This window comes from Melanotaenia boesemani, chromosome 18, assembly GCF_017639745.1.
Source record: "Melanotaenia boesemani isolate fMelBoe1 chromosome 18, fMelBoe1.pri, whole genome shotgun sequence".
Classification (NCBI taxonomy): Eukaryota; Metazoa; Chordata; class Actinopteri; order Atheriniformes; family Melanotaeniidae; genus Melanotaenia; species Melanotaenia boesemani.
Genome location: NC_055699.1, coordinates 14,093,702 through 14,145,372, shown reverse-complemented (window position 1 = coordinate 14,145,372; position 51,671 = coordinate 14,093,702). Strand labels below are relative to the sequence as shown.

Genomic DNA, 51,671 nt, shown 5'->3' with positions numbered 1-51,671 from the left:
AGATATTCGAATTTCTTTGCTTAAAATTCAGTAGTGCCAATATCACTGACCAGCACCGTAAGTGTATTATCATCAGTCACAGCCTAAAAAGAGTTGTCTGACTGCACCAGTGGCTGCTGCACCCCTGAGCTGTCACTGGTGGCTGTATTTTCCCTTTTCAATTTGTCATAAAATGTCTCCATTCCGTCATCCGAACAGCACCGCGGATACATTTGCCCCCCGCAACTTCTGCCTATGACGCTGTCAGCACTGAAGAGAGACATGATCATCATCCGTTTGTCACATGCACAGAAGAGAGACACACCAAGAGGCACCACACACACAAATCTGAGCTGTCCTGTAAAAATATTCTGCTCTGTTGGACTCTGAAGGTGTAAGGTGCTATGGATGGGTAGATGGAAAAGTTAGACCTTAACAGATTTTCTTTTGGGAAGGCTGAGCAGATAATTCAAGAAAATGTCTCCTTGCATGTTAAATGCTAATGAGTGTGCGGTGGAAGACAGATAGAGAAGTGAATGCCTCTGTTGGAGGGCAAGAGCACAGGTCAGATTAATTTAAATTACAATAATAAACATTCAATCAGTGTGGATGCCTTTCTGTTAATAGTATGCTGCCACAGATTTATTAAAAAATGAAAATGAAAACAGCACAAATGGAGGAAGGTTAAAAAAAGAAATCAATGTGGACTTTTTCTCGACCTTTCTGCTTATATGCTGCTTGCTTTCTTGATATACTGAGTGCCTGGAATAATTTATAATTCTGGCATTTCAAAGTTACTACAGGTTCATGTATTACCATGAGCTTGATTATTTTTATGTGTGTTCATGTGTGCATGAGTGTGTGAGTCTGTCAATAACAGGGAGGGAACACACCATAGCAGCACCCTGTTAATTCTCTTTGGCTATTTTTAGTTGCTGACCATGTGAAGGTCCACCCACCCACAGCGGGTAGCACTGGCCTTCAATATAATGGTCTGACGCTGACTTGAGTCATTAATTTCTGTCATGTCTTCATTCATCCTGCAAATGCACCTGTTCGGCTCTGAAGTTGCCAACAAAACATGATGTGTCAAAAATACATGGAACATGGTGAACATGCATTGGTATTTGTATGTGTAAAGGAGAACTTTAGCAGACAGGAGTCTCCTGAGGGTTTAGAGGTTTAAGCCTGTAATGTGTAACCATGCAACTACTAAATCCTCCTTCAAATCTGGCATGCAATGTATCATCTTCCTTACCATCTCCTCCTGTTCATTGTTACTCCGTACAGTCATCAATCAACGAAATGGAACAGTGTCCTAAAAGCAACCATGTTTGTGTGTTTTTTTTTTACCCGTTTGCACATGTTTATCCATGACACTCTGGCCACAGCAGTCTCTGTAGTGCTGTCTTTAGCAGCAGACAAACAGTTTTGATTGATTACTGCTCCACTCTGCTGGTTATGTTTACATAATACAAACAGGGTCATGGATCTCTAATTGAATGGTTGTTGATTTGTTTTTATAATTTTATTAGTATATCCACTGCTGCTGCTGTCAGTTGCTTTCACAATCATGCTGTTCAGTATACATGCTACCTCAGTCATTCAAGGAAACATACACACAGAGGGTACTTGCACAACTAAACTTCACTGCTTACCAAATAGAGAATGTTGCATCCTTTGCAGCTCAGTGTAACCTCCACATTTCAGGAGTTTGCAGCACACTCATCAGCATTCATCAGTGTAAATAATGCTGCCTTGCAGGGTAGACAAGATGCAGAGTACTGCTCCTTAACCTAAAGTGCTCATGGCAGCATGATAATATGAAAATAATGCACTTGGTCTAATTGGAGAAAAAATACCCAGGCTGGCATTTTGACCCCCTACTACTGTCAAGAGTCAACTTATAAGAGTAAGCATTTTTGTAATCAGGGCATGTGTGGCACCTCTAGTGTGTTCAAGTGATCACTGTGTGTTGTACTCTAAAGTGAAAGACAGGGAGGAGAGACCATGGCATGAATAGCAATGAAGTCACAAGTGGTGTAGCTGGCAGATTAGTTTGACTATATATTATTGTCATTCTACGCCCTACTTGCATTACTCTTTTGTATCTAAAGCCATCTTTTCCTTGTTAAGTTTGTCTTAAACATCTTACACAGTCCTTACAAATTCTTTTTAAAGGAATCTAAGAAAACACAGTAGACAGAAAGTGCCTTTATGTTGCAGCTTGTATCTCTACCAGTCCCACTGATGGGGGGCTTTTATGTCCCAACAGCTGGTGATGCTTTTGTAATATTATCAGCTTTATGGAGCTATTCTGGGTTGCCAGTCTGATCTCTTTTTATGGTGAGGTAAAACAACAGTGGCCATACTTACACTTCCATAAGTCAGAGTAGCATTGATACTGCTGTCAGTTGTGTAATTGGGTCCACAGGTAGTGTTATACTGTTATGAGTCTCTCTGCAAAATAATGTGAAAGATTAATCATTTGGACATGAAGCCAAAAACTTTCCTGGGAGGGATAATGTGATGGGGAAATTCTTTTCTCTGAGCACAAATGAACAGAGAAGAAAGAAGACTGAGATCTATTTTTAAAAAATGTGCATAATAACACACAAGCCTCATACCACAGTTTTAGTAAAATGAGGCATTGCTGACATAACATAAATAAAAAGGAGGAGAGAAAGCTGTATGCTTAACCTAGTAGCTTTATATTGTAACACTACCCTGTAACAAAGCCTAGTGTTACAGGCTGTTGTAATATTGATATTGTACTGTAGTTAACAACTAATGTGTTGTAAATCCAATTAGGTTGCCTTTTAAAGGAGTATCTTGTCTTTAGTTTAATGAGTTGCGCAAAGTTGAAAGACTCCTACACCACTGCCTCGTAAAGCAGCAGCTGCCCCATAATTAAACTGCTGCAGGACTTTGTTTCCCCAAATAGAATAATTCACTTTTAGTTTTTATTGCATTTATTCATTCCATATGCTCACTTTGTCCTGCTGTGAACAAGCCCACCAGTGACTCACTGGTGCAGAGGTGAGGACATATGCTCTGTGTGCAGAAGTCAGACTAGTGCAGGTGATGTGGCTCCTATCATGTTACCTGCTTCTGTGTGTCTGTGGTCAACTTAAGAAGATTGGTTAACAATGAGCTGTTTCTGGGTGTAAGTGTAGAAGAAGCACTGACATGCAATCTCCATCAACAACACAGTGCATGCGTGTTTTTATAAGTGAGTAATAAGCTTAGATATTTCATTAATCAGTTTATCAGGTTGGTATGTGTTGCAGTCCAGTGTGTACAACTGATTTATTCAGTCTCTACCATCATCTAAAGGTTATATGTTACTGATGTCCTTGAAGGCTGATGCACATTGAGTTTTAAAGATAATACTAACTGCTGAAGATGTCAGGGTTCTTATTGGGCTTTGGTAAGTGCTATGAAGTAATTTAAACCTGTTATTTGAAGAGGTCATCAGTTCTGTCCTTGGGGTAGATGGTCATTTGGATGTGTTAGTTAGCAAGTATTAGTGGAAGTCTGTATTAACTCTCATGGTTTGTTATTTTTTATTTTATTTATTTTTTGTGCTTGGTTGTTCATTATTTATCTTTTGCCACAGGTCCTCCAATTAAAACATCCCTACAAGCTGTTTGCTCACAATCTTCAATGCAACGCATATCAGCATCATTTAAAGCAGCAGGAGGCAAATGTGACTCATGAGCATTCCTCCCATTTTCGATTGGACATCTCCTCTCAGTTTGTTGCATTCAGAGCAACAAAATTATCAAAACAACATGGAAAGGGTTGCTTTAAATCATTCAAATGTTAATGATGCATGTTCGGAAACAATTTTGAAACGAGACAATGTGTAAGCATGATTTAAAAAATTCTTATTTACTTCTGAGTTTTACTCAGTAAATAACACAACAACAATTTCCTGAAAGAGTTTTGCCACTTCCTGCTTGGGCTAAGGCAGCAAGCACTCTACCCCAGTTCTATCATCAGTCTGTGGCCAGCTTTTACCAGCCCTTAGCTTCATTTTTGTAAGTTGCTGTTTTAATTTATCAAAGGTTTTATTTAAGTAATTTTAAAACCCTTTTTGAGTAATATGAATGCTGTATTTAGTTTTATCTGTCTTCTTTTGTTTGCAAATATTTTAGTTTTTTTTTTAACATGTCACTGGTCATTCAAGTTGGTTTGTGGATTTTGGGGACTTCTCAGAGTCTTCTTTTATGTTTTGTGTAGTATCTTAAGTCATTGACCCTGCTTGAAATGGGTAGAGTAAGGTCTAAGATACATTGTTTTTAAAACCTGACCATCATCCTCAAAGGAAACAGTTCGTCCTGAATGCACTCTTTGAGTATACTTAAACCTGCAACCTGCCCTTGTGGGTATTCGTGCTTCATTATAGTAGAAGTATTCCGGACATTTTGCTATGGAACCACAATAGCATGCAATATCCCAGAGGGTATAATAGCGGAGTTGAGATTATTGTGGGGAGAAGGGAATACGCATGAGACATTTTGCAATAAAGCCTATAAAACAGTAGAGAGGGTTGAGTTTGATTTATGAAACTTGCAGGAAATGTAAAGAGATACATACTCTCAGCAAACCTCTGTTGACCATGTTTAAAAGTATCACTGAAAGGGCAGAGTGTGCAGTCCTTCACAGAAAATATGCAATGTACATACAAGTCTGTGCTGTGTATATTTTTTTCTTACATCAACATTGTAAGAGTCTAAAAGGATGGAAATCCATACACGCATAAAATCTGACAATACAGTTCAATCTACTCAAAAGTATTTCAACAGGAATGTTTGCACACAGAATACAATAGTATGCCCGATTAGAAATCTTCACATGGCAAAGCATTAGTGTTGTTTTATGCAACACATCATCCACATGACATAACAAGAGCCCCAAAGCATAAAGAGTAAAATGTCCCAGCCATTCATGAGTTAAAATCAGGGAAAACAAGCAGCTGTGATTTGGGAGAAATAGAAAAGTGAAAGAACTGTATTATGTATTGGGTCTTAAACTTATGTCTCTTACATAAATGTCAAAGGACTAATGACTCCTCCTGCATTCTTATGAGAACAGTGTATGAGGTCTACATTGTCACATGCGTAGACAGATGTCAAAAAAGGACATTATTGTAATTTCCCCCTGGAATAATTTTTCATTCATCAGGACGAGTCTACAAAAACATTTATATATGCAGACATGAGATCTGTCTATGTATTTAGAAGGTAAATGAGTAAGAATAACATAACTATTGAGGATTTTTTGAGCATTTACTGAATCATGCAATGCATTTCTTTCGGCACAGTTACAGAAGCTGCAGTTATATTTTCTAAAGCTAAAGCTTTAGTATCACAATCCCAGTTGAGGGCAAGAAATGGAATCAAGTAAATGGGAAAGTGACCAGTATAGAAAAAGTAATGGAGACAAGAAGGTTAATCAGAGTACAGCAGTTCTTCTTTGTTCAAATACCATCCCGGGACCATAAAACAATTCCTGAAGAAGATAACCTTCACTTTAGCCATCTTTTTTCTGTAAACAGGGTCTGCCATTAACAGTTTCCTTTATTTTTCTTGCATACAACTTGTACAAGATGGGAACCCTTTTGGTTTCCTCTGAGAACAAAATCAATAATACCTCTCCTCTCCTCTCCATGCATTTCTTTGCCAGATGAAACTATTTTATCTGTACATACCAATCCTAAAAAATTACGTGACTCTGTAAATGTGAAACAAAAACAGAATGCAATGAATTTCAAATTTTATAAAGCTGTTTTATTTACTACAGAACATAAAAAGACATCAGATGTTGTGAAAGTGATACAATTCAGTATTTCATTAGAAAGCATTCGCGTACCTTGAATTCAGTGGCAGCAACATGTCTCACAAAGGATAGGACTTGGAGAACAAAAAGTTTGAAAAGTAAATTATATTAAAAATGAACACCTGGAAAAACAGACACCATCATTGCTGAAAGACACACACAGATATTAAAGCAACCTCTGCTCCCATCCAGACAATATCTCTTTCAGGGAACACCTTACATATTTCAGCAAGACAATGTTAAGCCAAATAATACATCTGGTTTCTGACAGTGTCCATTACGCACAGTGATGTATCCAGATTCTCAAACCTTAAATTTTATTATGTACAGCAGATTATGAAATATTCTAAATCGCTGCAATTTTACAACGAAGAAACCGCATCTGAATTCTTTTGTCTTTTTGCAGATTGCTAAATCTCTGTCTTTACTTCTTAAAAACTGCCTCTCTGAAGTGCTCTTGGTCCACATTTAAATCACTGAACTGTTGCAAACGGGTGTATTTCAGAGGTAACATCTATAGCTGTGTCCTTTTAGATCAGTGTACTTTTCTTCAGTTTAAATGTCATCATATTCAAGCTTATATTTTTATCTTGAAATGGTTAAATGTCACACATTCATCATTTGATATGTTTTGCATGCATAGTTGTAAATAAAATATTGGTTTATAAAATGTGTATACTATTTCATTCTGTATTTATTTATATTTTACGCAGCCTCCAAATGATTTTGGAAATGGGCCAGAATGATGATGAGACTGTATTTTACTTAGTTTCAGCTGTTGTGATTAAGGATAGGGGGACCAGTGCTGGAGAGAAGAGATCCTCTGCTTGACAGATCCTGTTTTTGCCAATTACAGGATGTCATTCAGATCAAAAGAAGACACTGTTGCAGCTTGCAATGATATTTAGCTATTAAATTGAATCTGTCAGCAGTTGGAATTTCAAAGTAATGCAGCAGGAGACAATAGGTGGCTATTGTTTATGCAACAAGCAACATGGGAGTTTTTCTGTGGAGAAATTAGTGATAAAGTAACTACTTGATGCAAAAGTATGTTACATAAATTTTTAGTGTTTGTTCTAATCGCTAAGATTGGTTTTTTATATTGAAACTACTATGTTGAGTAGTTCTTTTCTTTTTTTTTTCTGAGGTGACTTTTTAGTAGCTTTAATTTAACTTCAAAATTCCAAATATGATTTACTGCTGTTTCCAGTGAGAGTTGGACTCCACCAATTCCGATTATAACTTTTATGACCAGAATTTTTCTGCTTTTGCAGATGATGTGGTTCTTCATCGGGCAGTGATCTTCAGCTCTCACTGGAGAGATTGGTAGCCAAGTGTGAAGCAATTGAATCAGCATGTCCAAATCCAAATCTAAATCCAAATCTGAGACCCTGGTCCTCAGCTGCATAAGGGTGGAGTGTTTTCTCCAGGTCAGGAATGAGGTCCGGCCCCAAGTGAAGGAGTTCTTGTATCTTAGGGTCTTGTACGCGAGTGAGGAAGGATGGAGCTGGTGTTCAACAAGCGGAATCAGTGCATCGTCTGCAGTGGTGTGAACTTTGCATCGGTCTGTTGTGGTGAAGAAGGAGCTGAGCCAAAAGGCAAAGCTCTCAGTTTTCTAGTCACTCTACGTTCCTATCCTCACCTATGGTCACGAGCTGTGGGTAGTGACCGAAAGAACAAGATTGTGAAAACAAAACGAAATGAGTTTTTTCTGCAGGGTCACTGGGCTTTCCCTTAGAGATAGGGTGAGAAGCTCAGTGATCTAGGAGGGGCTCAGAGTAGAGTCACTGCTCCTCCGCATCGAGAGGAGCCAGATGAGGTGGCTCAGGCTCTGGTTAGGATGCCTCCTGGACACCTCCCTGGTGAGGTGTTCTGAGCATGTCCCACTGGTAGGAGACCCCTGGGAAGACCCAGGACACACTGGAGGGACTACATCTCTTGACTGGCCTGGGAACGCTTAGGGATCCCCCAGACAATCTGGCGAATGTGGCCTGGAAATAATTCTGATGTTATGTCACAATTTAATATGGTCAGTTTAAAAATCCTACAAAAAATAGTTTGGCTTTTAAAATCATCAACGTGCACTCTGGACATGATCCCATCCGACTTTTTAAAAACAGTTTTTACCTCAGTAGAAAGTGATCTCCTGCTTGTAGTTAACAGCTCACTGGTATCAAGCATTTTTCTCAAGTCACTAAAGATAGCTGCCATTAAGCCCCTCCTAAAGGACTCTAGACGCCTCTATGATGAACAACTATAGCCCTGTCTCTAACCTGTCTTTTATATCCAAGATTATAGAAAAAGTTGTATTTCACCAGTTTAATGACTTTTTAAATGAAAGTGGAAATCTTGATAATTTCAGTCCGGCTTCCGACCTCATCACAGCACTGAAACAGCTCTGGTCAAAGTGCTAAATGACATTAGGTTGAAGTATCAGTCCTGGTTCTGCTGGGCTGCGTTTGATACTGTAGATCACAGAATCCTGTTGCACAGGCTGGAAAACTGGGTTGGACTTTCTGGAGCGGTCCTTAACTGGTTCAGGTCCTATTTAGAAGGCCGGAGTTATTTTGCTACGATCGGCAGCTATGAATCCGAACGAGTGGCCATGACTTGTGGAGTCCCCCAGGGGTCAGTCCTTGGACCTCTTCTGTTCAACTTGTATATGCTCCCTTTGGGTCAAATATTACAGAACTTTAGCATTAAATATCAAAGTTATGCAGATGATACACAACTTTATGTGCCTTTGTCACCAGACGACTGCAGCCCAATAGATTTATTGTGTCAGTGTCTGGAGCAAATAAACAACTGGATGAGGGAGAAATTTCTACAATTAAATGAAGACGAAACTGAAATGATTCTGTTTGGTAGCAAAGAGAAGAGCAGCATTGGTAAACACCTGGAGACCCAGGCTTTTAAAATCACCAACCAAATTTGTAACCTTGGACTGTTGAGAGATTTAGAGCAGCCACATCAAAGCTGTCACTAAGAAGCTTTTTACCAGCTCTGAAACATCAATAGAATTAAAATTTTAGTCTCCCAGAAAGACCAAGAGAAACTCATCCATGCATTCATCTCCAGTAGGCTGGATTACTGTAATGGTCATTTAACAGGACTTTCTAAAAAGAGCATTAAACATCTGCAGCTCACCCAAAACGCTGCTGCTAGAGTTTTAACCATGGACTAAAAGATCTGAACACATCACACCAGTATTGAAATTTTTCCACTGGCTTCCAGTCAGTCACAGAATAGATTTCAACACCCTTCTGATTGTTTACAAATCCCAGAATGGTTTTGGCCCAGAATACATCTGTGATATGTTCAGAGAATATAAACCTAGAGCTCTTAGATCCAAAGACCCTGGTCAACTACTCCAGACCAGAATCCAGACTAAACATGGAGGAACAAGTATTTAGCTGTTATACTGCAAACAAGTGGAACAAACTGCCAGTGGAAACTAAACTCTTACCAAATATAGACATTTTTAAATCCAGGTTAAAAACATTTCTTTTCTCATGCACCAATGCATGAAATCTGCATGGTAACTTTTTTAACTAATCTTGCTTTTAATCATTTTAATGTAATTTATGATTTTATTGTGATTCTTGCTATTTGTTGCTGCCTTTTACTATTTCTTAATATCTGTAATGCTTTGTTTTATTTAAAGCACTTATCCTGTACATGAAATGTGCTATACAAATAAACTGCCTTGCCTTGTTTGCATCTTTAAAAAAAGATTAAACAAACAAACAAACAAACCACAAAAGAAAAAACGCACTCTTCCTTCTGGTTCCAGTTGCTTTATGAACCACAGCAACCTCATGTTGATCTACTGTAATTTTTATTTGAAGGACAGTCTCAGTCCCATTCAAGGACTAAGGTCATAGATATAGGGCTATTTTTGTAAAACAGCACCCCAATTGACTTTTACTGTGCTTTAAAATCCTACACACACAAAGCCCTACTGACAGGGCAAGCTTATAACTGAGACTTCCTTCCAGTCATCCATCATGCAATGTACCTTGGCAATCCTGTCCAGCTCAACGTGCCCTCTACACAGCACACAGGTCCAAGCCTTTGTCCAAAAGTGGAGTCAGAATGAGAAGTATCAAGATGAGCTATTGCTGTCACTATAACTGTGAACTCCTGGAGGACAGATGGATCATCCTTGGATCATCGCACCCATCATTAACCTTCCTGTGAAGGGATCAAGCTTACTTTCACAGAAGAGTTGGTTCATTGTTCTAAGAATACAGTTTCTTATGCTCCTCACACAAACTGCTGGGGGCAGGAAACTTTTCTTGATCTGGAAGACAAAGAGAAACAAAGCCATCTAATCAAATGCCATGGGCCTTTTGCAATGATAGTAATGTTATCCCCCTGAGTGCACTGTTACTCACACCTGAAGGACATGTTAGTGCACAGCTGAACTCTATCTATTTGATTACTGTGACAGAAGCAGATGTAATTAAGTTAATCTGGTTTAATTATGGGGAGTAGGTTTCAATTAATGTTTAATTGCTATCCCAGGTTACTGGAATGTAGCGCAGTGTGAGATAGTTGTATCAATTAAAGATATAACCGGACACTGGTTTGGATACGACTCCTGAAACGAACACTCCCAGCGATATATAACAAGTCCAGCCAAAAGTCACCGAAGAAGAAGCTGGTGATCTGATAATTCATACAGCGAAAATGTAGATCTTTTTCGTGGTTATTTTATGCATCATTCTAACTTTAAACAATCTTTAGATTAATCTTTAAAGCCCCGAAGCTGTTTGATTTGATCAAAGTCATTTAAAAGCCATCATCCCTCATGCTGCTACAAAAGATGGGTCCCATTACTGAGCTTTGTTTGGTTATTTAGCAGTGACTGTTGTCATGCTGACACATTTTTCACTCCAGCATTGTGTTCTAATTGAGAGCTTTCAATAAGTTATGGGATGATAAATTTAGACCAAAAGCAACCATCACCCCTTTTCTCTCAGTGTTAAGTGATGCACTCTTCAGGACAGCCTAATCTTGCATCTACATTTGAGCGATCCTTTTTGAACCTGTCAACCTATTCTGCTGCAAGGTTGCATGCCTGTTTACCGTCCACTAAAATAGTATTGAGTGCTGTCTTTTTTAATGAGTGCATTTATCAGTCTAAGCTTTCGGTCTTTTAAATTACAGCTAGAATGCCTTCTTCTGCAAGGTGTTTAATTGTATGCTCTCTAAGTGCCCTCTTGGTATTTTATTGAACTAATTTGTTCTCAATGGAACCCCTAGAGGGTACAAAGCTATCTGTTTGAAATTGCCAGCTGGGCCCTGTCTGATAAGAGTCATTTTTACAGTGATGTTATGCTTAAGGGTTTGAAAAATACACAATACTGTGAAGTATGTTCCTTTAAAGCTTGAAGAGGTATAAAACTGATTCTAAACCGTGAATGAGAAGATGCTGCAAGCACACTGATATGGTCATAAATTCTGATCTCAATCTTGGTGTCCTAAACTAAAGATAGAGCATTCGGAGAGATCAATAATCTGCAAGGCAGAGGAAGAGACGATTTAAAACTGCTGAGATAAAAGCTGAACACCTAATAGAAGATAGAGTGAAATTTGTACAATAGCAATGAATAAATTATTGTCTTTTCCTTTTGCTTAAAGTGCAAGGTCAGCTTTGTTGCTCTGCTTCTCCAGGGAAACCTCCGCCAACTCACAAGAACTCACACACACACACACACACACACACGTTGTCCCACACACTGGTCAATCTCAGGCATCCCACCAACACAAGCAACTCTGCAAATGACTTCCTACAAAGAAATGCATCTTCTGTATCACACTTTTTGTATTTGCACTTGCAGCACATTTCACATAACTAAAAAGAAGAGATGCATTCACTGCCAAACATTCACAAACCTTAGTTTTTTGAGCTCAGTTAGTTATAAAGAGTTGCACAAATGGCACCTGTACAGTAAGTATATTGACCTGTGCATGTGGGAAGCTGTTTGCTGTGGGAGAGAAGGAGGTGCAAGGGTGAACATGGCTCTCAGCAGATACACTCAAAGTATAGCACTGAGAAGACAGCCAATAGAATTTCAGATGCAGTAACAAAAAGCTGTGCTGGTTTCTCATGATGTTGCTGGCACAACATTTTTACTTTAACATATTACTTCACCACAATCACGTAGATTTGAAGGTGACACATAGGGTATATATATCCATACATACAGTATATATGGGCTCATATAAATATCTCCAAAAATAAATTGGAAGGATAGAATGATTAAACTTTTAAGGATTATTTATTGTCTGCTGAGCCGACATGTTGTGGGTAATTTATTTGTGGACCATCAAAAACATTTATGAGTCTGTTTCAGCAGTATGCTCCGAACAAGAAGCCATAAATCCACCACTGTATCCCCACTACTCTCCTCTCCCTCTCTATGTTGAGCTTCTCGCTCCTGTCTTCTCATTTCTCATTTTTCAGTCGTCTGCATCAGATCAGCCGAGCAAAGTGCCCAAGACTGAAGATTGGCCATCAGTATAAAATTAATCAGTCCTGATTGGATTTTGGGGAAGATTAAGGGGGTTTAAAGGGGAGTGGCTCCATGTGGTGTTGCTTCCTGATGAGTGAAGTGGAACACATTTGCAAACGTATGTCCTTAGATTGCAGCAGCTCTGAGAAAAGAAATGGGAAAAATTGTGTCCACAAGGTAAAAAGATTAGTAAGAGGTGCTACAGTATTCAGGACTCTGTGCTCCACAGGCATATTAGCACATTTTTCATATCAGCCCTTCTCCTCCAATTAAAAATTAAACAGCCCGCCTGTCTAAGCACAGTGTAAAGTGAATACAGAGAGAGTGTTTGCAGTTTGTCTCCCAGCATGCTTTCCAATCAGAAATCTGTTCTGTCTCCACAAGGTGGTGTCATGCTCATTAGCTGGGCCATAGCAGCTCATTTTGACAGCTGGCTTGACTCTTGTGTGGATTACATTACTCCCCTATTGTCACATAAACTTTTCAGGTGCTCTTTTTATATGAGGATATTCTCGAAAACAAGTCTCATAAATGTTCAACTACTTTTCACTCCTTTTTAGTCAGTTAAAATGATCAATGACCCTTGTTGTCGTGCAGAGTAATGCCCCAAGTATGACTGTCCTAACTCATTTGCTTGCTGAGAACACTTCAGTAAAAGGAGACAGTAAAGCATAGTATTCATTATTACAATTTGGAGACTATCTAGATGCTCTGACCTGTCCATTCACCTTCAAATAATAGTTGCAGTGGTGCGGAGATAGTTCATTATCCACAATCCCTGTCGGTCCGCAAGCTCTCACATCTTCAATCACAAAAGTAGCGTGAGCAAACAGGGCATCCTGAAGTGGTGAGCTGACTCTTCTCTATCTCTCTACGCTTTCTTCTATCCACTGAGCCTTAAAAACAAACCTCCTCAGTCTCTTCCTGCAGTTCATTCTCACCCATTAGCATCAGCCTAACTATTGCACACACTTACATCACTTACTTAAAAGAAGAAAATCAAAACTTTGTTTGCTTATTGATTTTGGTGAACTGCTAATTCCCTGCTGAGTGCAAAGGCAAATGATAAGTGATTACACAATGCAATTACTGTAAACCGCTTTCATTCTTGGTGACACATTGGCCTGGTGGTCAGCTCTGCTTGTGGCTGAGTTCAGTGAAGCGTTGAGTGTCAGGGTTAACAAGCTTTGTCTTGGTCAAGCAAGTGGAACTAACCCCTACTCATGATCGGCTTATGGAGCTACTGCATTTGTAATGTCCTAGTAGAGGAAAACTAAATACTTTTCAGCTGGCAAGTACTGGTGTGGCTATTGAAGATAATGGTTCTGATATAAACTTTGATTTTAGGATGCTACAAAAATATATAAGCTTTTTTCTTGCTTAATATACCTATTTCACAGTGGTTCCCAACCTATTTTCTGTGAGGGAAAATATGCAACTACCAAAATGTTATGGATCCTGCCTCCTGTCATGTGCTGAAACCATGCTTTGCTTTATACTTTCATTAGCTTGCTCCTTGTCACAAATTATGCATTCTGGCTGAAGTAAAGGTAACTGTCAACACATAGCCATACATTTTTTTAAAATAGGCACAAATCATCTGCATTGTCACATTTCCCAGGCTTATTTTATTAATGAAATAGTGCTCCACTACCATAGCTCAACCAGTTCATTGATGTCACTAAACCACATAATACATGGCCAATACTTAATTAGATGCACAAGGTGTGGCCTACTAAGTAACTATTTTTAAATTTTTGACTAAGGATATCATATTTTAACAATCCCCTTCTATTCACTTTGCAACCTGGTTTTAAAAGTTAGTGTTTTCAGGCTCTCTAAACGCTGGTTCCATGTGAAAGAAATGTCTGATATAAAAAAAATAAAGTGTATACACCTCAGCTTGTTTCTGTGTGGCCTTAATTTTAACAATGACACAGGCTCTGTAAGGTCAACCTTGTGGAATCCCTGTGGACTTTGGGGACCCCAGGTTGGGAAGTATTTCCCTATCATACCCTCACTGGATGGTTTTTGAGAGCACTTCCAAACTTCATACCATGAAAGTTATGCTTCACAGGAAGCTTTGGAAAAAAAATTCTCAGCTCAGCTATTACATGACTCCTCAGTAAAAGGCAAAGCATCTTTGACTTGGCACCTACCACCTTTGGTCTGGTGTAAAGGTGTGTGTTTTTGGTGTGGATTCAGACTATTGGCATTCTCTAAGTGACATAATTTAAAAAAGAAAGGGTAAACCCAAGCCAAGAACTTGCCTTTTTGTATCACGGAAATTTTTCACCAAGTGATGATTTACACATCAGTGATCTACAACAGTAATATTGCCAGTATGGTTATTACTAGATATCTCAAAATTGTAAATAACAGGTGTCAGATGCATTGTTTAACCACTAAAACATTTAGACTTAAAAGTAAAATAAGGGAAATAAGATTGCCCTTATGATCTGATACTAGATCAAAATCGTGTTGTTTTTATCTAAGTTGTAAAGGCTTTCAATTCTGTTACACAAAAAATGCCTCAAACTTAAAAAAAAATCTAATATTATAGCTAAAAAAGAAAAGTAAGTGCATCTCCTCTATTGGATATTTTGAAGGATGGCTAGTGAAGTGCAGCCAAGGGCATCAGGTTTTAGGCAGTAGTAATAAATATAGTTAACTTGTAGTGGTGCTTGTCTCAGAATTGAAACTCTATTTTCCTTCACTGACATTATGAGTCAATGGATGAGAGTCCTCCAGGTTAGTCGCCGACGTGTGAATGCAGTGTTAGCCATCTGCAAGAGGCGCAGCATTGACAGATGGAAGAACACTATTAAAGCGGATTAGAGGTCGACTCGGCAGAAGTGGTCCTTCAGGTGCATCAGTACATAGAGCAGAAAAACAGCTGCAATATACACCCTTCTCTTAGCCATCCCTAATCTGATGTTATCATGGATCTGTGTGATTTTAGACAGTGAGAATTTTTATTAATCTAGAAAGGAATGATGTTTTAATAATTTCCTTTAATAGTGGGTAATGTCTTTTAATAACACATAAGAAAAAAATGTCATTAGTCATGTTCTATATGAACACAGCAAATGACGAAAATGTAATTAAGAAACATGGCTGACATAAATGTAACTGACATCTTCTGGTTATGTGTAGTTATGGTACACTTGTAAGAAAATAGGGACATCATCACTAAATATAAACAACTTTAAAGAATTTAAAAAAGTAAGTTAAGATAAAAAAAGATTCTCAAGTGTATGAGGGCATGGCCTTACAAACTGAGCAGATGGTCTAGAGGGGATGAAACAGAAATGATGCTGTCTCCGAGCGGCAACAGCAGCAGTCTGTGTAGCTCATGATTGTTTTTCCAATTTGAGCAATGCGAATCCACACAGATAATCACAGGCTCCAGGATCAAGGATTTAGACCTCAGGGGGTGCCAGCGGTCATAAAGCTCATGGTAGTCTCAAGACACTGCATTTGAACTCACCTCAGCTTAACTCAGACCAGCTGGGGATATGGATAGATGGAAAATAAAGAACAGAGAGATAATTTATGTGAACTGTAAGGAACTATATCTTAGTAATGACTCTGACCACTAAAATGTATTATTTGATATACTGTCAAAAGAAAATATTTCTGAAGGTTTTTTTTTTAAATAAAAAGATCAATCTCAAGAAGCAGAGTAGCATAACAGATCCCGTTCCAGCTGCTACTATGCAAGAGGCAGGGTAAAGTTTCTGAGGAGATAATTCTCAATTTGTTTTTCTTTCAATTCTGCTTTTGAGACTTGTGCTTCATTTAGAAAGAAGATTTATTGGGGTTTCAATGAATATCTTAGTTTTCTTTTCAAGAAAGTGTGTTTTTTAAAAACATGGTTTTCAAACAATTGATTTTTGTGACTAAAAGAAAATTTTTTTCTCTACATGAACAAAGTAATTTCCTTTTATTTAAATGGGATCCAACTTGGGTGGAAAAAATAATGGTTACAAAAAGGGACACAAGTAAAAATTTAAAAAATTAAAAAAATAAATAAAAACAACAACAAAAAAATCCCCCAACCTTTTTATTATTTAGAAAAAATACAATTTAATTTAAAAATTGAACACTGATTCCCAGTATTGTTCATATGCATGTGTTTATTTTTGAGTGCACATCCCCTTACTTGCAATGAAGAAAGCAAATGGAAACACAAACATGATGCATTTCTTCCCAAACATTTAAAGTAAAAAACTGACTTTGATAATTTGCCAAATTTCTACTCCCAAAAAAATCCAAATTACAAACATTCATATTTTTTTTTTTTAACAAGAGTTAAAAAGCCAAAGACTCTTACAGAATGTAATTTCTGAATTTGATAAGGGTAAAGACAAATTTCCTCATGTTAGATCAGATATTTAACCTTTAAAGAAACAGTGACAGCTCTACTGAATGCTACTGCAAAATGCAAAGCTTAGTCCGAGTGGTAGGGCTAAAGGAATTAATTGGATTTAAATAGAACCGATGGATTTAATGCCCATCCATCATTTGTCTCTAACACCACACACAAGCCAAGCATTATTTTCTTTTTAAGTCATTAAAGATAAAGTAATTTTGACACATTTTTTCTGTACAAGTCTTTAAACATGTTTGTTTCTGCTGTAGTATTGAAATTTTCATCCCAATCTTTTGGTTTTCTTGAAGGAAAAAACAAGAGATTAGTTTAAATTTGCATCCAAAAGCAAGTTTTCAGAGACTGACTTGCATTGTTGCGTTGCTTATACTTCTGGAGGCGATCATTGGTATGCACCTGTTTGAAACTAATTTGGACAAAATAATATAGTGCAGTTTAACAGTAATATTTTCTTCACCTTGACTATACAAATTATTTTATATATGTCATTTAAAAACAATCCTAAATTTGAAAGTTTACTTTTTTGAGTATAGCTGTAAAGCATAGTATATCTACTACTAAAAAAAGACATATGTGTCCCTTCATATTTCTATATCCCAGTAAAGCCTAAAAAGCCTTTGAGCCTTTAATTATATGCTTAAGAAGAATCTAATCCCCAGTATGACTAAAGAGATTCCCTATGCAAACATATTTATATTGGAATTTGCATCCCATTTCTGCTTTGTGTGACAGGGTCATTTCTGCCAGGTAGGAAAATAAAAAAGAAAGAGCTGACAGTAGCCACAGCAGATTTACCCATGCCGAATAAAAAGTCGGGAAAATGACTTCTTGTTTTCCTTATAATTCAGCATTGCTACATATGAAAAAGTCAAACATGCTGAGTAGGTTTTCAACAGGGGACAGATAAAGTGTCAAAAAGCAGTCTGGCAGCAGTCCAATGGTGGATTCCCACCACTCTTAAGAGGTAACCTCATATATAAGTGATGGAACACCAGTGCTCATGTTACTCAGGCCCTTCACACAGTAATAACACATTCTGTTGTGAACTTCTGACTCACAGCTTTTCGTTAATGTACTCTGCACATCGCTGTTCTCAGCTACTTTCAGACAGCAACACCTTATCTTGTGCTTTTTACTCTTTGCAAACTAGTAAGAGGTTTGCCTTCTGCGAGCAACACACTCCTGTCCGTGTGCCAAAACCACCCTGCCTGAGGACAGCCAACTGACAATATATACAACATGCAAATCAGGACAAATGTTTAGAATTGGAAATAAAATGTGGATTACCGATAGCTAGCTGCATAAAACACTGAGAGTGGATGGGGATGTGGGATAGATGCAAGACATTGGTTTTTTGGGTAATGTTTCAGTGTGCATTTTATCTAGTATAATCTGTGGTGCTTCTGAGTTGATTCATGGAGAGTAGAATTGTTCGCACACTGTGTCACAATGCTGCTAAATACACTTTCCGTCCTCCTGTTTGACATGATATTTCAATTGAATTATCATTGCATTGCCATTACACAAACAGGAACAATAGTGAACTCTGTCCCTGAAGCAAATAAACTCAAAATACAGACTTTATTGTAATCTGGTCTTCATCAATTTAACCGTAATCTCCTTTGTGGCTTAATTTATAACCCAGTTCAAATTTCCAGCACAAACACAACCTTATTGCTTTGCCAAATGTTTATTCAACAAATGCAGCCTGACTCTGGCAATTCATGCGGCCTAGCAGCAGAGGTAATACTTAAAATACCGTGTCATGCTAGCTGTGCATGTGCTGCGCATGTGGCTTTTTCACAATTACTGGATAACCAGCATGGACAATAAATGAGCAAATATTTGTTCTGTTTTATAAAGATGATGGATTTGGACTCTGGATGTAGATAAAATATTCCTGATGACATTTATTATGTTTGTTTGTCCACTGTTGTTTGGCAGTGGAATATGCCATATGACATATAAAAAAATATGGTTACTTATTATTAATTGGATCAATATCTACATTTAATCTGCTATAAATAAGAGTCCAATTAATTTCTTGTGTTTGAAATCAGAGTTGGGTACACAAAAATTGTGATATAAATATTTACATGAAATATTTTATCTTTATATAACATTTGTAAATCTATACAGACACATGGACTTTAAACACCTGCTAAAAAGAAGCTGAATGGCTAAATGTTTTCAAGTATAATTAGAAAAGATAACAGTATTGTGTCAGCAGTTTTTGTCTTGTGATGGTGACATACACTGGATTGGGATAAATACTTTTTGTGCTGCAGGAGCTTTAGCTGCAGCAGCAAGTGGTGGTAGCTATGTATCCTGACTTTGCAGTACATACACCGGCAAAAACAAAAGGTAGATCCTTGGATAAGAGGAATGTCATTGGTTTGATTTAGTTTAGTTTAGTTTTCTCCACTTAATTATGAGGCAGAATACTGAGTAGTTTTGAATTCCAATCTTACTGTGCTTGATACAAAGTGATTACACAGTTTTTCTAAAGGGTACATAAATAACTGGACCAAATGTCAAGGTAATCCATCTGTGCTGGGAATACATTTCACTAGAAAATGCCACAAGGTGGCATTCAAGGAAAAGTTAGGAACACACCAAACTCAGTAACACACATACTATGTCAAGCTACTCTATCAGTGGACACAAGGAAGCTGTAAAAATGCCACAGGTTAACCAAGATAACATTAATTAAACCAGAAGAAAGGTACTGCAAATCTGAGCCACAATTCAGTTTCATTGCAGTCAAAGTGTGTACCAAAAAATACTTTTACTCCACATATGTGGGGAGTAATATCACTTTGGTAATTCACTCTGATTTGCCAGCTCTAGTTGCTTTCAGTATTGCTGCATACTAGTCAAAAGTAAACTTAGGAAAACTGGAATTTAATACTTGTAAAAAAAAAACTGAATTCTAATTTAATTTGGTTGCTGCGTAAAATGCAAATTACTTTTAGTTTTATCTGCAAAGCTTATAAAAATAGTGACAGTGAGATGTTGGTCAATTACAGAAAAAGTTATATTAGCTCATTATTAATTTGATTGTAGCAGCAATCTTTAAAAAAACTAAAGGCTGGAAAGTAAATTTTACTTCAAAAGAAGTATACATAGGAACCTTGGTTAAAGTTCTTATGGTTGTTACCTTGGTTAAGCATAATCTGTTACCAGTAAACATAACCTGATCAGTTTAATTAGCAGAGCTAGGGTTATATTTACTATATTCTATTGTGAATAAGATATTGGTTCTAATGTTTTAATTTACATTTTACACAGCGTTCAAATGTTTTCACTTACTTTATGGGCTTTTCAGGCATACTGACTCATATCTGTTATCTTTTTCATGTTACAGGTTTTTTTGTACTACTTTAATATAATTCAAAGTGTGGCAGCTAGAATTGAGAATCTGTGTGGTCACAAACAAATCTACAATCTGAGACTTATTCCCTTGATAATGCTGGTAGAAATGCTAGTATAATCCTTAGTTAATGATATACCTTATCTGATAATCCTGTCTGATAAAGATTCCCTGAGCAATATTCCTTAATCCTCACCATCAACAATGAGGTCTTTGAGGTCATCTTCATTCTGTCGTGTCATGATTCACTTGCTTTAGAAGAAAAAAACAGCAGAACAGGCCTGAGCACTATAGCAACTTTCTTTTCTTTTAGTTAAATAAATGGGACAGTATAATGCATGTCATTGGTAGAGTTACACTCTGTGTTTTTGAAAACAAAAGCACACATAAGCTTTTAAAAAAACAACAATGGCAGAACGGCAAACTTTAAAAGTCTACATGTGAACGAAAAATTGGAAAACTTCTTATCATCCAATTTATGTGGAGAGAGAAACACATAAAAAAAATCTGTACAATTATACAGACACTTTTATTCAATTTAACTGTGAAGAAGACAACACTATCATGTTTAATGTACAGTATAAATGTATTATCGCCTTTCACCTTTCCTATCATATTACAAAATGGGCTTGTCTACATCTCCATAATAAAAACATGGGAGTCATTTGGTCAGAGGGGGCAGCATCTTGCATGCGGTAGGCGACAGACAAGGAAATGGCTTGTTCGCCACACTATTTAAAGCCCTTTTGTGGCAGTGAGGACAACATCCAGATTGCTCAGCTCAATAGCAGCATCACACATATACAGTAAGTACATGCTCTCTTCAAAGGTGTCTTTAATGTTTGAGCTTTGCGGCTGTATTTCCTTAAACTATGACAACAATTTCATTAGATATTCTGGATGTTGTCAAATACTTTTAAGAGTGAAAAATAGTTTTAGCTGACATATTCTTTTAAGTACCTTCCTGTCTGAATTAGCTGTATTTGATTTATGGTTTGCTTAGCAGCGTTGCTATTTATGAGTCACTTTATATCCAACTGAATATGCTGACTCAGACGAGTATTTATTTATTTATTAGATACCATTTTTAGTTATCATTTTATTTATTTATTTATTTATTCATTTTCCAATATACTTGAAAGGCTACTGTAGCTACTTTAGTTCTTTTGCTACTAAAATCCATCTTTAATTAAGAATGAATCTATTTCTAAACATATTTATGTTAGTGTAAGTCTCTGAATTATTTGCAAATGCAAACAAATTTTCCATGTGGGTGATAATAAATGGGGAATGCTGCCATCTGATATAAACAAAAAGAGACATAATAACTATACAAGCGAAATCCTTGCATGTAAAAAGCAGCAATATTGCCCACTTGTTCCTGTGTTGCCAGAGAGCTGTGTTAAGCAGTGCCCATTAATGCATTTCCTGGACACTTGGCTTCTGCAAACAAACGAGTGACAGGCTCAATTACAGAAAGCAGTGACATCTTCTGCAGTTGCTCGGAAATGATGGGAGTGATCACATTCTCTAGGTTATTTATCAAATTCATGATATTACAGGAAAATCAAGTTATGTTTTCTGAGTAGCTCTGTAATATGAAGTTCCGTCTGGGGAGAAAGGGCTTGTGAAATGAGGAAAGGTTCAGTAGAGACAGTAATTTGAGTCATCAATTACTGTAGTCTTGTACTGTGGTCTGAGCTTAAGCGCAACAGAGTAGTTATACAGTACTAAATTATTGATGGATCCTAATGGAGGTATGTGATAATACTTTACATTTACATGGAATATATCAATAAAATCTATTATAACATTCTGTATTTATATAAATACTTTTGTTTTATAATCTGTTTATTGAGCTGTAAACACAGATAGATAGATAGATAGATAGATAGATAGATAGATAGATAGATAGATAGATAGATAGATAGATAGATAGATAGATAGATAGATAGATAGATAGATAGATAGATAGATAGATAGATAGATAGATAGATAGATAGATAGATATTAAAACAACAACAATTCATTACTAATACACAAAGAAATCCAAAAAGAACTTAAATAATTTCATCACTTTGGTGACCACAATTCACTGAACCTGGACTTAGTGATCAAACTTTAATCTAAGAGACTTAATGGAGCTAGTGGTGGAAAAACCTCATTAGAGCCAGTGTTCAGAGGCTTTCATCCATGTAAGACTGCTTCTATACCTGCATGAAGCTGCCACTGACTGTGAAGAAATGAACAGCAAATCAGGTAAGCAGCAGAAGCAAAAAAACATGTCCACAAAATAACTCACCCTCATGAGTGGGGGCAAATTCAGCTGTTGTTTTAACCTGAGAAACAGTTGCAGTACACCAAAGTACCAGCTGCAAGAGGTCAAGGGGATTTCCAGGGAAAATTTATTGTAGTAATTTGTTCTCCAAAAATGTCATTTGTGGTTTGGTCTTTGTGACTGAGGGCTTCGTGTAACACAATTACAAGGTCTTTCTCAATCTCGCTCACCCAGGATCACCCAAGGACACCTGGGACAGACTCAAACAAGCTGCCCCCCAGCTGTGAAGAACATAATTGCTTTCTTCAACTGAAGGGCCTCAACCTCCAAACCACTCAGCGGATCTGAATGCCCTTCTGGGTAAAGACAAAGTCATTCCCTCCCATGTCACCCCCATGGCAATAGAAACCTATAGCTCAGGGCATTAGCTGCCCTATTCGTCACAATAATCCTCAGCTTGTTATACGTCATAATGGGGTTTAATTTAGATGTTATTTTTGGTTATTTTGGCATTTTATCATTGACTGTTGCTGAAACATGTATCTCTCTGTGTATGAGTGTGTGTTTGAGGTTATGTTTTAACTGCTGTCATTGTCTTTTCAGATTGTCAGCTAAGTGATGAACTTCAGTAGGGATGTGGCCCGGCAGACCAGCTGTTATACATATGTGATGGAGGAAGAAGATGCGTCCATGGCAAACCTAAATGCAGTTGAGGTGAAAGACCTGCACTGTTCCTGTATTGTACATGTGTAACATGACAGATTATTGGTCTGTAAAAATGTTTGACAGTTTACTTAACGAGAAGTGTGGAAGCAATCTAAACTCTGTGGTTTTAGTACATAAGGCACCCAAGAGATATTTCCAAATACACTTTTACTTATTTAATCAGAAATTTACTTAATTTCTGCAATTATAATCATGTAAACACACAGACTTAGACTTAAGATTTGACCTCTCCATAAATGTGCAGGGATATATTTATCCCTGTAAAAATATTTACAGGGATATATGTATATATATATATATATATATATATATATATACATATATATGTATCAAACTAAACTAAACAACTTTTCTGATTTGAGTATTGAACAAATCTTAGCCTTGAAAAAGGAAACAAACACCTAAAAAGCTTTACAACTATGGTTCTGTTTACAATTAGACCTTAAAAAAATTCATGCTTTTTTTTTTGTAGTTTCAGACTTAATTAAATCATTTTACAGGCAGTTTGGATTTAAAGGTGCAGTTCGCTGCTTATTTTTTTATTTTTTTAGTTAGACCAGCAAAAGCAGCAAGAACATTTTCTATGTGCTTGATTTATACATTCGATACTGAGTAAGAATATACAATAATATACAAGAAAAAAAGAATCTAGGCTAATTTTAGGTTATGAAACATTATACATTCATTCATTCATTCATTCATTCATTCATTCATTCATTCATTCATATACCAAAGCATTATACAAATGCCTTGGTATATGAATGAATGAATGAATGAATGAATGATCACATTGAACATGTGTCCAGGGTGTACCCTGCCTCTTTCTGAGTAGTCAGTGAGATCCGCAACGAAATAAGTGGGTATAGAAAAAGGCACCAGGATTCTCTGAGTTCTCGCCATGAGCCATGTGTTAAAACATGGGTGAACTGTGAGCAAGTGTCTGCTGAGTGTGGACAAAAAAAAATCTACCTAAATGTAAAAGGAATTTTATTTTGTATACTCGATGACTGACAGTTTCATGCACTTTAATATGAGGATAGGTGAATATAAGGACATAGTTTCACAGAATCTAATAAAACTTTGCTGAAAGCAGTCTTTCTCAACAAAAATCTTCAAAGATTATAAATCTTCACATCAGTGAACTTTGTCTCATTCGCTGGCCAAAACAAAAGGTTGCTAAAGCGTAACAGCATCAATCAGCATAGGATTTTCTTTGATTCTTGTAGTTTATTTTAACCTGTTAAGGCCCGACCCACAAAAAAATGGTAAGAAAAGCCATTTTTTAAAAAATTAAAAATAAGGTCTTTATTTGGCCCTTTAACAAAATGTAACAAAAAAATTTACATTTTTGGGGGGGGATGTCTACCATTTATTACCATGTGATATATTAAAAATATTATTATAATATGATTTTCTGCTTCTGGGTATCTATTAGGGGACAGAACACAAGTATCAAATTGTGTTCAACAGGATTTTGAGCAAGGTTTTTACCATAAAATGTCTCAGAAACTATATATGTGACAAATATGTCACGTCAGGCTCTTATGAGTTAATATTTGTTCAGATCATTTTGTGACTGGTGAATAAAAATTTATCAGGATATTACTGTTTAAAACTTGTGGTTTTGGTATAGATACCAAAAAATACCATCAAATGTCTGGTTACAATAACAAAAACAAACGTCTTTTGATGACTTTTATGAAATTTTAAGTGTTTCTTATTAGCAGCTCCTTCACAATGTGATGGTGGAAAGACATGAGGGTATTCATTCAGTCCTCCTGCCACTAGCTTCACCTTATATCTTTTTCTAGCCTTGACACACAAGGTAGAAATTTAACTGTGTGACATTATGGATAATTTTCTATCAAAAACCAATATAGAAATCAGGTTGTGACATAAGTTTGCACCTGCCCATGGGGAGATAGGGATAATTGTGCCATTAGAGCTTCTGACTCAAAAACTAATGCCCACAATCACTGTCAAAAAAACATAAAAAAATATTACAATTACAATTACCTCCGACAAAATATTACTTGGCAGAGGTCTGAACTGTCTGAGTGCTTCTAGTTGATATTCTTATTATCGTGTTTAATGAAATCAACACTAAAAAAAAAAAATATTTTAGAAAGTTGCTCTTCTCCATTATTATTTACTTAATTATCCTTTGAGAATAGAACATTCTGATTGTCTTTTTTTCCAGTCCTGACCAAGACAGACATCAGCTCATTAGTCATTTCTACATCAACAACCAATAAAAACAATAATAAAAAAGAAAACTGAGAAATCACAATCATAGTGCTGTCTTAATACAATAATTTTTACTATGTAGTTGGCAGAGAGGGGTGACCTGGCACTCCTGGAAAACCTGGTGAGGAAGAGCCCAGAGGTCCTGAGTGAGAAAGATGAATGTGGTGCCAGTCCCCTCCATCATGCTGCTGCAGGGGGCCATGCAAACCTCATTCAATTTATCACCGCTGTCTTAGGCCCAGAGGGTAAGCATGCCTCTGTCATGGATCATAAGATGCACTGCAAATTTTTGTTTTTTAGGAATTACCACAACTTTCTCTTAAAGTTCCCTTATGGACTATTTGATTGTATGGTACCTGCTGCACATAAGAGATGTCAGCATCTAATGCATTTACATTTGTGTGTATGTGTGTATTTGCATGTGCTCACCTGTCATTTCACAGTGCTGAACAGCTGTGATGAGCAGGGTAATGTGCCTCTACACTGGGCTGTCGAGAGAAACAAAGCAGATAGTTGCAGGGCTTTGTTGGACCTGGGAGCTGACCCCAACATCCTCAACACAGCCCTCCTGTCCCCTCTGCACCTGGCGATCAACCTCAGACACAACAGCCTGGTGGTGGTGAGACAGCTGAGCATGCCCAGTTGGTTTAACAGTGTACCATATGTAAAACACGCTTGCTCTTGTGTCTACTCTCTCACGTCATTGTGGGGAAATCTTGACCCACTCTTCTTTACATGGATTCAGCTCATTGAGATTTATGGCCATTCATTTATACTCATAGACCTTTAAATGACTCTGGAAGCACTGATGCAACACCTTCATTCGTTTATTTTTTAGTCATTCTGTGGTTTGGATCATTGTTCTGTTGGTGCAGTTTCATCCAAGCATTCAGATAGATGTCAGATAGATGGCCTCATATCTGAATACTTTGGTGTACACAGGAGTTTCTGTGGAGATTCTGTGGCTGCAAAAGCAATCCCAAATCATCACCTCTCTCCCACTGTGTTTAGTAGTTGCTATGAGCTTTTTGGGCCTACATGTTTTTGTTTGTTATTAAAAAAAAAGAGAGAGAAAAAAAGTTTCGTCTGATAACCTTTCCAAACAAGCTTTAGCCTCCTTGTTCAGTCTTTTTCAAGTTTAGTCTTTAACATGCCAACTGAAGCCTGTAGAGTCTGAGATGTGGTTCCTGTTTTCCTTTAGCAGTTTCTCTGCAGAAATGGATTGATTTGGTGGGATGTCCATCAACTTTTTTAAAAATCATGATGATGCAATTTTTTTCTTTGTTTCTGGGCCCTACAGCTGCTTTTGTCCTGCAGCGCCACAGATGCCAACCTACAAGGGGACCTTGGAAACACCCCACTGATTTTGGCCTGTTCCCTCAATAACTGTGAGGCTCTCAGCATGTTGGTGCGTACAAGAAGACTAACTGCCCATGTGAACAGAACACACATATTGTTACCCACCTTTTATTGACACTCAGACAACTGCAGCTTTGCATCTTATGAAGCTTTGTCTTATTTTGTCTGTCTCCTTCTCTATTTTTCTTTTGGCCAAAGATAAAGCATGGAGCGAAGCTCTGCCAGCAGAACAAGCTCGGCCATTTTGCCATGCATGCTGCTGCCTTCGCAGGCTCAAAGAAAGCAATGGAAGTTATTCTGAAGGCCGGTATGACAAAAGGAATGATCTCTCATCAAAAACTGAGAGTGCTGACAATAATGAAATCGTTTTACAAGGCCAGCTAGCACATTAAGCTGATAGATAACAAGAGTTCACCTTAGCCCCAAGGGGGGGGGGGGGGGGGGGGGGGGGGGTGGGAGAAAAAGTTTGTGTACTTTATACATAGACCAGATGCCACAAACTGTCTGTATGCTTATCTACGGTGGGAGGTCTGTTTGGTTAATTTGGAAATGTAGGAGGATGTTTAGTATGTCTACAAAATATTTATTATGATGTCTTCATTGCTAAGCAAAAGAGTTTATGGGTGCAGTATTGAGCTTAAGTTGTTTGGATTTTTACACAGACAACCCACCTTCAACGGGAATGATTACTCATTACTTCCAAAAGAACAAAAAACCCTCATGTTAAAGTCAAAGGATGAAAAACTTAAAAGAAACATTTAGAGTCTTATATGAATAAAATATAATATCAATATTACACAACAGTTTATTTAATTCTGTGCTGCTGGCAGGAGAGGAGTTTGGCCATGCTACAGTGTCCCACATCAACTATTTAGACAAGTCCAATAGCAGCCCTCTCCATCTGGCTGTACGTGGCGGGAATATCGAGACCATCCGTCTCTGCATTGCTTCTGGGGCCAAAATAGACCAGCAACAGGTACTCACGTCACAAAAGACAGCAAGTGAGTCTCTTTGCTCACCTGCATAGATCTACACTTTCCATAAACAATTCACAAGGTCAGACATTCATTTGTTTATCACCACTGTTTTTTCCTGTCACGCATGCTGATCAAACATATTAATACCTAGAAACTACAGATGTAATTATCCATCTTCCATCGGGCTTTGTCAGATTTGCATTATTTTTGTTTTTCAATCAAAATGCAATTTGCCTACACCTGTAAAACATTTTGCTGGCAAAAAGATCGCAGCTTTTTTACTTTTAGAACACGTCAGGCTTATCACACCCATCTGGGACTAATGGTTATGTCTAGCCCTGGGCTACTGGCCAGAGCTACAGCAGGAATAGTGAGTACAGTAATAGCTTGGGCTGACTAAATTGATACAAATTACCTCCACTTACACTGTGGAGCAGAGTGGAGCGATCACTGGCGTCCTCCTGCCAGTCCTGGTTATCTCATTAAAGGCTTGTGTTACAGTCCTTTGTGTTGAGCCTGACAGTCTGGGAGATACTCTGCTGATGTTACACTAAAGAAGAGTACAGTGTGCATCTGTGTAAGGGCACAGATGATATGGCTGTATGCATATCAATTCTGCATACATGTGTTATCCACTTGTTTTTATATATATATATATATATATATATATATCATTCAGTCCTCATTATATGTAAGTTTAAATTTTTTGTGGTCTAGAACGATCGATCCACACCGCTTCATCTAGCCTGCACACAGGGGGCTACTGAGGTTGTGAAATTGATGCTCTCCACTGTTGACCAAGTAAAAGACATCATCAACCTAACAGATGGGGCTTGCCAGACTCCTTTACACAGGTAGGTTTCTGTCATTCTACCCAAAATTATGTTTATCTTGATCGGGGTCTCATGTTTGAAATCTAGTAAACATACTACCATTACCTGAGCAGAGGATTTGAGGGAATGTTGGCATGATGGGAAATATGAATGAAAGTTCTGGATGGGTGATTAACTGAGATTCCTGAACACATTGGGTTTATCGTGTGACAGAAAGATTTAATTCATTCATAGCTGAGCCAGTGAACCATTGGCTGCATGTAGTTCATATCAAGAAAGTGATTTAACTTAACTACAAGCAAGTAAATATAAAATTTCTGACTTCACAACTTCCTGTCCATATGCATGAATCTCTTCTTTGTTTCCGCCTTTCACTTGATCACCCTCTGTCCTTCCTATTATTTCCTACTCTTCTTTACACATGCCCAGCCAGGCCAAGTCAGTCTCCCTTTTTTTGTCCTCAAACTGTTCAGCCTGAGTGGCCCCTCGGATGTGCTCATTCATAACCCTGTCCATGCTTATCATTTTCAGGGTATCTCTCCATTAGTGGCACATCTTCAACTCATATAGCATCCTTTTGCTGCTCTGACTACTGTCCTTTAAACCTTCCCTGCCTATCTTAGTACGTCTATGTTGTACTTTTATCTTCTTTGAACAGTTGACCCCAATTATGTCAAATTGTTGCTCTTACCCCCTCTGCTCTTTACTCATTACTGTTCCACTATTCTCCTTCCCGTCTATTAACTTGCATTTTACTTTTCTCATGCAGTCAGTATATTTACATGTCACCCCCCCCAAAAAAAACAAAAACAGAATATTCTGTTACCTGTTAAGTGAGCACTGTAGAATTACATCAGTTGACCGGATGACCAGCAGCACGCAGCTGTAGAGCTGTTACCTGTGTTACCAAACTTATAGTAATGACTTTGTCATCTGGGACTGTATTTGTAAAAAATTTGGTATTAATCTTTCTGTTTTTACAAAATACTGATCTCAGATTGAAAGAGGGTGGGATGTGGACAACATCCGGGTAGAAGTTTTAGTGGATTTAAGTAGAAGTGCAACAGAGCAACCAGGTGGTTATAGCGGCAAAGTTTAAACTAAAGCAGAAGAAATAAAATAAAATTAAATTAAATTAAATTAAATTAAATTAAAAAATATTTTATCCCCACAGGGAAAATGCAATAGAAGGTGTAAAAGACGCCTTTATATGTATTAATAAACACTAATAGGTCACCATCATAGGAGTGTCAGTATATATATATATATATATATATATATATATCATATCACAGATCAAACAGGAAGCCATCTGCCTCATCACATCTAACAGACTGACCAGACAAACAAAATTGTCACCTGTCTGGGCAGAACTGAGGAGGAGATTTTACATCAACATGGAATAGTTTGAGTACAGATTTCTTGAATGGGCTTAAATATTAATCCAGTTTTCATTTTTGCATTGTGGGTGACTTTATAAGTAACTTTGTTATAGTTAATCTTGTTTTAGATTGAACTGTTTAAAACAGACTCATCACTTAAGTCAATATGTAATAATTGCAACTAGTTAATTATTAGCTTTCTTATTCTCTAAAAACAACAATTAACTGCACTGAATATCAATTTTATGTAAAAGTTATTTGTGATGGCACAGACAGGCGGCAGAGTAAAAGACTAAAGTCTTTTGTGTCTGATGGATTTATATTTTGATAACATTGCAATGATATGCTAGAAAATACCCTGAATAATCTGACCAGTATAATGTCTAATCCCTCAACTCTAACCAGACAACTTTGTTTCCCTCTATTTTGGGACACAGGATTTGCAGACATCTGGTTGACCAAGTATTTTTCAGTCAGTCATTCAGTTGTGGAAATCATCCACTAGCCTCTAAAAATGCAGAGCATTGGCAGACTTCAGGGAATTAATGTGCATCAGGAAAAGGAATCACTGCAATCCAGAAGATAAAACATGTAACCAGAAAGGAAAATCTAGCTGTTATATCATGCTGACGAAGCAGAGTTGGAATTTAATCAACTTCGTTCAACATCCGACTGTATGACTAAGACTTTGGCTCTCAGAGTCATGTGCGCTGGTTTACAGCACATGTGTTTACTTTTCCAGGGCTACAATATTTGATCACACCGAGCTGGCGGAGTACCTCATTTCTTTGGTAAATAAGACACACACAAATATACATGAACACACTGCATATCTGTTATGTACAGGAAACACCCTGCTTCAGTATCAAGGATCATTTATGTTATTAATCTCTGGTCTTATTAGCAAGAAATTGCAATGAAAATTGCATTTTTGTGTGTGTGTATTAGACACATTGACATCAAACCCTGCAGACTTTTTATAAATTACTGCAATGTTTTACTGCTGAGTTCTTTCTTAATATGTGAACTCATTACAATAATTACCCAGTATTTGACTTAAAAAAAAAAATGCTCAGCTTAATAAATGTTCAAGGTGCTGCTCATAGCTTACAGACCATCTGTCACCATCTGTTGCATGAAAACTGTTTTAACAGAAATGTGTTGCTAAGAGGGAACTCGAGTCCAAGTTTATTTAATGTAAATTAATTCCATTAGCAAACACTAGACAGAGTGGAAAAAAAACCTGTGTTTATCTCTGACATTACAAGAACGTGATCTCATCTGGCAAACACCAGCAAACAGATGGCAAATTCAGTATATGCTCTTTGATGATTAAAAATGTAATTTATTTGTTTATATAATTCTTGTTTTATTGCATATGTGGGTCTGAACGGCTGTGGCTAACAATATGAATGTGAAGGTACATTATGGTGTGTTGCATGCTGGGACATGACCACCCTCTTCTTAGTACTGCCCTATTACTATCTCAGCAAGCAACAGTTGTTTCCTGGTTAACTTTTGTTTTATTTGGCTAAAAAAAAGTGGTTAAGTGGTTAAACCGGGTGGAAAAGTGAGTGCAGGAGAAAAGGAGAGGGGAGAAAAAAGGAAACGATCTGGCTGCTGAGAGCCAGATGTGCTAATTAGCAAACTGGTATTTTTGCTGAAACCTGATCCCCTGCAAAAGCTCCCTACCCACTGTTAATCCATGCATTAAGGTAAACCAATTTTAATGCTTCCAAATGCATTCAACGAGATGGTAATTTTATTGATTCATTTGGAATGGGTTTTATGAGTCCCTATACTGATAATAAAGACTTACTATAATCTCTTATAATCTCATTAAAACAACTTGTTGACTTTTATGTTTAATATTTGATTATGAAGAGAAGAAATGATCTGAGACATGCTTTGAAAGGCTAATCCTACAGTATGTGAACATAAACATCCTTTTGAATTTATCAGTCAGGGTTCACACATACAGAAGACGAAGAAGTCTTAGAGAAAGCAAAAAAAATATGGCATCTAAAAAATCCAATGAGGAACATCAACAGTCAGGCTAATTCCAAAGTGGCAACCTTGATACAGTAAAAATAAGTGAAAATCCTCCAAAAACACAAACACTTACCCTGTTTTACACATTTAGAAAAGAAATCCCATGCAAAATGCTCTCAAGCAAGTTTGAAACAACTACTGACATACTTAGGTGATCTGCAGAAGAATACAATCAGCCATCACCAGGCATGCAATCATGCAGAGCAACATGAGTGTTTTTCAGCTTAAACATTTTTTGAAGTAGTAGTAGTAAATTATGCAAAATCTGGTGCAAATTCAAATGCTACAATTTGCTCTTTCATGGCCCAGCCCTGAGTAGCTGTTAGCTTAACTCTTCTATTATATAATTTTATCCTGATTCTCCAAACTGAGAGCATCTGACTATTGTCTACTGCAGGTAAGACACAGACGGACCTCAAACAAACCTACTTCAAAAACATTACATATTTAATTCCTGTTCATGTGCTTGTTTCTAATTTATCCATTTTTTTATTCTATGTAATTAATCAATTTTTATACAAAAGCAGATTTTGTCCTCTCAGCTGGTCACATTTAGAGGATGTGCATAATATAAAAGGGGTCTTACTGGAGTCGTACAGTAAGGAGTGGACTTTAAGTGCCACTTAATGTTTACTCACATATTAATGTGGAAGAAGTTCAGGATTAAACCTGTATGTTTCAGGTAAAAAGTCAGCATTCTCATAACTAATGATTTCTGCAGGAGAAACATTACAGAGTACCAACTTGTTTGTGCCCTTGAGTGTGTTATATTGTTTTTTTACTTTTAACACTCTGAATTATAGGATGTTTGGGTACTATGTGCAAGCTTTTTGGAATCTTTTGCTTTTCCCCAAAATGTGCACATTTCAGCAGGATTGAGTTAATCTAAATTGTGATAACACTCTGGATTGTTTTTAACAAGGAACAACATTCAGCATGTTGAAACACTGGCTTAAACAATGTATGAGTATGATCGGAAAAAATAAGAGGGAATTGGGTTTGTTTAGGAGTGTTGAGAAGAGGTTCTTGGAAACAAATCTGGACACAAAGGCAGAAAGGGGCATCACTGATTAGAAAACCTGAACGCTTGTTTCAGGAAAAAAAGCACAATTAACACTGCAGTGTATTAAGGTGGACTTTTCTTTCTTATGACAATTTTAATGTTTATCCTTGCAAAATACCTACACAATATTAGTGATTACATTACATATAGTAACTGAACGTTTTTTAAGATGACCATTGTAATGTTGAGACATGAGTGCATTGTCTCCTCAGGATGCAGACCTTAACAGCACCGACTGTAAAGGAAACACTCCTTTGCTGTTGGCCACCTTCTGTGGAGCATGGAAAACCGTAGCTCTGCTGCTGTCAAAGGGTGAGCTGTAATGCTGTGTATCATGACTAGTAATACTCATATCATTTTAAATGTGTTTGATTATGCCGATGTTTAACTGTATGCATGTATTCATGTCTTTTAAGGGGCTGATGTTACTGCAACAGACAAATGTGGCTGTAACTTCCTTCACCTCGCCATTCTGCAACCCAAAGGCCTGAAAAATCTCTCAGAAGAAGTGCTGCAGGTAATCTCAATAAGTAGTTTGTAGCTTTGTAAATTTACTTTGTGTTGCCTAAACAGAAATGTCATTAAGCTATTGAAAATTAATTAGTGTACCGTCCTTGATCAATTTGCCTTGAGCTCTGCAGCGAGAGGCCACACTCATTCATAGCTGGCTAATGACGATCATTGAACTCTCAGAGCCAAACATTGTTTAAATATTTAAGGCTTTCTCTAAAATATCCAAAATTGGACCAGTTTTAAAATTAGTGAACAGGTGTAACAGTCTATTACTGGGATCTCTGTGTATCTGTGTGCAAAGCTGGAGTGTTGTATAAAATGTAAAGAAACAGCCTGAAATGCAAATGATATGTTTAGTTTAAAACTGTATAAAAAACAACAAATCATGCAGTCCTATTGTTTAATGTACCATCACTGGATTGTGTAGCATTAAAAACTGACATGTCCATCTCAAACTGAGTCATTTAAGAGATAAAATGAGATATGTAGCTTGTTAAATGAAACACTGGATAATGGCACTTGCTCTAATGTGAAATTGCTCGTATGTGTCATATTTCCCTGTTATACCCCTATTGGTCATATTTGAAAGTATGAACAAACAACCTATTTTGGCTATTTTGATTGAATACCTTCCTACATCAGTACACAGCTCATTGTCTTACATTTGTGATGGCACAGCACTTGTAAAGCTTGCATTATTTTTCAAGGCAAGGTTAATGATAAAAATTTATGTACATTTTGGAGCAGCATACCTGCATGCTGCCATCCAGACAATGTTTTTGTTAGTGAATTCCTTGCTTATTTCAGCAAAGCAATGCATAATTTACATTCTGCACATATTACAGTGTGTCAGAGTGGAGTTCTTGCTGCCCAGATCTGTGACCCACTGACAGCATGTAATTTAAAGAAATATGACAATGGAGGCTCCAACCTGTAGAACAACTGTAACTGTACAGCAATTGCTTTTTGGCAGCGAATCAGAATCAGAATCAGAATCAGTTTTATTACCATTGTCAGTGAAGGTTTCACAGACTAGGAATATTTCTTGGCGCAATGGTGCAACATGGAACATGGAACATAGACTAGTAACGGGAAATAAATAACTAAATAAGGGCATGCAATAAAGACAGTATAACTAAACTAGTGTGTGAGTGTGGAGTGGACAACATGCAAATATCACAGTGCAAATGGTAGAGTTGGTTGGTGTTTATGAGTCCGATACTGAGTAGCTGATTGTCCATGAGTCTGATATAAAGTTATTTAGTGTTTATGAGTCTGATAGCAGAGGGGAAGAAGCTGTCCATATGGCGGGAGGTTCTGGTCCGGATGGACCGTACCCTCCTGTCTGAGGGGAGAGGGACAAATAGATCATGTCCAGGATGAGAAGGGTCAGCTGCAATCCCAAAGGTGTTAGACATGCCCCTCAACCATTTTTTCCAAAATTTTCTTACTAACATAGCTTACATTCAAAATGAACATATTTTCCTAATGCAAGAAAATATAATATTGTTTAGTTTTGTAGTCATTTTTTCACTATTTTTAATGAATTATAGCTTAAATTTTTTAATTTAATTTTAGCCATTGTCCCAGCCTTTGTGAGAAAGAGGCTGTAAATGAAAGTTGATGTGCTTTATCTACATGTAGATTGTTATTTACTTTATGCATGAATACAACATATTCATCATATGATGTGCCTCATTCTAGCAAAACAATGTGAAGGCATTGCTGAGCTGTGAGGATAATGAGGGCTGCACCCCCTTGCATTACGCCTGCAGGCTGGGGATTCATGACTCAGTGAAGAACATGCTGGGCCTCTCGGGGCAGGTTGGCCTCGCATGCAAGTCCAAGGACAAGAAATCTGCTCTGCACTTTGCTGCTCAGTAAGTTTGATTAGTCCCTGTGGGCAGGACTTTCCATACCATTGATCCAAAAACACTAGTTTGACCTGACTTATTTTTAAAGTTTCTTTAAAAAACTTCATATAATGTCATTTTGACAGTGGACACTATTAGCTGAAGACTGTGTATCCACTCTGTTCCTTTTATATAATTGGAATATACAATATATCTGGTTACTTTTTATTGCTGAAGTACTCCAGAGATGGAGAGATGGACCCTCCACTCCCATCCCACAGAAATCATAATCCCACAGAAAATCACAAAATCAGACTTTGTACTTCTTGCAAGTTTTTGCTTGTTTATTTTTAATGGTTACATCTGAAAACTTTAAAATGATTTAAAGCAATGCCTTTTTACTGTCCCTTTATAATTAAGCTACAGTCAACTGATGAAAAATGAACACCAGCACATTTAGAAATGTTTCCACACTGTCTAGCTATTTTAATCCTGTGAGAAATTTCTACACTCAACAGCCTTTTGAAGATTTATTGCGGTGACATACCTATTATTCAGTGACCTCACAAGGACTTTTAGAAGAATACAGTTCAATTAATTTGGCACATATAAAGAAATGTTACAAAGAGTGTGAAAGTGTAAGCATTTAACATTATTCTTATCGATTTTTCTATTATGATCAACCATTTCCTTAAAGCAAGGGGGCAGAAGAAGAACATACTTAAAAATAACACTTTAACTCCCATAAAACCTCATTTCCTATTCCTACATGGACCACTCTGCAGAAACAATGTGTTTCTTACCTTATTAAAATGCAAAGAATGATCATTGTTAAAACACAGAGGGACCATGTCCTCATACAGTTTCCAGCAGTACAATTCATTACTGGCATTTCTTTTACTATTTTGTCTAAGGGATAAAGAAATGTCATATTTACATGCTTTCGTCCCTGAAAATAATCAGCAGCTTGCCACGTGAAGATACAGTATGAGGTTTAATTATGTAGAAATCTACCACCTTTTTTTAAGCTTTTCTTCTGATTTTTTTAAATAAGACTGCTGATCTAGTCCCAGAGCATCTTCATAGTGGAGAAGCTTGCCTTTGTAAAGATGTGATATGCAGTATATTTGTGAATGAGTCCATGTATTTGTTAAAGCTCCATTGCAAATGATGCAGTGACATGCAGATTGCAACCAAATGAATTGCAACTTCTTTTTTTTTCCAGGATGAGGAAAAGCTGTTTTCACTGCACCTGTTGCAATGACAATAAAGTTTTATTCATTCATTCAGAAGGCTGAAAAAATTTTCTTCAGCTCAATATCTCTCCTCTTCCTTTCTTTAAGGTATGGACGAATCAATACCTGTCATCGGCTATTGGAGACCATCACAGACTCGCGTCTGCTAAATGAAGGTGATGAGCGGGGCCTGACACCTCTCCATTTAGCTTCAAAAGGGGGACACACTAAGGTGGTTCACCTGCTGCTACGTAAAGGAGCTTTGTTCCACAGGTAAACCTAAACAAGTGCATATATGGAGAATGTTTGTTGTCAAGCATAAACAGCACGCCGTTATGCAAAAGCATGTCATTCTATATCATTATTTTTATATTTCTGTGCACCTCATAGACCCTGCATGCTTTTAAAAATCTATTTAATAATTTATTTGACAGTGACTATAAAGGATGGACTTGTCTTCACCACGCTGCATCTGAAGGGTACACACAAACAATGGACATCCTACTGTCAGCCAACATCAAGTTATTGGATAAAACTGATGAGGATGGGGTAAAACTATTGATATTTCAAAATTCAACTCAAAAGCAAAATCCATTTTTTAATTATGCATTAAATTTTTTTCTAAGAGGCAATTTTAAGACAGACCTTACCTTTTTCATGGATAGACTGAAAAAAATTAACATGCAAAAAAATCTGCAGGATAACAACTATCATCAGCATTAAATTATATATTACTGTAATAAATGCAGAGTCTCTTCTTATATTGTTGACTTGCCAGAACACTGCGCTCCACATCGCTGCAAGAGTGGGACATGTAGCTGCAGTCAAGCTGTTGCTGGCCAGAGGGGCAGAAATCATCTTAAACAAGAATTATACTTCATTCCTGCATGAAGCTGTGCAAAATGCAAAGAAAGAGGTGGTCAATGCTGTGATTGACAGTGGCAGGTATGTTATTGATACAAAGATAGAAACAAGCTGTTATAATGGATGTTAAAATATCACATTTTTCTTAGTGGGTGCTGATCCAGTATGTTTAAAGTTGTTTATTTAGCTTAAGGGGTCAGATAGATTTCTTATTATGTTAAAAAGACATTTTGTTTTTCATTAATTCCCACATTTTTAGTCACAGGTGTTAAAATGATATAGGACCATCACAGCTGATCTCCTAAACAAAACCATTGGGATGTAGCAAGCTATATTTTATTTATTGCATACTTTGGTGGCTTTAAGATATATCTGAGTTTCTCCTCTTCCAGATGTGATGAAGCAATGAAAGAATTCATTCCCGGTACTAACCAGCGGTGCCCCATACTAGACATGATTGAGTTTCTGCCTGAGACCTGCAAGGTTTGCCCCTAGCAAAGGAAAAAAAATAAAATAAAAAAAATATATATATATATATATATATACATATCTTAAATTTCTGCACATAGTGATTGTAACTCACATCTTTCTACAGTTTTGTGTTATGTAACCTGTTTGATTGAGCACTGAGCAAAGATATAAAGCTCTATTACAGTGATTTGCAACTTCCTTCAACAGCACCTCCTGGACCGCTGTGTGAGGGAGTCTGATGATGACCACAACAGCCCTGATTACAACGTAATTTATCTACAAGTTGCAGAATCATAATGTTAAACTCATTTTAATTGTCTGTCAGAAAAATAACCTTTTTCCTTTTTTTTTTGTGTGTGTGTGGTGTAGATTGAATACAATTTCAGATGGTTTCAGGCTCCTATTTCAGCAAAGAAGTTAACTGATGATTCCGTGAAGGTTCAACCGCTAGCTGCTGTCAACGTAAGCAACTTTTGACCCCAAGTATAATTTAAGTGCAATGAAAATGCTAATATTCCGCTCCCCTGTGATTTATAAGCAGTCACATTTTATGTTAGTCACGCATTGCTCGCTAATTAAGCTCTGTAGACTTATCCACTCGTGTTCATAGGAACATCTGACCAGGGTTTGTCAGCTCAATCTTAAAGGATCTTAAAACAGTGCAGACAAACAGTCGGTCAGGCTTTTCATAAAAGGCTTCTGCACACATCATACACATACAGATGGATGTTAATGCCCTCACTGATCAGGATGTACCGAAGAAAGTAACACAACCAACTCTCAGTGAGTTGCAATAGAATCTGAAAGCAGGCACAATTGCTATAAACAGCAGATAAATTAACAACGCATTGCAGTACATATAAGAGTGTATTAGTTTACCCTGACTGAAACAAAAAAACTTGACACTGATTGTGATTAAAAAGAGTTTTAATTTGTAAACAAGTGTTCATTAATCTAATGAGTTGTGCAATCAGTGTTGCATAGTCATCTGCACAGAAACTACTACTTTATTTTTTAATATCACAATAATTCATTACAAAAACAGATCTTTACCCTCATGGTTGAACTGTCATCCTACACTATGCATATGGGGATTCATAATATTCTAACACTTTTAGATTTGCTCTTTTTTTACACTCTGCAGGCAATGGTGCAGTACAACCGAATTGAACTTCTCAACCACCCTGTCTGCAAGAAGTATCTGGCAATGAAGTGGTGTGTATTCAGGATGAGAAGACAGTCACTCTTCCACAAATTTACAGTGATTTATTTCAAATTTCACCCTTTGATGTCTTCTTTGTCCACAGGCTTGCTTATGGAAGCAAGGCCCATTTGCTCAACATGTTTTTGTACCTGTTAGGGCTGTTGCCCTTCACTCACCTGATTGTGAGACTCAGACCTTCGATGAACAGCACCGACACAGGCGAGCATGAAATCATCATGGTGCCTGTATCTTTCAGAGAGGTAGTTATGACAGCACTGTTAGTCATATTTCAAAATGTTGTCATTAAATCTAATTATGTAAACCCATAAAGCTATTAAAGCTCACTATAAGATAATTAAACCTTCAAGTATTTAATAAAGCTTGACATTGTTCTTAATTTCACAGCAAAGTGTATTCTTGTCCTTCTGCATGGTGATGGTTTTGGTCATGAACATCTACTCCGTAGTGAAAGAAATAGTGCAGATGTCACAGCAGGTACTGTGCTGTAGAGCACGTCATCATCTACTCTAAACAATTTTATGTCGAGTTGTTTCAGGCTATATTTTTAACATTTTGCCTGTTCTTTTTCCTCTCAAGCGCCGGAATTACTTCCGGGATTATTCCAACTTCGCAGACTGGACATCAGCTGTTTTCTCTCTTTTATTTGTCATTCCCCTCATGCTGAATGTTCAGGGTTCTTTTCACTGGCAAGCAGGGGCATTCGGAGTTTTAAACTCCTGGATTGCATTTCTTCTTTATCTCCAGAGGTGGGTTTACTCTGACTTCAGTACTTCTCATGCATTCCAGCAGTGTTTTTTCATGTTGTTAAGGTATTAAATCTTCCTGATTTTCCCAGGTTTGAGGGTGTTGGCATCTATGTTGTGATGTTTGGGGAGATCTTAAAGACACTGGTCCGTATTGTGATGCTGTTTATGTACCTGATGTTGGCCTTCAGCCTGGCATTTTATGCCCTGATGCTCAACAAGGTAAGAGAGAAGCAGTACCACAAGTAAACTTAACCTTCTTTGGGGCACAAAGACAGGACATTTCATATCAGCTTAACCTGATGTTTGAAAAAAAAACAACAAAAAACATAATAATGTCCCAAATACTGTGAGTAGTCCCACAGATCCAAATCTCAGGGCTCATTTATACTTAACTGCAGGCACACAAGGACAATGATGAGCACTTGTAGCGGTTCATATGCAGGTTTTTGCTGGTGATAAACTGGCCTGCCTGCAGTCTAGACCCCTCAGTCACTCAAAACTCTTATAGCATTATGAAACAAAACCTACTGCTTAAGTAGGTGCCAGGCATTTTAGAAAACATGATTGTGTTAGAAAGGTTTTCTTCTGTCCTTCTCTATACTAAATCATAATAAATTGATATTCTGTTTATGCCATTAGAGGGAATTTAGCAGTGTGCCGCTCTCAGTGATGCAAACCTTTGTGATGATGGTCGGGGAACTTAACTACCAGGGCAACTTCCTGGATGCTCTTCTGAAAAATGAGCTTCCCTTTCGGCTCATGACATACTTTATTTTTGTGCACTTTGTTCTGCTGATGCCAATCCTGCTGGTGAACCTGATGGTGAGCATCTTCTAAAAACATTAAGCCAAAATTGTTTTGCATTTCCAGTGAACAATGATTACTTCTTGGCAATGTCACTTCTCAAACAAAAACTTTTTATTAAAAAAACAAACAAACAAACAAAAAAAAAACTTTAAGCTCCATGTTTTTTTTTTCTCTTTTCTGTATTGAAGATCGGTTTAGCAGTTGGAGATATTGCTGAAGTTCAAAGAAATGCTGCCCTGAAACGAATAGCAATGCAGGTAAATGCGGATCTGGCCTGTCTGTGTAAACAGCATTTTCTAAAAATGTTTTACACTCTTTTTCTACCTTACTCTGAGTTTACAATGTCTGACATAGCTTGATATTTAACCATCAATTAGACAAGAATCAAGGAGTGTAATGGCAAACCTGTGTGCTGTTCTTGAGGCCTTGTTGACAAATTCATGGAAAATTAAACAAAATCATTGTTATTTATAGGGAAAATATTTTGAGGGCTATAAAACACAAACCAAATCATTATTTTCTTTAAGACTTATAATGTCCTGCACAAATTCATCTTTTTTGCTACCTATGGTTATAGTGACAGTGCCTAAGAATATGGTTCAATATATTTCAATGAGAGATAAAATTAAATTCATGAACAAGAAAAGCTGATGTACAAATAATTAGAGTAAAAATAACAGTGTGATTACACTGATGCTGTGTCAATGCAGACTGTGACATGATGGGAGATAACACAGGACCCCAGAGCCTAGACAATGGTGGTGAATTTGGAGGTGGCAGACTTTTGATGAGGCTCCATCTGCAGCAACATGGGGAGGTGTAGATGAGGAGGAGGTAGCTTTCACAACAGTCAGTTTTCAGGGAGAAAGACAGAACAGCAGTAGAATGAGAACTAGACTGACTCAAAGAGTCATGGACAAGTGGACCACTGGACCAATGTGTAGATGCCAGATTTGAGAATGAAGAAAGTTTGACAGCTTTACAAAATGGAAGTGACAAACAGTAGCAAAGGAAAAGCCCATAGCAAGAAAACTAATCTGTGTCCTCAGAGTTGACATTTTAAAGTTGTTACCATGAAAAAAAAAAAAAAACTCTTAAAGATGGACTACTTAACTTTTGCCATTTTCTCAGTAAAAAGTCAAAAGTCAAAAGTGTAACTTAGCTAAACCAAAGTAAAACCTACTATTAGTTGGCTCTTTTCTTATCAATCTCATCACGCCGGTATCGATCGATACTGATACTTGCCTTGGTATTGATATTATCGATCCGCCCAGCCCTAGCTGCTAGGCAGCAATGACTTCAGAAATGCACATAATAAATGTTACTGTGCCATCAGATGAGTCCGAAATGAGTTTTAAGGTTGAAAAGTGACGGAGTGGATCTTTAAAACTTTAAAGTGGCTCGGGTCTATGAATCCTAGATTCATAAATTCATAACTACTAGACTGGTAAGCTAGCTTTCTAAGCTCCAGCTAACTCGTACTAGCTTTTATATTTACTAATTATAGTGGATGATAAACATTTGTATGTCCCCCACCTCATAAGTAGTCAGAATGTGTCCCTCCGATCTTCTACAAGGAAAATGGGATCTGCGGATTAATTGGAGAAATTCCCAAGGCTGGCTGATTTTGCTTATGATGTGACTTGTAAAACATAACAACCATCTTGGCTAAATGAATATTTGAATTTCTAATCTTAGATTGATCTTCACACTGCTCTGGAAGACAAGCTCCCATACTGGTTTATGAAAAGAGTCGACAAGCCCTCCATCACCATCTATCCCAATCGCAAGTGCTCCAAGGTATGTTTATTACCAAGTGAAAACATGTTTTTCTGACTTTGATGAATATAGTATTCCTTCATCATTAATGCTGTACACTTTTGCAGCACTTCTTAAAACAACTCATCTCAGGTGAAGAGGAACAAAATGAAGTCTGGAGTCATATGAAGTCAAAGTCACAAAGCTGCACTTTGCTTGAGAATGAAATCAGAAAGCAGAAGTCCAGGTAAAGCATCAGAGGGTAACCAGACTTCTTGGTTCTTGAAGATTTCATCTCTCGTCCGGAAGGCTTCTTCAGTTTTAGCTGACTGGTGTAAAGTTTAAGGTTTATAAGCTGCAATATTTACACTTTGAGAGTAATTGAAGCTGTTTATCTAAAAGTAAAAACTTACCCTAAATAGTAGAGGTGGAAATTGCTATCTAGATGTTGGTCAAACACAAACAATTCACAGGTGACCTAAAGAAGCCACAGAATAAGAGGGAGAGTCATGTACCCAGAATGATTCAAAGCATGAAAGGATCATAAGCCTGAAACTTTCCAACAGTATTAACTAATAGTGTGAAAGCTTTTTATGTGAAATGTAAAACAAGAACCAAGAAAAGAAGAGGTGTTCGCTGTCCAGGCATGTTGAATTTTTGGGATGTGGGAGACTGAGGCTATACATCAAAACATGACAGACTACCTTATAAATGGGATGCTTCTTCTTCTTCTTCTTCTTCTTCTTCTTCTTCTTCTTCTTCTTCTTCTTCCCTAAAATCTCAAGTATGCAAGTTCAGTCCTAAGAAAAAGAAAAGATAATGTATTTAATTTTAAGTTTTTACATCAAATACAGTTAACAGCAATAAACAAAGTGTGGAGGTTCAGAGCAAAATGCCACCAAGCAGTGATAAGATCGTTTTTGATACATGAGCCGCCCCTAGTGGTGACTTACTGTACTACTTCAAATAAATATATGCAGTCATTTAGTGAGTACACCTTCTAAAAGTCTGACTATAATCTAAGTTTAATTGTGAACTGAACTGTCACTGAACAGCAAGAATTGATTTTTTTTCTCTGCAGGATGAAAGAGATGTCAAGCATGCTGGAGAAGCAGCACTGCCTACTGAAACTCATCATTCAGAAGATGGAGATCACTTCTGAGGCTGACGAGTACGACGGACCTGTGAGCGTCCGTGGCAACATGTGGCCCAGCTTGAGTCATGCCACAGCAAAAGGCCGCAGCACATCTCGGTGGGTCCCGCTCATTAAGGCCCTCGAGTCTAAACGCAAGTGAAGAGATTAAGGCAAACACAGCAACAATTATACAATTTTGTATTATATATTTTCACAATATTATGCGACTATAGATGCAAATGGTATAAATATGGTATAAAACAGTCATTAATATACTTAATTATGTGAAGATAGATTAGCAGAATTCATTATGTACTCTGCATGCTACCACAGGCAATTTAATGCAGTTAACTGTCTGACAGTTTTTCCCATCACTTTGGCTCATTTTTTGAAAAGATTTTATTTCTGATACTTCTTTAAGATGTAAAAGCTATTTCACGTGACAGCAGATGACATGCCAGGTCTCACTTGTATACACATTTATTCAATCATCCAAAATATTTAATAGATGCTTCAAAATCAGACTGCACTGGTCAGAAATGAGTCAAATATACATAGAAACATAGTACATTTACTGTAATAAGAACATGTAGCATTTTTTTTTTTCATTGCATTATCAAACTATACAAATTCTCCTGCTCCACTTACACATCCTGTCATGTTCACCAGGGCAGATAAATTCCTACAAATTACAGTTGAGGTTTTCCCCCTCATTTTACTAGAATAACATAACATCATACCTCAAATGATGTCAAAATGGTAGTTTTAATCTCATCAGTTATGGACAGCAAGTCATGTTACTTTGTGAAGGGAATTGTGATGTCACAAACAAAATGTCAGGTCTTATGTCATGAATTATCTGCTGTGTCAGGTTACAAATCCATCCATCCATTTTCTATACCCGCTTAATCCAATTCAGGGTTGAGAGGGAGCTGGAGTCTAGCCCAGCTGCTATCAGGCAAGAGGCACAGTACACCTTGCATAGGTCACCAGTCCTTCACAGGGCCAACAGAGAGACAAACAAGACAAACAACCACAATCTATAATGCATGTTCTTGAACTGTGGGAGGAAGCTGGAGTACATGTAAAAAACATGTGTATGCACATACAAACTAAACAGAAAGGCCCCAGCTGAGGTCAAATCCAGGAAAGTTTTTGTTGTGACCACAGTTAGAAAAAAAGTACAAGCAACTGTGCAAACTGTGGACAACTGAGTTAACTTTTAAAATATATGAGTGAAAAGATGTGCAACTTGCCAAGTGATTAATTCAGCTCTGTTGTAAACAAACTAAATGCTCACATACTTAAGCATACGGTTCTAAAATAAATAGTTTGCATTCAAGACTTGAGCCAAAGCAAATGAGAAAACTGTAGTTCTGCTGAACTGAGCACTGAACTATTGGAATAATAGTGGAATAATTAGTAAAATTTGTCACCAGCATCCAGCAAGTGACAATAGGCATGTGCTTATAAAAGTAATTTTTTTGTTTTGTATGCATTGTTACCATGTGGCTGTAATCTTGTAATGTGTCTCTGTGTTTTTAATCTTTCACATAACCTGTGTAATCTCTTCATTTGTTTCACACAACCAAATAAAACCTGATTTTAAGCTAAAAGATGGGTGTTTTTTTATTTATTATTATTATCATTTGTAATTTAGAGCTTTTAGTCCGGTCTGATAGTTTGCTAGCTGACCTGATCTGAGAGGTTGAACACAGTAAACAATCAGAGAAATAATGAAGAGCTGAACCATTAAATGTTTTATACGCTCAAAAGATTTTGAAAAGGATTTTATGTTACACAGTCAGAGCATACGAATAGAGGAAAGTGTTATGATTCTTTATGATGATAGCAAGTGGAAGTGTGGAAACATTATAGAGCAGGACTATTCAGTTCAGCCTTATGAGGGCTGCAGTCCTAAGTTTTCCATGTTTCCCTGCTCCAACACATCTGACACAGATTAATGAGTTATTGTGCAGAACTTCATAGGCTGTTGGACCCATTTAATTTCAGTTATGTGAGTTGGAGCAGGGAAACATTGAAAACCTGCTGGACTGTGGCCGAATTGAATAGCCAAGAATTAATGGTTCAAGAACTGACCATTGTGAAACCCCAAGAACATTTCTCTCTCAGATGGTTTGAAACTACCATCTAAAGTATGAAAACCTTCTGTCTCTAACATCTAATGAGAACCATTTAGGAACCTATCTGAAGTGAGTCATTGTTGGTTTAAGATCACTAGTTACTTTGAGCTTGGTTATGAATCATAAAGATTGTGAGTTGAAAGATATTGTTCCAGTTGTGCATACAAAAAAGGATGATGAGAAAATAACTCTCTCATCTTTTCAGTAACCTGAGCAAATGAACTGTTGGACAGGATTCGATATATGATACGTTAAGAGATAATAACAATAAAAAAAATAAAAAGAATAAAAACTTCCCAGTACTTGATGGATACTGCCTCTGATTTGTGCACTGGTTTAAATTCTTGCGTCATCCAGCAGCTTAATGTGCCACAAGCTGCTGCCAGTGTAAATCATGGGAATCATAAGAGGTTGGGAGCAAAACAGAGTCTGGTCTCTGACATCATGAGCCTGCACCTGTCCTTCTCCTCTTCTGCAGGCCTCCAATAGAGGTCAGGACCCCTGAAAGACTTTGCTGATAGACAAATGTTGGCTCTTTCTTCAAGTCAAGTTTAAAATGTTATTTATTGCTGCTGGCCCTGGATTTAATTATCCCCAGGGCAAATACAACAACCATAAAACGATCAATTACACTGATGTTTTGGACAATACTTTTCTCCTTTTAGTTGAGCAGCTATGTGTACAAAATGACTAATGGGCTAAATGTTTTATCTCAACCTCTTTCCTGACAGTGAATGAAGCAGCAGGTTGAAATATGTGACATATAGCCTAATGCCTTCATGCATTAAGGAAAAAAAGAGAAAACGCCAGAATAGGCTTATCAAATGAGAAGTAAATCCATCCTCAGAATCCCTTAGCTTGCACCTTCAAGGGTGTCTATCAGGCAGCTCACCTCGCTGACGGATGCAGTGACAGAGAATGGGTTGGCACTCCGCCTGAAACTCTTCACTGTCTTACCATTGCCACTTAATATCTCCACGTCATGTCAAACTCAAGGATATGCTCAGAGTAGGGATCCCTCCAAGGTCCAGCTGATCTCTGGTCTTGTGAAAAACTGCATGGAAAAGCATAAGCTTAGGAATGTGTCCTTGGATTAAGGGGCATTCTTGAATGAGGGAAATCTGAGAGGTGGAAAACTGCCAAATGCTTTAAAATCACTGACTTGCACTTGGACATTGAAAAAATGACCTGCAGCTTTATTGGAAACAGGTTACAAACAAGCATAACAAGCCCTGAAAGACTGAAATTTTCAGTTGTTTAATAAGAGAAAGTTTTGTGCCAGCATATTACATAGCATTGTGGGAACTGGTGGAGTACAGTGAAGCCTTGATTTCCATGAGATACAGTAATATCCCCCCTTTTCTTTCTAGTAACCCTGGCATGGCCATCTACCAACATCATCCATGTATCACAGCTGCAGTTAAGTAATTCTTGGCAGCTTCTTGATATTATCATTTTGAAAGAAAATGTCACACTTATTACATACTGTAAGAACTTTTGGTGACTTGGGATCTTGAGCTCTTGAGAGAATGGGTGCCTGGTCCAGTTCACTCCAAAGCGTCACTTCACACTTTGGATTTCAGTGCACAATAAGTCAAAAATGCTCAAAAACGTTTAGAAATAAAAAGAAAAATCTTTGTTGTACTATGTGAAGAAAGATGGGGCCTCCTTGCATTTGCCACACCCTTTTCATGCCAGTACTCCAGATGTCATGGGAACCAATAACAGCTGGGACTGGTGAACGCAGGCTGCGTGTGAAAGGCTGCTCCATCTGCAGAAACCCAATCCCTCTGTGAAACCAGCTAAGGATTAGGCACTTTTGATAAGGTGCTCAAGACATTTCTATCACCGAAACACATCTGTAGGAACAACAAACTGCCACAAATTTTTTATTTAGGTATGCATTTATGAATTTTGAAAAGTATTTTGGAGTTTGTGACATTTGGTCCCAAAACAGCCACTATAATGATCAGTAAGCCATAAGTTCACAGGGCTTTTCCCAATTATTCACTTGGAGAAAAGCAATTTAAGTCTTTGACAATTTACACAAGGAGACAGAGCTGTGGTCCTTCTGAGGTCATGGTGACTTGACGTGAGAAAAGGGGAGGAGAAATGCACAGATGAAACTGTACAAATGCCAAGTCCAGGACACTTAAATTAGAGGAGTTACCAAACAAGGAGGCTTGTCTCAGTTAAACAGATAGCTGACTTGACCAAATGGTGCTGGGTGAATAAGTTACAGGGTTACTGAATGGGAATTTTAAAAGGCTGCTGATTTGTAAACGTGTTATTCCAATCTTTTAAATCAGTCCCGTCACTTTTAGTCACTGGTGTCCAAAGTGTCGCTCCTGTGCACCTCTGAGGCACAGGTGGAACAACCATGTCGACTGGCTCCACTGCAAGTGATGCTGAGGAATATGAGACAGGCCACAGAAGGACCACCATCCATTTGAAGAACTCCGAGAGGAAAATTACCCATTACAATCCAAACCAGGATTCGGATGAGGAGCTGGGAAATGACAGTGTGGACAGGATGATCAAGCAGGATCGAGGTAGAATCTCCAAGGCGCACCAGAAGGAGGCGCGGCAGTCGCAGAGAAATGCGGCCAACGCCCGGGAGAGGGCAAGGATGAGAGTGCTGAGCAAAGCTTTCTCCAGACTAAAAACCAGCTTGCCCTGGGTCCCTGCGGACACCAAGCTGTCCAAATTGGACACGCTGCGTCTTGCCTCCAGCTACATTTCACACCTCAGACAGCTTCTGCAGGATGACCGGTTTGAGGACAGCTTTGCGCACCCAGTCAATCTGGTAAGACATTCCCCAGGAGGAAAACTAAATATTACTTCTAAGGAAAACTATTCTTACTTTTGAAAGCTATAATAAGAAGTGCAAAGCCACTACAACTGTAAGATCTCATGCTTTTACAAAGCATTTGATGGCTAATTTACCAAATGTCAGCGTGTCTTCAACAAACTTTCTCATATTTGATTTGGATGTGGTTCTGAACTAATAAATGTGATGGTTATCTCTCCTCCAGACATGGCCATTTATGATGACAGGAAGATCAGAAGAAGACATCTCATCCACTGGAAGACTTTGTGGAGCAACGGCGTAGGTCATCTCTCTTCATGAAGCAACTCTTTAAAACCTGAAAAACACTTTAAAGTGACTCCTCTTTGAAAAAACTATCTGCTTTAGAATGACACCTCTGACCACTTTCTATCCTAAGGAGTGGACTCAAAACTGTAACGTTGCATGTTTCACATATTCACCGAGTGCTACTTCTTTGTCTTTATATGATTTTAAAAGACTGGATTTGAGTTTTTTGTTGTCTTTTTATTAATCTGTGGAGAAACACAGACTATTATTGAACATGATGCTGTTCTTGCAGCAGAAGTTTGTTTACTATTGATCTTTGTCTTTGCATTGATACCAGAAAAACACATTTCATTTCAAAGTATTGTTTTGTCACTTTGACTTGAAAATAATAATACAGTGCTCCTGACTGAAGATCTATTTATGATGTTTTTGTTTATAATTTGCATTTAATATAAATGTTGATGAGTATTGTCTGTCTTCTTTCTTTGTGTCCAATCAAACTGAAATTCATAGCTAACTGCATGCTATTTAGCAGTAAATTAGTGTATATCAGCTTCAGTTCTGGAAAATTACTGTGACTTAAAATGCAGGGTTAGAAGCTTTTTGGGCTATATAAATATATATATATATATATATATATATATATATGTATATATATATATATATATATAGAGAGAGAGAGAGAGAGAGAGAGAGAGAGAGCGTGAAAAAATGTTTGTAGACAGCTTTTATCAGATGTTTCTACCTTATAATGGGGTATATTCAGGGGAACACTAAGAACAAAGTTTCATAAAGTTTTTTTTTTCCTAGTGAATCTGTGAATGAACTAAACCATTGTTCCTATCAGTTGAATCTTCTGCCAGCATGATTCTTGAGCTGCATGTTTCTAGGTTGAAGGCATTTTTTTTAATTAAGTCAAAACAAACTGACATGGACAATAAGCATCACATAGCATTGGTAAGAAGTTCAGGGAAAAGCTGAAGGTCAAAGCTTGCACACCCCATACACACATTTGCACAACCAAACTTGTAAGTCCCAGTTGCACAAACACGGACTCACAAGCATGCACACTTAGTCGACAGAATGGATACCAGTGATCTCTTGATCCAGAAGCCCTTTTATCCAGTTAAACCCTGTAGTGATGTGAGTACAGATGGATTGAGATCCAAGCCGAGGTGGTCTGCTGGGACCCGCCAACAAAACAGTTTAAATGAAGAAAGAGACGAAGAGAAGAGAAGATGCCTTTTCATCAGGTTAATGCAGAGTTGCAGCTGTTGCTGAATTGGTGAGTTTCCCAGAAGCCCAAACTGCTCTCCTGGGGAAAACTGGCCACTCTGCTGGACCCAGACAGTTAATGAGCTGCCTTCACAGTCAGCCTGTCCCTGGTCCCCTATCACCCACTTCAGATGTGGCACTAAAGGAAAGCAACTTGTAAATGTCCGATGTGCAACTTGACTGCACTGAAAATGAGGTGCCATTAATCAAAGCATGGCATGTCAACAAAATGATGATGTTGGCTCTGGCTGAACTCAAGCTTTTAGTTGGTTTGGTTTCAGAGAATGAAGCTTTTATTTTTCACATTTCAACAATGACAGCAGGAGGACTGTATGTTAGAGGACACAAAATACTTCTGCTGCAGTACAATTGTGTCCCTGCAGAATGCTTCAGGCTCATGAAGTGTGATGTCATGTTACATGGGTGTCATCTAGTGGTGAGGAAGTGAACACAGTCCAAACCAGAACGTGCTACACACTGAGGAAAGCAGTACAATAACATCAGTAAATGTATTATGAAGCACTCAAATTTCAGAGATATTCAAAATTCAGTATTTCTGATCAAAATATCTTTTATTGTCCATTGTTGATTTAAATCTACAATCTGATGTTTGCAGAACTGAACCTTTATCACTGTTAGTGATACAGATATCTACTTCATATACGAGTCATGTTCTGCCTAGTCAGAGGAAGCTGATGCAAACACCAATTCCACAAAGGAAGGAAAGCTATAATTTAACCAGCACAACTTCTGCAGTTTTAAGAAAAATTTGTATTCTGACCACAAGACACAATAACAGTTTGTTGATTGCTGTTCTTATTATTTTAACTACCGTATAAGTTTCCACAAACATGTTTCCTTTAACATCTTTTTGGAACAACAAATGGAAATTAGTTTTGGGCTACAATCTGATGTGTTTACATTAATATCTAATGAAATTTTCCCATCCAGATAAATAAATTTAATAAATTGAAATAGTATAAGATTAAAAAAAAGGACTTTAGAGGATATTTTTTAAATGCCATATTGGGAAGATGAAGATGAAACATTACAAAACAGAAAAAACATGTTTTTGAGACCTTTTTTGCTGTCATGGTATGTTGTCTTTTAGATCAGTGGGAATAAAAATTAATAAATATGTTCTATACTTCGGACATATATTTGAATTTGGATAAGAGAATAATATTTCATTTCATCCAATTTTAACATTTGCAAAGAGCATTAATACTTTCACATTCAACACAACAGCACCTTTTTATTCAAAGGAGATGTTAAGTGTTCATTTAACTGCATTTTGTCTATTACTATACCTGCATACATCAGAAAACCTGTGCTCCAAACTTGTACTTAATAAAATAATTTATTGAGGATGTTGTATCATTTTATACATCAGATAATACTTAACTCATTCATCTGTGGTTGCTCCCTTTGAAGTGAATTATGAATGGATGAAGTTACTTCAGTGTGTGACTAAATGCTGGAATTACTCATGTTGGTGGATTGTCACATCCCCATGTAACT

General features: G+C 37.4%; 2 protein-coding genes and 1 long non-coding RNA gene across 3 annotated transcripts; 2 read left to right on the top strand and 1 right to left on the bottom strand.

Annotated features, from left to right (window-relative positions):
* Positions 1–22,683: 22,683 nt before the first annotated feature.
* Positions 22,684–45,231, top strand: trpa1b (transient receptor potential cation channel, subfamily A, member 1b). Its single transcript, XM_041967486.1, has 28 exons — positions 22,684–22,748; positions 22,992–23,102; positions 25,444–25,606; positions 25,805–25,980; positions 26,662–26,769; positions 26,919–27,027; positions 27,551–27,696; positions 28,415–28,551; positions 30,655–30,703; positions 33,240–33,339; positions 33,444–33,544; positions 35,245–35,420; positions 36,737–36,901; positions 37,063–37,177; positions 37,407–37,573; positions 37,885–37,975; positions 38,171–38,230; positions 38,333–38,425; positions 39,108–39,178; positions 39,271–39,427; positions 39,573–39,662; positions 39,765–39,934; positions 40,024–40,153; positions 40,574–40,756; positions 40,930–40,998; positions 42,440–42,541; positions 42,628–42,746; positions 43,581–45,231. Exons 2-28 carry the CDS (start codon positions 23,007–23,009, stop codon positions 43,792–43,794), a joined length of 3,357 nt encoding a protein of 1,118 aa, XP_041823420.1. The 5' UTR covers positions 22,684–22,748; positions 22,992–23,006; the 3' UTR covers positions 43,795–45,231.
* Positions 34,542–42,193, bottom strand: LOC121628462. Its single transcript, XR_006008179.1, has 3 exons — positions 42,182–42,193; positions 36,853–36,855; positions 34,542–34,622 (listed from the first exon to the last, which is right to left on the bottom strand). It is a non-coding gene; the product is annotated as an uncharacterized LOC121628462 (long non-coding RNA).
* A 2,769-nt stretch (positions 45,232–48,000) lies between the features above and the next one.
* On the top strand, positions 48,001–49,126 carry LOC121629102 (musculin). The gene is made up of 2 exons (XM_041968627.1): positions 48,001–48,584; positions 48,814–49,126. Exons 1-2 carry the CDS (start codon positions 48,159–48,161, stop codon positions 48,889–48,891), a joined length of 504 nt encoding a protein of 167 aa, XP_041824561.1. The 5' UTR covers positions 48,001–48,158; the 3' UTR covers positions 48,892–49,126.
* Positions 49,127–51,671: the final 2,545 nt, after the last annotated feature.

Coding starts and splice junctions, on each gene's coding strand:
- trpa1b (XM_041967486.1), top strand. CDS start 23,007: ATGAACTTCAGTAGGGATGTGGCCCGGCAGACCAGCTGTTATACATAT. Junction 27,028..27,550: donor GGAAGTTATTCTGAAGGCCG/GTATGACAAAAG, acceptor TGCTGCTGGCAG/GAGAGGAGTTTGGCCATGCT. Junction 30,704..33,239: donor CGGAGTACCTCATTTCTTTG/GTAAATAAGACA, acceptor TTGTCTCCTCAG/GATGCAGACCTTAACAGCAC.
- LOC121629102 (XM_041968627.1), top strand. CDS start 48,159: ATGTCGACTGGCTCCACTGCAAGTGATGCTGAGGAATATGAGACAGGC. Junction 48,585..48,813: donor TTGCGCACCCAGTCAATCTG/GTAAGACATTCC, acceptor TCTCTCCTCCAG/ACATGGCCATTTATGATGAC.